The following is a 71,673-nucleotide window of genomic DNA, read 5'->3' as shown; positions in this document are numbered from 1 at the left end:
ATATTATAGGCTTGCTGGGAGCCTTGTACAAAATTTTATTTTCATCTTAGCAGAACCATTTAGGGAAGCCAACATGATGGTACCGTGCTATGCCCAGTGTTACAGACTAGACTTGTGTTTAAATTAAAGAATTTACCTTTGCCTGGAGATGGAGCTGACTGATCGTGTTTTGCTGACTAGACAAAACCTAATTGTGTAAGCCTTAAAGACATATCTCTGAAATAATTTTGATAGACCACTGGAACTGTGTGCTATTTTGACACTAGGCTTTCTTTTTTAACCTCAACATAATTGGAACTTTGGGACACAGAATTGGGAGGAGTCCTTTGATTCACTAAGTCCAGTCCTCCACAGTTGCAGGTAACCATTGATAGAATTCACAGAATCCCCACTGATACAATGGACAAAGCAAAACACACAGCAAGACCCCAAAGAGTAAAATTGAGACATTTAGTTCAAAATCCAAAGCTTGGAATTTTGCATTAAACCAGGAAAGACTTGACTTTGGGGACTGGCGGTTTCTTTAGAAGCTAATGTGGATACTCAAAAAGCCCCCTATACTGCATGCTTTAAAACTTTGCTCTTCTAAAAGACAACCCCAGCAGGAAATAACAAAAAAGTGAAATTCTGATAAAATCTGGGGTACAGACTGTGTCTAGTTAATTTTAATGAAACGTATTAGGTGGTATATTTATGATATATTGATTGTAGAATTAGATTGACAAATAGGATAGTTTTTAAAGTGGGACTTAGCTACTAAAATTTCCTCACATCTCATATGCTCCATGTAATTGCCACCTAATGTCGGAAACGTCTATATTCCATAGCTGTCCACACTTTAAAGATCCCTATAGTGCCCAAATTTCTACCTGAAATTCAGCCCATACATTATGCTGAATCACAAGTAAGACAAGTGGAGCACAAGGGCAGTCATTCCTGATTCCTCTTGTTGAGGCTGTTGCTGTTCATGTAAAAGCTTTAGACACTTACTGAACCACAGAGAGGAAGGATAATTGTGATTCTGGAGTTCAGTGGTTACATTTCCACCCCTCACATCCAGGACTCTCTCTCAATAGTCAGTCACTGGATAATAAAGTACTGCAGTAATCTCTTGTTGGAATGGGGTTTCGAACGCTTTTTTTTTTTTTACTTTAGAGCAGCTTATCATAGATTTTAAAGAGAATATGTTTCCAGAATCCTTTGATCAACAATATTACTTGGCAAAAATACTTTTTCTTTTTAGTATGCTGTTGGATAAGGTCATTGATCAGTATGTTTCAGACCTAGATAATGAATCTACATAATGTGAGGTTGATCAGACCAACTATTTGTTGCACAATGAATAAATTGGTCAAAGCAAAATTATTGCAGGAAATTGGCTTGATTTTATAAAGAATATTTTGAGAGATACTGAAAAAGTATTCTTTCCAACTGATACTGTTAGCAAGCAGTTAGACTTGAACTGCTTTCATTAGAAATACATCCCTTGGCGTAACTACAGAAAACAGAATTAGATAAACATGCAGAAGGAAGGGCAAATTTTTTTTTCCAAATTTTCTCTTCAGCCTTAACCATGTCCCGGTAATTTAGATTCATCAAAATGCCATGACCTGAATCTTTTGGGTTCTAGAAGAGGAATAAGTAGTCACCTCTGGTCTGCTTATCTGAAATAAAAATACTCAGTCCCATACTTTGAGAGACAGACTATATAACAGGGACCAAATGTCAGAAAAGGATGAACTAAACTAGCTACGTAGAGGATGTATTCACTGGAAAATTCATCCGGGCCCCAAAGGAAGGGACAATTGCACAAAATAAAACCAGCCTATAATAAGGACGATTACAGGTTAGGGTACCTGGGCAAGGAGCAGTTGCATGTTCCACTCAACCTGCAGCTTGAGAAGAGTATGATATGTTATGGGAAGACTGGTGAGGAAGATCTTACGGAAGTTATAGAAATAAATTCTTGATTATTTGTTAAGTCTAACAAAGCACAAAACACCCTCAGTTGACCGAAGCTTATACGTGATGAATCTTTCTGCTAGATGATCACCCAGTCTTGTGATCAGTTCGCATTTGTATTTTAAATATTGAGCTATAACAGAAAAAGCTGAATAACAAAGGCTTAACCTAAGCTGGCTAAGATGGGATTCCATGCAAGTTCATAGATAATGGTTTATAAGTTACCATTGCCTCATTTTTGCAATTCTCTCATATATCAACAACAGAGGCATAATACACCCTGTCTCTTATGGTCATTAGGAGTGGAAGAAAAATAAATACTAGAGAACTTGATTTAAAAAAAAAGAAGTATCAACAACATAGTACCTTTATCTTAGACTGAGAGTATCATTTATTACCAGTTTTGAGATTTAGAGGCCAAAGGAAAATAAATATATTGCCAATACCCAACAAAAACAAGAAGCCCCATAGACCAAACTAAGCGTGATAACAAATGAACCCCATTTCAAACTGAAAAAGTTAAATTTTGGAAAGTGGATGTTAACCGAGGAAAACAACAGCTATTCCATTGTCATCGATGTCATGTATTATAACTCAGCCCTAGGTGAATTCTGCAGGAAGAACAGAGCTCCTTAAACAAAATTCAGGACAGTCTAAGAGGATAGAGGCAATATGAGAGAGAGGTTATAATAGCTACTGGAGGTAGTGGATATGTAGGTTACACACAACACTTTTTATTCTGATTCAAATATAGCTGAGGTTAGGAGATAACAACAGTCTGTTGCCAACACTTTTATTTGTTATACTTTTAATGCAAAGGTTGTTTGTAAGCTCACGTAGGATTATTTTTTTCAGGCAGTCTCATATGGTAATAAATTGTCACTATTCAGGGTGACAAATACTTCAGGATCATGCTTTTTAGGCCATCCTCATTCCTTACACGAAGCAGTTCTTGTATTTGTCTGTCTCTTGCAAAGGTCTGCTCTATCACTCTCCCATTCTTCAAATCCCCATTCAGGGGATTTTCAGGAATCCCCTGAAGCGCCCCTCTCTCCTTCATTATGCCAGAGGCTGCGTGTGCCCTTCCGGTGCCTGGACATGGCCAGTTCTGTTTCCCACCTTCCCACCTCACAGGGGCTCTCTGACCTCTATGTCCTTCCCCGTATCATTTGCTCTTCATCCTTTCCACATGTCAGGCTTTTGTGGCTCTTCCTCCAGCCCTGTCTTTCACTCCATTATTACTTCTCGTATTTCCACACTGAGAAGACAAGCAGAGATGAGATACGTTGTTGTTATACTGCGTGCTGTTAACAGCTTTGATTGGTAGACAATTGCAGATCTTACTGAAGCTTCTGGTTCTGCCAGCTGTATACCTGGAGCGCCATATATTCCCTGTTTAGCTTTCTTCTTCTTTTTCATTTGATTCTACTTAAATCTGTAAATAGCTATGCATTTAGGCTTAGGACATTCTTTGAGAAATTGTGGAACTGATTGGATGTGTTACTCAAACGTTCCCTTTTTACAATCAAAAAGACAAATGACACCAACCTATGAATAAAACCTTACTTCATTTGGCTACCTGTGCTATCTGCAGCAGTCTTCTTAGGGTGAGCTATCTGGAGGATGTGCAGAGGCAGGTATCACTTTCATGTTGATATTAAGGTGAAGCCATTGTGACAAGAGCTATGACTAGTTTTCATAAACGTAGTTTGAAAAGACAAAACCAGGATGTCGGCTTGACTTCATAGGTAGGTGAAAGAAGGCAAGAGGCACAGCTAGAGGAACTGGGAACCAAGAACAGCCAGCTAGAGAAAGTTCTGTGATCAAAATCCAAGAAAAGGGTTTTTTTTTTTTTCATGAAATCTGCCATTAGAGATATTGAGGAGGCCTATGTATTAAATTCCTGAGTATTGAGGCACTGTAATAGAGCTGTCAAACAAAGATATAGAATGTGCTACTGTTTCCACTAGATGTGACAAGCTGAGGATTCCCAACAAAGTAAGCTGTAGAGGCCACCTGAAGAGGGATAATGAAAGTGATTACATCAGCAAAGAGCAAGGAACAATCCAGGTAAAGAGTTGGTAGATCTTTGATCTTGGAGGGTTGCTGTTACCTCCAGTGCAGTCATCCAAAGCTGTCTAAAAATTAAATAGCCTAAAGGAACAAGAATGCCTAGGATTTCTTCCAGGAATTTCTGTAGTTACCTACTAGGCATCAAAGGAGCGTTCTTTTGAACCTTCAAATATAGAAGGAGGTCACATGCACTGGTGACTGCAGATTTGGTAACCTATTATTCATTATTTTCTTTTATTGATTGTTTAACAGTCCCTAAGGCATTTATGTTGTTCTCTGTGTCACAAAAAAAGGTTTTATAAAATCTTGTGTTTTTCTACAGAAGAAACACAGTGGGTGTCTGTCATTGTTGTTAATGACAACAGCAGCAAAAAAATGTTTTCCTTATTAATTCTGATGATGGGTTCTCGTATGAATATTAAGTCCAATTTTCATGGTGAATGGTGTCCTGTGTTCAGGAAAAAACATGTCAGATTGACCTAAGATTCTTTTTATATCTGTGATCTTATTTAAAGATTACCTTTAAAAACCTAAGAAGCCAGCAAATTAAATATTTAGCTTAACCCATTTGTTACATTCTTTTAAAGAAGAACATTATATTTAGTATTTGGGTTATAAAGACATTCAGGACAAAGAGACAAACCAAACACAATGAGAAAATAGTGGGAAAGTAAGATATCACCCATAAATATAAATAACCACTAATTAAATAGCTGTGGTTAGAAAAATCATATACTTATTTTGTAACTCTAGATGGCAGCAGTGGAACAAAATAGCAAAGAATGCATGCTTATGATTGTACTTGCTCGTTGTTAATACAAAACCCATTAATTAACTGATGGTGTTTCTTGATACAATACTGCTTTTTTACTCTAGATGGCAGCAGCATCACAAAGTACAGAAAAAATGAGCACGTGCAGCCCGTTAAGAGTTTCTGGAGATTCCAGTTGGAGAGGCCTAATGCAGATTTCCTATAGGAGCTTTCTCACCACAGAAAGAGACAAAACAAACAGTGATTGTTAAATATCATGCAGAATTAAGAATAAATTACTTCTGAGGTAATAATACATTTTCGTACTCTTCAAACATTCTGGGTTTTATTGATGGGGAACTGATGCATAGAAAATACAAATGACAGCACTTCTCCAGCTGGGTTTAGTATGCTTGTCTTTAAAAATCTGTGCCTGTGCCTACCTGACAAGGATCATGCTTCTCTGATCTGTGTTAAGAGAATTACAGCCTTTACAAGAGAAGACAGTAACAGTAATCATAAGATTTTTTAAAAGACTATATGCAGTCTTTAAATTATAAGTTTTTGCATACTACCAGCTTAGAAGGACTTCTTATTCTTTAGTCTGGATCAAAAGACTTTGAGGTGAAATAACAGGCGTTTTTGCTTCACATTATACGAAGTTTTGGTAAAACAGTGTTAGGTGCCGGTTCAGCAGCAGGCTGATCTACAGGTAGAAGGGGGAGGGACTGGAGGTGGAATCAAGCAATCTCAACTTCCCTGCTTTTTCCTTTCCTGATGGAGACAAGGTCCTAACTGGATAAAAAGCTCAAGCAATCCAGGAATACCTTCGTATTCAAGTCATTGCCCGCTGGGTGAGGTTACAGTTTTTACATGTCAACATAAAATCCTAGAGAGAGTGATTTAAGTATAGCAAGTTTGTTGTTCAGATTGTGGCAGGTGCCTACCCTGTATAATTTTACTGTTGTTCTGGGCCAAGGACCAAGTATCCATCAGAGACTGCATGATAGGCAGTGTAATGTGTCACCAAGTTCAAGTATTGAATATTAAGGCAAATCCAGAGCATGTAGAGATTCCCTTCAGCATGGCAGGAAAAAAAGGATTGACTTTGCTACTGAAATAGAGGATGGATTTAAGGAAAACGAGGCACTCACTTTCTCTCCTTCAACTGGCTGGTGTATTTCCCACAATCTCAGAGGCTTCTTGAAGCTTAATAGGGATATTGTCTGGTCTGGTTTTGGTTGTGTTAGGAGCAGTTTTTGGCAGGCACAGGTTATTGCCCAGTGCCATAGGAAGGTCGTACTACGAAGAACATAGATGATTTCTTGGACATCTTTTGGGAGGGTGCCTTGTTCTTCTAATGTACAGATCTGTAGTCTGAGTGAGAATGTGATTGACCGTGATCTGCGAGTATGACCTATGAGTAGAATATACGAGAGAACCAAATACTAATTAAGGGGTCCATCAGGTTTCTGCCTTGACCAGTTAATATTCATTCAATCTGCTGAGGTTCTGGGTCCGTTACTTATTATTAATTTATTATTCACATTAAACAATTATTAACTTTTTCTCTAGAAAAAAACAAAAACAAGAAACCAAATTTGGGCTGGTATCACTAGCATTAAGTGAAAGAGAAAGCTGAGGTAGTACACTCACCGAATGACTATCAGCTGAAGTATTTTTTTATATTATATGGGTGTTTATTAGATATTGATATATTGGATTGGAATTAAATCCTGAAATTAACTAAATCATCAGGTCATCAGTGCAACAGACTGACTGTAAACCCTAAATAATTATAAACCCTATGACTGTAAATCCCAAACTATTTGGGGTAGTTGAATCTCTAACAGAGAAGTGGTTAATATTTTGATAGAGGAACAAAAAACATTTTTAATACCTAAACCAAACTTCTGAGAAAGTTAAGAAGGTCTCCTTTCATTTCTGTTCCTCCGCGGTGGCTAATACTTTCCTTTTCTCGAAAGTAAATTTATCAGACTATTGTTTGGGACTATGTAAAACTATAAAGTTTTCTGGCACTTTTCTGGGATTAACTGCTGTTGCTTATATTGAACATGCCTAACTGCGTTTTCACATCCTAAAATTAATTAAAACTATTTTGGATGTCTGTCCCCAAGGAAAAACAAGGATAAAAACAGATAAAGGAAAAATAAATACTAAAGATTGCAAAGAGTTTACAACTCTTCTGTCCTTGGAATAAGAGTTGAAGTAATCCAAGAACCAAGCGGTGATGCTGGTATTGTGTTTCTCACTAACAGGCTTTCTTCACCATGGAAAAAGAAGTCCATGCTCTAATAGACTGCTCTAAAGATGTGCAGTTAGATGTGCTGCTAGATTTCTAGTTGTCTGGTGAATACCAGATGCCACTTGGACTGTGAAGCAGTTGTCAAGCTTGATGTCTTTTGAGGCCCTTTATAACTTTGTGGTTGCAAGCCAGTGACATCTATGAGCTCAGTCTTCTGAGGATTAGGCTTGGCTTAGCCACTTGTCCTATAGGAACAAGTACCTGTAGGGGTGAGGGGGTGTCCAGGGAGACAGTGGTTCCATGGAGATAGTTTTTTTTCCTATTCAAAGGACATTCCTGCTGAACTTCACACTGTGGGACAGGATGTGGACATGAGCATTCTCCCTCTTCCTCCCTTCATGCTGCAGCCAGGTTCAGAGACAAAGGTGTTCTTCTGCTGGTAGGATGAAAAAGCACAGTGAAAGAAAGAATGTTGCATCCTTTGCCTGGGTATCATCTCTCCGTTCCTCCTCTGCTTTGAATGGATTCTGTTTTTGTTTGGCAGCTCTTGATACTAGAGATCCCAACTAGTGCCAGCTAATGTTGCTGATGGGAGGAGGGCAAGGGTTGTTGCTGCTTTCTCCGTGGCAGTGTAGTAGCAGTAGTATTTTCCAATTGCCATTTAATTTGTCAGCTGACTAGCAGCTGTGTACTGCAAGAGCCTAATCATCAGGGTTTGTTGGTTATCTCCTGTTTCATTGCAGTGATTCTGAATATTTCTTCAGATGGGGAGTTCCGGGTGCCTGAAACTATGCTATACTTTTATACTGTCTGGCCTACTATTTAGTTGTATGAAGAAAGGACTGAAGACATCTTCTAGAAAGAGTATCTTGAGGTGGAGTAAAAGAAATGAGGAAAAGAAATGACACAAGAAGGCTATAGAATGTATGTGTTATTTGGGGAGCAAAAATGCATTAACACACAAACATTTTCTGCATGTGCCTGAGTGCCCAGCTCTCTAACACGCTGCCACTTCATTGAAGTGGTCCTCTAAGCCTATGAGGTACTATCATTAGCCAGAGACATAAATTACTCCTTGCTTTGTGAACTACTGTGAAGATCAAGCATAGAGGTGTCTTAATTTACTGAAACGAGACAATGATTAACGATGCTGAAAAGCACTGACTAAGATGGTCACAGAATCCTCGCAGCGGAGCCTTGCTGCTTTGAAGTTTTCTCCAACATTGCTGAACAATTTTCTTTTACTTATGTTTTGTAGATCATTCCTGTAGTTTCTAACACACAGGCACTCCCATTCACAGTCTCACCTTGTAGGCTACCCCAGGTAGTCATAAATCCTAAAGAAAGTGGTTCGCCAGCACCTTGATCTGCCTCTGATGGATATTCTCTGAGGTTGGTGCTCTGAAGACTGCTAGGAGCAGAGAAACACTCCAACTAGTATTTAATTAATAAAGAGGTCTTTGCTAAATAGCTTGTGAAGGTTGTGTAGTTAGGAGGACTTTTGTGCAAGTAATCTAAACTGTTCCCTGAGGTAGGTGATTAGGATGGAATCTTTAATTAGAAGTCCATGAAATAAAAGTTACCCAAATAAAATAATAAATCACTGTATCAGGAAGAGATAGCACCATCTAGGTGAAGGCACTAAGTGTTTGTGCTAAAACAAATCCGAAATATTGATCAGCATAAACTTTTTGGTGTAGCAGAGCCCTTCTGCTCATTTGCAGTCATCTTCACCTGATTTTTGCTGTTGTTACGACAATACAAATCATAGACGTCCAGCCTTGGTAGGCGTGGGAGTTGGACCTGTGTTTTAGAAAGTCCTGTAGCCCATACCTCCTCCTCCCTTGTACAGCAGCAGTCTATTTCCTCTCTCCCAGCAAGCAGCTGTCTTCCTTCTCTTTCATACAGCAGTCAAATCCACCTTCACTGCCTCATCAGGCAGCAGCTCTCCTGCCCTGTCTAACATACCCAAGCAGCCTTCAACTTCTGGATGTCTACACAGGCAGCAGCACTTTGCTCATCTGTTAAACAGTTTACCGACACCTCCACTGTGCAAGCAGCGATCTTCTCCTCTTTGCATGTCAGTCAGCTCTCACCTTCCCTGAAAGTACCTGCTACTAAACCTACTTGGCTGCATTTTTAGAAGGCTGCTGCACGAGGGAGAAGGAGAAAGAACTAGGGAAGAGAAGGGCTCAGCAAAGAAGAGGAAGAACTGGAGCTAGGATGGAAATATCTCATGGGCTTAAGGGCTATCTGCTAGGCCACAATTTCTGATTTGTGTAGTCACATAAAGGAGAGTCAAGGGAGTCTTCCCCAGCTGCAGAGATCAGATGTACCATGACGGAGATGACGGTCGTCTTCAGTGCACGTTTTTCTGAACTTCATATCTCACCCATTGCACATTGCACAAGGTCAAGCATTAATGAACATCACGGCTTCTGCTTAGCTGGGATTTAAATGTTTTTTTAAGTTCCCTTATGGGTGCACACATCAGCATATTGATGGGTTAACCCAAATCCCGTCAAATTCAATAGGTGTTACAATGATGTAACATTGAAAATTTCATTTCTTAGTCAGGAACCAAGTTTGAACAATATGGTTTGAGGCCGCCAGCTAAAGCCAGGAGGAAAAAATCTGAGCATTTCATCTTAAAAGCAGTTTTTCTCTTTGAAGCGTGAGCAAGCTACACCCATAACATATTCTCAGCTGAGCACGCAGATTCTTAGTTTGGTTTTGCTGATAACTAAAAATTATCAGTTCAGCATAAATCTTAATATAGACTTCTCTCTCTTTGGCACCTGCAAGACCTCCAGTACTCCAGACCAGAAAGTCCCTCCAGCACTTCCTCTATCTTGATTCTATAAGCATCAGTATTAGTGATGACTGATTCAGCACCTTGAACTTTGGGATAGTGACTTGGCATCTGAGCCTAATACAACTTACAGTATGACCCTCAATTCCCTTACAGCTTACCAAGTCTTCTCTTAAAAGTTTGCATGTCAAAATGTTGGTCTTGATATTTTAACATTTGTATAGATTCAAGAGAGAAAGTAGCTTAATAGCAACTCAAATAGGAAAAAGCTATTATAACAAACAGTATTTAAAAATGGAGAGTATCAAAGTGAGATTGAGTATTTGCCTTATGATACTGTTTCTATTCTGAAAAGGAATAGGCAGAGATAATGTTTTTTTCCATTAACAGGTCAGTTTTTTCTTCATGTTTAGTCTTATCTACTGGCTTTTAACTGCATTTTACTCCAGCTATTTTTTCAGGACCCAGTACCGGTGAGAGAGGATTTATTCTTGGTGATGAAACATTGGAAAGATGAGCCTTAACTGCAGTTTCAACTCCAAGATTATGATTTCAAGCCTTGACTTGCAGGTTTTCTAGAACCAGTGATTAGAAAAGTATATCCTTTGCCTCTAAACTGGTTGCATTTTGTTTAGAAATCATTGATAGACGGTGGTAATACATTCACTTTGCAGAGAAGAACATGTTTGTAGAAATTCAAGTAAGATGGGTAATCACATCTTATCAAGGAGAAGCCAAAGCTTTGATGTCAAGAGGAGTCTTTCAGTGGACTTTGATATAGAATTAATTTCTGTAATCTTAATTATTTTTCTTCTGGCTTAATTTTTTTTATTACCTCATGAAATGGTCCTTTCCTAAGAGAGATCAAACAGCTTGGGGATTTTCTTTTCTTTTTTTCTAGATTTTTTTCTGTTTTGGTGGGAGTATTTGTTGTTAGTGAAGTTACCAAGAAAAAGTGAAATGCCCCTCTGTGTAGAGAGGCAGTGGAAGATGTATGCCTCTCTTAAGAGAGGTGTAAGTGGCATATTGGCCTTATGATGATGGACAGGAAAGAAGAGTGAAAATTCATCCAGTATCCCTGCTTCTAATATCTTGATGTATTATGACAATATAATCTTGTGTGTTAATAACAGATTATAGTATGTATATTAATAGGGCAGTATGTAGACAGATGAGATTTGCTTCTGTAAATTCTACTACCTGTGTTTGAAACTGATAGTGGCTGTTATTTGCTAGTGCTCAAAAAAAAAAAAAAAAGGCAAGCATAGCTTCACACATATGTGGGCTGTGGGGTTTAGAGAAGTCTATCCATGTTTATTTGTTTCCTCCGCACTGAGGATTCCTAGAAAAATATACTCCATTCAAGAACACTAGTGTTATTCTAACATATTGGTAATATTGCTGATATCAATATTACTTAGTGGTGTGCTGTTTTCACAGACTCAGTTCAATGTGCTATTTTCCTTTGCCACACAGAACAGGGATGAGCGAGGAAGAACTAAAACTTCTCTTAAAATAGAAAAAAGGCTGTGTTATATGAAGCTTAAACAGAAAAGCAGGAGTGACAGGATTTCCAGGCAACTGAAAGATTATCTTCTTTAAATGTGTAACTCTCATATTTGCTCTTTGTGAGTAGATTGCTAGAGTATATGTTCAGCTCTCTCAAGAGGCGTTTAGGACTTCAAATGCAGTAATAAATTAATTTTCAAGATAGAGACAATAATGAAATATTCCATATCAAATTACTGGCACGAAACTTTTGTGGAATTTTCAAACATTAAAAAGCGTAAATGACAGCCTTATTTATTTGTGTAAAGGAACCCACCAGTAAAGTAAGATACAAGACTGACAGCATTAGGAAGAGAAGCTCTCTTTTTATCTGTAGAAGAGGTGCGACTTACAGCAGTGTTATTACTAGCTTTCTTCCATGTCACTTTGTCACCTCAGTCTCCTAAGAGGCCAGCTGCAACAGAGTGAGTGATTTGGTATATGCAGTCCTTGCTTTTTCTTCTGAGATGACTAAGGTTTCTCTTGGCAACAGGAGATGATGAGTTGACACTCATCCTCGAAGAAAGGAAACTATCAGTTTACTCAGAAGGCCAATACAAAGCTACCAGATGGGAACAGTTTTCTGTCACTGTCTGTCGAGGCTAGAGCGTAGCTATCCGGGCTTCTCTGACATCAATTTTATGCTGAGAACACAGCAGTCTCAAAAACCACTGAAGAACCATATACTTGTAAAGTGTAGGAAACATCTGCCAGGGGCTAAAAGTGTTAAAGAAATGCTTACTTGTGTATTGAGTTGGCAGATTCTGAGGCTCAGATTGCAGGAAAAACATCAGCAGTGAAAGTCCACAAGATTTATCCTAATTTATCAGATTACTTCCTCAGAAACTCTCCTTTTGAACTGCTCTTCAACAGAAGAACAAATGTGTAGACTTCAATGCTTAATAAAGCTAAAAGCTTCTCCCTGGGGTAATTGAAATTTTTCTATCAAAGGGTGGATAGACCTGGTTGCAGCTGCAACAAAGAAGAAACATATAAAGCCAAGTGGAAAGCAGTTAGACAGCATTGGTGGTGTAGGACCATTGAACATGGTCTTGCTAATTGGAATCTATAGCACAGGACATTCAACTACATGCTGGGCAAATGACCCTGAAAGTTTCAAGTCTATCTAGTATAAAAAAAAGTTCAGATGTAAAAATAATCATACGAATGATGGATTCTGTATCCTTGAATGGGCATAACCAACCAGAGATCTGGGTAACTGGCAAATTTCTTTTTTAAATAAGGCCCTTTGAGTCCCGTATATGCATCTACTTTCACAAGCATTTCAAAACCTATCTTCTAATAATTTCACACAGAGCTTTCAGAGAAGAAATGTTCAAAAGAATGAAAGTAATGAAACACAGCAAAGTTTTACATTTTTATTTCTGTACTTTGGGAAAATTCCTATTGAAGACAGAAGGCAGCTCAAATTGGAATTTCTTTACTGCCAACAAAAATGTGTAACTCTTGATCTAATGGAAAATTAGAGAGATTGAAAAGCAGAAGTAGACTTAGGAAAGATTTCAGTTACAGCAGGATGCAGCCCTTACTGCATTTGTAGTTCAAACTGTGATGTCTAAGGACATCTAAATTGCTCCAGAGTGTGGCATTTAGCTGCTTTGAGGCTTTCTTTTCTCAGATCAACATGTACGGGTGGCTAAGACCCCAGACTTTATTGCCACATATCTAGAAAACATAGCTTTTATTTTGATTTAAAATAAAAGGCCATTTAATGATCAAAGTATGCAATTCTTAAAACGTTTGTTATGTGAATTAAAAGTTGTTCAGAATTGTTCCCTGAAGTGGTACTTGTGAATTTTTTCCATGTCCTCAGTCTTGTAATCTGATTTGGGTAAGTATATTCTTATTTTATATCGGAAGCCCCTTGTATTGGTGGCATTATTTTTGGTATGCAAGAATTCACTTCCTTAAAATCTTAAGTGTCATTCGCACACCCTCTTCAGCTCTGTGAGCTGAAGTATTTTACATGAAGTGAAACAGCTTCACCAGAAGAGTGGAATTACATCTACACTTCATAATGTGATAAATACATAAGGATGTCAGAGCAAGCTAGCATGGGCGTTGGAAACACTTCTCCCGTGCTTTTTTGGTATTCCACTAAGGCTAAGCAACCCTACTGACAGGCAGGATCTTTTAGCTCGGGTGGAATACTATGTTATAAGGCTATATTGCTTCCGGTGCAAATGCTGCTTCGTTTAGAACAAAGTCCAGTGTCTTAACAACATGGAGCATGTTGTGTGGTATAGACATGCTCATGCAGCCTAGACAGTAAAAGAACTATATTCAAATTCCTGTTCCAAGTCAGGCAAGAAATAGATTTGAACTTCGATGTCCCAAATACCAGTGAACATCATGTTAGATATGAATTAGCCTTGTGGGTTTACGTTGTTGTTGTCTTCTACCATTTCTTCTTCCCTTTTTTTTTTTTTGGGGGGGGGGGGGGGAAAGGGGGAGGTGAGAAAAAGCATGTGAATGTCAGAGGCAGGGGTATAGCTACAATTTTTTCATATATTCCCCAGAACTGCTCTTTCCCTCTTGCCATTCTTTATCTATCACCTGTGTTTTGTCTTGCTGTCTTCCTCTCTTTCCTCTTTTTCACGCATACATTTCTTCCTCTCTTCATCAAAGCTACCTTCATCCAATTTTGAACCTTTCTTTTTCCCTCTTACAATTCTTTTCCTTTTACTGTTCCTCATTTCTTTTCCTGTCGCTCCTGTCTTTCCTCTTCTTATTATGTGTCTCTTCCTTGTTTCTATTTCTTTTCTACCATATTTCAGCTCTTTCCATTAATCCTGCCCTGTCCTTTCTTTTGATGGCACTTTAATGTATTCTGTTTCTGACAATTAGCCATTTCTTCCCTACTGTCTGAAGTAGCATTTTAAATGCTGAGCAGAGGAGCTCCTTTTAGAAGTACCAATTCAGCACAGCAGGAAAAAGTCCAGTGCTGGAGGTATTATTCCACTGAGACAGGCTAGAACCAGGGGATATGTACATTTGTGGAGCGCAGTGCAAAGAGCAGGTGAAAACACCCTCCATTTTTAGGGCTCAGACGATGAGTCTTGTTGCAGCAAATCACTGGTGAAATCAGGAAATGCAGTTTCTAATATGCCAGACAGAGAACCTCAAGCATTTGAAATCAGGGCATGAAAGAAGTGAAACAAAGAGTTGGTGGAAGTATGCTGAAGACATGATGTTCAGAGCACTTGCACTACAGTATTATTGACTAGCCAAAAATAATGGTCAGTTTTGCAGTATTCATCAGCACTGTCTATTTTATCACCAAAGTAGCTTCATGAGTTCCCTTTTACATCTCATCAGATAGGCAGTCAGGGGAAATACTGTGCTATTAATGCATCAGTATTTTTAGAAGGCTGGAAAAAATAAAAGGCAAGAGTCCAGATTTCATCCCAGCATCGTCAATAGCATTTGTGATGCCACTGGAGCACATGTACCAGAATAAGATTGTCTCTGTTGGGAGAGCAATCACTAAAGCCGCAGAAAACATATTTTAACTTCTTGATAACTAATTTACTGAAATACTATCTGTCCCGTACTGCCTCGTTATATCTAACGGCAGAGCAGGGTTGCAGGTAATGAAGATTTATGTGAAATTGATTACTATTTGTGTCTTTCAGACATCAAAAATATGCATGTTTAATCCTTTATTCTGAATATTAATATTTAATTTCTTAAAATCAGTGTATTTTAAAGTCATGTAAAGAGTTCCCCTGATTTTTAGAGGGAATTAATACAGTCCATTTCGAGAGAGCGGTTGGTTTTGAGATCCTGACATTGACATATTGACCTTGTTAGTACTGGTTCTGTGAAATGCTTATCTTTGCTACCAGGGCGCTGAGACTTAGTATTCATCTGCACTTGCTGTTTTATATATGTCGATCTACAGGTGGGATTTTTCGGAGGAACTTGAAAATACATTTGTCATCTACAGAACATTCTATATCGTTACTCTGCCAACAAATTAGCGAAGAACTTTCTTCTCATCTTTTTCCTCTCTGGGAGAGCACAGATTAAGCCAACTATTTAAAGTCATTTTTATGTCCCTGTCGTTCTAAATAAAGTACTTGCCTAAGTACTCTACTAGATGTGTTGGGGCCTTGAAAAAGGACTGCTTTTAACTCACGTCCTATAGAAATAACCGCAGGATTCAATTTTCCAGCGTTTCCTCTAGCAATAGCTGTATCATATTGGCATCCAAAACTGCTGAGCCAGATTAATCTGATGCTCAACTGCCAATTCACATGTAACATCCTATTCATATTAAAGACCATCATGATCACAGTTCTTAGCAGGGTGTCCTCCATGCTGCCTGGCAGCCTTTTGAAAAATGACAAAATAAGGCTTGACTATGGCATGGCAGCAAAGGAACCATAATGTATGTTAATTTGTCTGGAAGGTCTCATTTCCTGTAGGTTCTGGTACATCTTCCACTGTACACCAAGATGAAAAATCCCAAAGCAGAACGCTGCAACTGTGGGCCTCTATCCAGAGTGACGCATGGTTAAACTGAACAGCCATATGTGGGGTAACAGTTAGCTACAAGAGTACTGTAAGTCTGTAAAACAAAGCCGTGAGGATAGGCATTTCAGAAAGGTACAGTGAATTTTTTTTTCTCTTAGGCCTGTATTTGTCCCACTTACCTGCTGGCACTTACCTGAATTGTCTCAATTAGAAACTTACGGTTTATGAAGTCCTTCCATGGTCAGTGAAGAGAAGCAGGTACTTCTCAGGACATTTTCCTCCTATACGTTTCATACTCTTTCCATTGACTTGAGGTGAGGATAACTGATCAGTAATGTAAAAACCTCAGTTAAGTGCTTAATAACAGGTGGGATGAAGCTGAGGAAAAAGACAATTTGGCATCGCAGGCTTACAGAAAATTTCATAGAGCGCCAGCAAGCAGAGGCCCTGTTCTTAGTAAGTTTTCAGCTTAAAAGTTGTGGCAAAAAGGGGAAGATAAAGAAAGAAAAGTGTATCACTCGACAGCAATGACTACATAATATCACTGACCAGATTAATCTAATTAGATTTCAAAGCCTGCTCACTTTGTACAGTAATTTTTTTGTACAGTAATCTTTTTGTCTTAATCATTTCACTTTGTTATTAAAATCATATAATTTTGGAAATGGAATCAGAGGTATTTGTATTCAGTGACAGACATATTTACTTTCTTCCAAAGGACTTAGACAAGAACAGTAAGTATATCATTGCAGCATTACAGAGGTTAAAATGTAGCATGTATAATGAAGGTTATCCTAGGTGTTAGAATTTACTACAAGAAAGCTAGCCTAACGGATTAATATGACAGTGGGAGTTAGCAGCTTGTGATGTTAGATTCTAAATTACGTTGCCTTTCTTTCTGAAGATCTTTTCCAGGGAAAAGTGGGGAAAAAACAGTGGGAAACACAACAGGAACAAATTTTATTTATTCATAATAAAAAAAAGCTATTAAATTATGCTCTCTTTTTTTAAAAGCAAAAGATCAAATTAACCTCCCACAATTATGAAGAGGCCCTGTCATGGGTAAGGAACAAACTGAGGAAAACAAGGAAAGCTCTATTTAATTGCATTAAGCAATCAGTTTGTAACTATGCTGTATGGATTTTTTAAAACACCATTACAGAGAGTTCCTGTGGAATATTCAGCAACACGACTACACATTTGTAATGCGTTGCTTAATCCTTTGGCACAGGCAGATTGTCCTTTGCTGCTGCTTAAACCCTCTGTAGGGCTTAAGATTTTGATGGGGCAAGCAATGGAGAAAAGTATTTTTTTCAATTTGTGTGCTGTCATATGTTTATGTTAGAAAGGTAGAGTCAAAGCAATTTGCCTGACAGCACAAGGTAGTGACATTTGCATGGTCGGTAACCCATGAGGTGTTCATTCTTATGTGTGCCGATACAGTTCAGTATCACAGATACACAGCTTTATTTTTACGTAGATAGCTGTTGTGCAAAAGGCCTAGTTCGTTACAAAAATGGGACTCCTGTGACTGTGGAATGTTGTACAGAACTCTGCTTAAACTATCCTGAAGGTGATTCTAGCTAATCTAGTTCTAACTAATCTGAAGAGTGTGGGAATATTTGTGGAGAGAGAAGTACTGGAATCACATTTAAAATGAAAAATACGTTAATTAAAATGTATTTTTGAACATTGTTTTAATATGATTAGCTGTGTGGCACGCAAACATGTTAGAACCTAGCTTAGATAGAAATACATCTAATGTACCTTTAAATATAAATCAGATACTATATTTAAATCACTGTACACAAAAAGCCCCGTGACTGTACAGTAACAAAGTTGCTCACATCTTAATTACAATATATGGAAATTCCTGTATATTTTATTAATACTTACTAATTCAGGGCCACGTATTTCTTGTGTATGGGTAAGCATTCATAAATCCCATTGGCATTTCAAAGGAGCATAAGTGAGTGGATGTCAGTAGGGCTAACTGAATGATGAATTGTAGAATTGTATCCTAAACTTCTAATGCAAGGCTGTGTTACATTATTACAGGTTGAAGCGCGGTCCATAAATGCTTTGTTCTCCATGCACAAAAAAGCCCACCAATACATTTCTCCTGTCTGTATTTTTTAATCTATGGGAATTAATTAATAAATAAAATCCTAAATGTGATTTGGTTCACCAGTTTGTGTTGGGGGAGGCTACATAATTAAGGAGAGGAGTAGAAGTAGAAGGAACTTCACCATGATTTCACACTACCTTAGTGGTCTTTCTCTGGTGCTAGGACTGCTCTGTGGCTTGGAACAAACTTAAGCACAGCTAGGTTATTTTGATCAGATGGATCCATACTAGCATTCAAAAGGGGCAGAATTATAGTGATGAAAATTACCAAACCAAACCAGCTGGATGAAAAGCTGCTCTGTGAATGGATGAGCTTCGGACCAGTGCATAGAGTCCATTAAGCAGCAGCGCTGTCCTTCAAGTTCATTAAAATTTCAGTAAAGTGATTTTGCAGCTTCTTTGCGTTGAGGTAAATTTTCCCCAATAACAGTAGGGGCTAGACGTTTTCATCATAGAATGGGCATTCAAGATTAGGGTAACTATCCCAGCATGGGGGCTTTGTGCCAGAATGATCACTGTGGCTTATTGCAGGTGCTGTCTGGTGCTCCTCTTTGCTTTTAGAACGACATCAAACTTTTTGTTCTATTTTGCTTGCTTTCCTATGCTGCTACTGACAAAAAGAGGAAGACCAGGCAAAGAATGGTAAATCAGAAGCTCATCCAGTTTGAAAAAACGAGGCTCATATGTTGCCATTCAGTGTAAAATTACTTTTCATGTAGCAGTCTGTTGCCTGGATGTATAGTTTTATTTTGCCGAGCATGCACATTATCTTGTGGACTTTGAACAACTGAAACTTGAATCCACATTACTCATGATTACTTCAGCATAAAAGCAGAGTATAGCCAAAAATGATTTTCTTCTAACACTAGTTCTCGATGTCTCCCTTATATAATTTAATTAACTTGGTGGCTTTTTTGTTTTCAGAGTCCAGTAACAGGAAGCAGAATATAATAGTACTCAGTGACTTTTTCTTTTTTAAAGTCCAGTAGTAGGAAATAGCATATGATAGTAAATACCTACTGCATTTTGTGAATCATTAATTTTTATCCTACTAAACAGAGGGGATTTTTAACCCTGTAACTGTGAAAGATTTTAAGTTCACTGTATCTGGACACAGAAAGATAAACGTGTGCTATCAGTTGTAATACACCCAAAATAAACTAGCAGCAAAGATTCTCCCGTTCAACATAGCTGTAAATGATTATGAACGTTTATTTACAATAAAAAGTTCGCTTATTATTTCTCCTTGCTCTGATTTCCATACCAGACAGAAGGTTTCAACTGCACTGCACAAAAATGTTTTTACATACGCTCACTTAGCAACACCTTTTGTGGATCCTATTTTCAGAAGCGGTGTCTGCTTACAGTACTTGCAGATGTATCTCGGTATGGCATACTACAGACAAATATTCATTCATTTGTAAAGGTCAGGAATGCATATGTAAAGGCTGCTGAAAACAGAGATTTCCTCTTTAGTTCAATATTAAATACTGAAAAATCATACTGAAAGACAAAGGAAAAAAAATAACACAAGCTTTCCTTTAGGAGTTTTCTTTCAATTGTTAGAAGAAACCAGAGGCCCTTGATACAGGACAATCAGGACAGCCCAACACGACAATCTGTATGAAGACAATATGCCGTAATGCTAGCTTTGTGCCACAGAAATCACCTCCAGATCTAATAGCACAAGTCTATTGGAGCTGTTCTGACATGTCTCCCAAATTTACTGCTGCTACCAAAGTTCAGTATGTGAGATAAAGAAAACACACAAGTAAATGAATAAAACAGTACAACTTGGAAACATAACCTTTTTAAAAGAACCTCTCCAAGATTCTTTCTGTTTTGTACTATGTAGCATACATAGTCTGTCTACTTACATGTAGTATAGCGTTGTCACTTAGTAAGGCATCAGAGGCCAGTATCATCTTATCTCGTAACGTCCTTCAAACATTCACGTGTTGCTTGTCTCTGCTGAGGGTTAGGGAGGTATAGCGATTTACAGAAAAGGGTCTACATGTTACCAGTTGCCTAAGCTTCCAGACAAAGCTGGAAGTCTCTGGAAGGACCTCTCTTATAGGTATCAGCCTTCTGCCAAAATTTCAGAATAAGCCAGTCAGCCAAAGAGGTTTTACCCACCTAAAGGAGAAGTTGGATTAAATGAATTTTTTATCTCTTTTTTTTTTTTTTTTTAGTGGCACAAGTTGCTAAGTGTCAGCCTTTTCCTTCATGGCATGGAATGAAAAACACAGGAAATTACACTTTGGGTTTGTAAGTGAAGGCACAAGTCAATTCATTTGCAACCTTGATTTTTGCCTGTTTTGGGGGAAATGTATTAAGATGAATTAAAAACATTAAACTATCCATTAGCTGACTAGCAGTTCATGAGGGCGGACAATTTGTGCATCTTTCTATGCTAAGTATAATTTTAGGTAAAAAGATCACTGTTCTGAGGAGTTATGTGGTTGATTTCACAGTTGTCCTCACTTTTCCCAGAGTCCCTGAATCACTTTTCCCTGAAGTTGGCTGAAGTTTTCCTACCTTTGGATAAGATGTGGTATAGGACATAATAACAGATTATAATGTTAAAAGGTATCAGCAGGACAATTCCATTTTGACTTTCCGTATAGCACAGCTGATAAGATTTCCCTGAATTTTTGTCTGAACGAGACCATATCCGATCTCAATGTTAAATCTGCTACGGTTAGGAATCTAAAGAGCCCCTTATTAATTTTTCTCCTAAATGGGTACTTGCCGATTGTGGGCAAAAACCAGCCTTTCAAAAATATTAAACTGCTACTAGATTGTTTCACTGTGAGTTATGTTTTAAGTCCTCGTTTTTGTGGCTCTTTCCTGAACCCTTTCCAGTTTGTTAACACTCTTCCTGAATTTTAGACAATAGCATTGTTGAAGTTTTGTTGAAATTGGTACTTCCAAAGTCTTCTGTCTTGAAAATACGATTTATATATATAAAACTGTCATAAATGCATGTGTCATCCTAAAAGCAGGCAGGCTTTTTACTAAGCTTTAATTTTTCTGTTTCGAAAGGCTGCTTCAGAACCTGCCTCAACCTTTCATTTTAACCTGTGTCTAATTTCCAGCCTAAATTTACTAATAGTCAGCGTATATCCACTTGGAGTCTTTTTGCTTGTCTTCTTTTGCATCTTATGTAACTTCAGTCTTTCTTTGGTAGTTATCCTCTTTACCTTGATGTATTTGAAGACAACAATGGTAATCCTTCAGCCTTTAATCCTTCAGCCTTTTTTTTGCTAGCTTAAGCAAACCAACCCTTTTTCTGCTCTTTCCAACCAAGTGCCCTGAGGCTACACAGTGCTGCTACTTCTTGTTTACTGTCCTTCTGGCATGATAAGGCTTGCTTTCTTTCCCTCCTGCACTAGGGAACAATTTCAACTGGAGGACAGAGCGTGGTTCAACTAGACTTACTCATAGCATGATGGGTAGGGCACTTAAATGGGAGGTGATCTAAAGCCTTAGCCTTTTGCTCCCTGGCCAGAACCATTATATATAATATAGGTGGCAGTATCATTATAGGTGTTGCAAAATGATTTAAAAAAAATCACCTTATGTAGCCTTTTGAAAAAGTGGCTTTTATCAGAAGAAGATTGTAGTTTTCCCAACCTGAGTAGACAGAAGAACTTCCCTTTCCTCTTTTTTCTTTTCTCTTTTCTTTTTCTTTTTTCAGTACATACATAAAGTAATTTAATTTAGTAGTTACTTCTAATTTATATTAAGTGAAAACTGAATTTAGAGCAGCTTTATCTTCTCCAAGCTACTTGATGTGTCCAAATTATTATGTTATTATGTTATAGTAATAACACTTTTATACTCCCATTTACACCCAGTTGTAGCAATCTGCCTCTATATTAATCTGTAAACAACTCTGTCACCTTAGGAGCTATCACGTGCATACTTTCAGAAAAACAAATTTAATCAGGCAAATTCAGATGCAGATTACATTGGCTCAAGCCAGTTCTTGTTATCATTATTGACCAGAACTGTCTGCTGTATTCCAAATATGGACATCTTAACACCTCATGCAGTTCTGAAATATTTTTTTCCTGGTATGTGTCCTGGTTTTACTCCTGAGGACAAAACCTCACGCATAGCTTGTTTTTGCTTTTTTAAAAACCCTGAGCACTCTTTTTTAACAGTTAACATTGAAAAACTGTGTCTTGGAAGCCAAATAAACCCATCTCCAGCTATTTACTCACTGTTGAAGCAATGAAAACTTTTGGCATAGAATTTTGGTGGCACAACTGTTTGTTTCATATTATCAGCTTTCATAGTTTATCCTGGAAGGTCCTGAGTGCCTCTGCCATAGGAAAGGGGGGCACTTACCATTTTAGAAGCAAGGCTCTTACCTGTGCATAACCTAGGCAGCATTTACAGAATAAATTGTGGGTCATTTCTAAAGATTTAGACAACAATATTTATAATAAAAGGTACCATCCAACATTTCTGCGAGATAAATCTGATGCAAGAATGGGGATATTCTTGCACACAGCACAGGGAAACGGAAAATCATATAATTGCTTTTTTTTTTTTTTTTTGAGCACTACCTCATACCCAACAGATTTGAGTTACTGGGTGGAAAAAACTTGGGTGTTCTCTGGAACTGGCAGAGCCTGTTTTTTTTTTTTTCCAGTTAATTTGTTTCATTTCCCTTCATCCTTCACCACAGTGACTCAAGGTTTTCTATCCCCATGGAGTCTGATGACCTCAGCTCCACGCATTCTCTTTGGTTCTCCCCTAACACAACTCTCCCAGTTTATCCTCATATCCTCAAATTATACCCACTCAAGAAAAGTCATCATCAACACAATCACTGACGGTCAAAGTCTTGCATGCCAGTTAGCCATCTGGCACGTGTGGGGGTTAGCTAGCAGCATATGAGCTGAGCAGATGATGACTTTTCTTCAGTGGCAGCACCTTTAACTCCCTTTACCCAGCAGTCAACTTTCTCAAAACTTTTAGGCACATATTATCTGAAATAACCCACCCCTCTAACAGACACGGCTGAAACTGGCAAAAAGTTACAGTGGGAGAATAACATGGACATACTGAAAACTTTTGACAGGCAAAATACAATTATTTACTGATGTTCCATTTGGATCAACAGAAAGGACTTTGAGAAGTACTATAGATTTTTGATATCTGAAACTACCATAAAAATCAAATGCATTTGGCAAAGGTACAGGCCTTTCATCAAGCTTTGCATGACTAAGCTTATGTATAGCACAGAGCTCACTGCAAAATCTGGATCCCGATTACATTGTAAGAGCCAGCAAATGGCACAAGCAGTAGCTTCAGAAATCATTGCTTTTTTCCCTCTAGCAGAAGCATATGGTGGAAGAAAGCAGCGTCTGCAGACACTGGATGAGTCCCCAGTTTCCTCTCACTTTCTGGGGGTGGGGCAGACCCTGAGAAGAGGCCGTTTGGGCCGTGAGGGAGCACCCAAAGGGAGGGATGCTGCCTGCCCCCAGGGCAGGCCAGAGCGCCGGGAGGGACACGGACCGCGGCCAAGGCAAGGCCGCCGCCTGCGAGCAGCAGGTGCCCCCTGAGGCCCGGCCTTTTGAATCCTTACTGGCTCTCAGCAACGCCGCGTTTTCCCTCAGGCGCCGGCCTGCAGCTGCAGCGCCGCTCCCGCAGGGCCAGGGCCAGGGCGAGGCCGCCGCCGCCGCCGCCGGGCCACCTGCGCGCCCGGCCGGGGGCGGGCGCGGGGGCGGAGCCGCCCCCGCGGCGGGGGAGGGCGCCCGGCCGGTCCCACTCCCGCGGAGGACGCGGGGGGGGGGAGCGGCGGCCGGTGGCGCTTCCCGCAGGGAACGCCCCGCTGCGCCGGCTGCGAGGTCCCCCCCCCCGCCCAGCCCGCGGCATGGGCTCGCCCGCCGCGCGCCGCCGGCGGGGAGCGGCGGCGGAGGAGGAGGGGAGCGGCGCCGGCGCTGCCCCCACCCCCCGGCGGGAGGGGGAGGGGGAGCCCGGCCAGCGCTCCCCCCCGTGGTGACAGTTTCTAGAAGCACGTCCCGGCGTCCTTTGCGCTCTCAACATGGAGGAGCTGACGGTGGAAGTGCGCGGCTCTAACGGGGCCTTCTACAAGGTAGTGGCGCGGGGGAGGTGGGGGCGGCGGGCGGTCGCGCGGCGGGGCGGCCGCCCAACGGTCTGGGCGCCCCGCCGGCGGCGGGTGGCTCGGCCGGCTGTTAGGGGGGCCGCTGTCCCGGGCCGCGGAGGAGGGGAAGGTGAGGGGGGGAAGGGCCGCGGCGGGGGGGGGGGGGAAGGTGTCTGGGTGTGGTGGAGGCGGCGGAGGGGGCTGCGGCGGGGCGCGGGGGAGGGAGGAGGGCGCTCGGGGCTGGGGCTGGGTGGCGGCGAGGGAGGGTGGGAGGTGGCTGGGTGGCGGCGGCGGCTGGGGAAGGTGGTGACGGGGCGGGATGGTCGGGTCTCTTCTCAGAGGAGGTTAACGCGGGGGTGAGGGAGAGCCGTTGGTAGGGCTGGGCGGCGGGGGAGAGAGAGCGGATGCACGACTTGGGGATTTCTTTCATTATTCTTGGTTTTGGAAGGGTTGGGTTTGCGTCGGGGGGGGGAAATAATTTTCTAAGAGGTAGAGGCTTGAGGTGGAATGCAGTGAATTTAGCCAAAAATAGTAATTTTAAATAATTCTTTAAAGACTTCAAGTTTATTTATGTCATCAGAAAGCTTCCTTCACCATCACCCTCCCAGGAACGTCAGGATGTTACAGGATCAATGCAAAATACTCTCAGCTGTTGCCCATCAGTCATTTCCCCTAAGCCAGGCTTCAGATGTTTAAGAATCCCAGCTCTTTTTATGGCAAGAGCCTTCTGCCCTCCTTTCCAGGAGGGCTGATTCCAACCAGTATTGTGAGCACTCAGTATAACTATGTTCTGAGAGTATTTAATCTCAGGATTCTCTTAAGCCATTATGGCTTACCACATACACAGTGTGATGCTGCACACATGACTTGGGGGGGGTGACGGCACTTTTTTGTACCTACATTTCTTGTTTCTTACAGCTGGGGATTTTACTTGGAAGTCATGTGGTAATTGTACAGTATGTAAAGGCAGTTGGTGCTTAAAGGATTGTAAGCAGCTGACTTCAGGAGTTAGGGGTTTTTTTTGCAACTGCCTCTGTATTAAAAGCAAGAAACTCTTAAGGGGAAAGCATACAATGGGATTAAACTATATCCCGTTGCTATGTGTGACTGTTTAATATCCAGTGGTTTTGGTAAAAATTTAATTTTGTAAATCAAATACATTTTTAGTGAAACTTTGAATGTGACTCAAAAACACACATCAAAATCATTTGTGTTTAGAATGGGACCTAAAAGTGGATGTTTTTCCCCTGCCCATTAGGAGGGGCAGAACTTAGAGTTGCTCGTCTCAGCTTTTTCACCGTGTGATGTTGGACAACTTTGTAAACTATGGATTAGTTGTTTCTTCTGCTTAAGAGGAATGTGTGACTAATGGGAGTATTAGGAGGTGTGCTGAATTCTTGGATTGAAAGGATCTGTGTGCATGGAATTTATTATAATAAGCCTGATTTAAAATCTGCAATGATGACGTCTCTTTCTAAGTTAGTGAGAACTGTCAGGCTTGGATTAGCACTATTGCATCTTTAGCACTGAATGTCGATTAGCAAAAGTGGGTCTCTTGATTAAAAATGGCCTTAATGGCATTCAGATCAATGAAGTGGGCATTGGATCCAGTGATGGCATCCTCCTAGTGAATCTAGTCAGGTTACAGTGTTTGGATCCAGAGTGACCAAAGCCCCCATCTCAGTATAATTCACTGTTAATGTTCAAAGACCCCTTCCCCCCCCCCCCAAAAAAAAAAAAAAAACTATATAAACCAAACTAAAGCATCATTTCAATATAATCTTTTTGATAGCTAAATGCAGTGAAATATCTGTGCGTGACTCCATTTTGAGAGTCTTACTCTGGAGGTAGACAGGGGTGTTGCGGGCACATTTTGGAACTAAATAATACTACCAGTAATTTTCTGCTAAACTTTGGGAGCAAAGGAGGAGGTCTCATCTATTAAGTGTCCCGTTTGGGTCATTGATAGCAATATCAGTATTTGCAAGCATGAGAGTTAGACACTATCAGTCTTTTCTCCTGTTGTCGTATAGAAAGTGGCAAAATGATTTTTCTGGAGAGAAAAGCAGAATTTATATGACAGGTTGATATTCAAGATTTTCACTAACAATGATCTGAACAGATTCATTAACGCAGCGTGCCTCATATTAAAGGAGATGAGAAGGCTCCTGCTATGCCAACAGAGATAAAAACCAAAATAATTATGTAAACAATTACACGGCAGAACTGTGTAATGACTTAATAGTACCATCTGCAACTTAGTGGTAGAATGAATCTCATGATTAAACCTGTTGGAGAGTTCTACTGTTTTTCAGAAGTTCATAGGGGAAACTCCTAAATGATGGTAAATGATATCCTTTGTAGGTTCTTCTGTTCCTTTATTGGTTGTTTTTCACTTCCATAAAATTCAGTTTTAACAAGGAATCCTTCATATATATGTTTTATGTTTATTATAAATTAATAAGTAAAATGATAGTCTTTAACATCCGTGAAAAGTCAAAATATTTTTCTCATTGCATAAATCCATGAACAACAACTGTGGTTCTGGCACCCCAAATTTCCTGATGGTTTGTCCTATGCCTGAAGTAATATGATCTAAATGTAACCTTCGTTTATGAATCTCCAAACCAGTGTTACGCTTCTTTTAAAATGAACAATATAATCTGCAGAACAGGACTGTTTTTTAAACTTTATCCAGAGTTCTGAAACAGTAGACAACAGGCAGCATTTAGCCAATCCCTGCAGCTCACAAATCGTTGTAAATATTATGATATTGAGCATCCATTGTCTTTAGGTATCAAGTGACACTGATGGGGGGTCAAAGAGGCTTTGGAATAGGGAGGAGAACAGATAGGGTTGATGAGCCCTACTAGTTAGGTACCGCTTGCGTTAGAGCTGTGTTAGGCACTTCCGGAGATGAGAATGGTTGATGCTTTCCAGGCAAATGCTGCACTGCAGGTTGGTTTTTGTCTTTCGGATGTTAGGGCAGGCTTCTTGGGGGAGTCCAGTTATCCATGCAGAGAATTAGCTGGGGAGGTAATGAGGCTGGAGGCCTTAACAGTGGTGGGTAAGACTTTTTTGGTGAGAAATGGTCAAACACATCTGGATTTCTTTGGCCTGCGAGTGTCTAAGAGTGAAACCTGAACACCCCAGCCTCATCCTGACCTGACTGCAGTGTTTTCAGGGTGGGATTCCTTGTGCGAAGGAGCGTGGCGCTCTTCTCTTGCTAGCATGTGGATATATAGATCGTGAAATGATGATTGTGAGGAGAGCTTACTAAGCTGTTGGTAAGAGCAAGTTGAAAGCTTTTTTGTTGGCCAGTATCTTGCTCACCCTGCATATGTGTGTGCTCACATGTATGCAGGTTTGAGCCCTGATGCTGCATGTTATTTGGGAGTTAAGGTGTCAGTCTACGTGGGTTAGCTTGTAGATTTGGGACTTGCATACTTTCATCTCATTTTACTGTAAGTTGAATACCAGGTAACTTACCCTGCCTGGAATCCTTCAGTGACATCTGAATAACTCTTGAAGAACTACAGTGGAATCTTCATTATAGGGATTTACATGTGATGAAAAGCTAACTCTCCAGTGTGTTGCATGCCCTTGCACTCTTTCTGTGGTAGCTGTTTAGAGACTTGAGAAGATTATGCAAAAGCATGAAGTGCATGATAAAAATGTGAATTAGGATTGACTTCCTGACCTTCAATTTACAGGTTCTAAAGTGCTTTCTTCTTGATCTGTTCCTCCTTTGAGAGGCGTGGTTGTCCTGCTAAGAGGACAGGCAGTAGTTTTGTTAACAGGAGTTGACATACGCCTTAAGATAGAGAATAGCCAATATATTACTAAAAGAAAAAATGGTGAAAGAGAAGTACACAGCATTTCTCCACATGTAGAATATATAAGTATGATGACTGATCCTGTGTGAGGAAAATTGTTATGTGTTGATAAAAAATAGTGGCTTATTTTTACTATTTTAATTAGTGACTTTGAAAACTTTTCTGTGAGTCCATCGGAATGTTTTTTAGCTTGACAGTGAAATGGGACTCTTAAAACTGTGTCGTGAAGGTTACAGCTTACACTATGAAACAATATGGTGAAGGGAACGACCTTTTTTTTTTTTTTTTTTGAAGCTATCTTACAGTGGTCAGCATTTTTTTTTTTAATAAATCTAGACCCACTGTCTGGGAAATTTCAGACCTTTTAAAGTTTTTTTACTAATCCCTTGAAAATTGCGTAGACTGGTGCATGGGAGTATATGTAGTCATTGTTGCTGTTGAACAATTTGCCTGACCCTTTTAGGGTCAGTCAGCAGAGAATATCTTGCAGAAGTTTTGCCCTTGGGAATGTCCCGCATGTGAAGAAAGCGGTATAAATAATAGGAATCATTTCAGAGCTTTATAAATAAGCCTAAACCAGGAGATTTAAAGCTGAAGTTTTTGCATAGCTGTCACTAAAGATCCTTGAATTTTTCACTTATTTACATTCACAATCGTAATTATCATCTGTCGTGTCATAAGTTGAACTGAGTTTGTTAAAATAGAAACAATAGTTCTTGAATTGTTTCTTACCCAGTACCTGCTTGTAATGTTTATGTTTTGCAGCAAGTTCAGTCTGCTTTCTTTTGTTGACTTCTTGTGTAAGCAGATGCAGCTTATCATTTCTAACAAAACTAATATTCATTTTGTTGAAGTTCAGCCTTTTTTGTCCCATGATTTGATTATTTGCAGCTTCTGTGTGGTCGCTTTGATTTTTCTGGAGGAGAGGAAGGGGCGGTATGGGATATGTTCCCTTGTAATAATTGAGTAGGGCCTTTGTGTTACATGAAACAGTGGTGTATGTTAGTTACAAATACTAACGGTTCTTGGTTCTGAAAGGGCTGGTAATTGGATATAGGCTTTTTGACCTTTGTTAACTGATTCAGAAACAGCTCATGGTACTGGATGCCAAAGCATGTAATGTCTGAAATTTGCTCAGCAGTGAGTAAGGTGGTCTTAATATAGTTTTTAGTGTGCAGGTGTATGTGACTCAGAAGTCAACACAGTTGCTATCTTTGGAGGGATTTTTTGCAGCTAAACTGAGAGCATCTCTTTTTTAGTTTGGACTGTCTAACTTGTGGTGGAGATACACTTAAGACAGCAGGATGAAGAGGGAACTTAGACTGCTTCTACCTGCTATACAGATTTATGACTTTGCCTGGCATTTAAAAAATACGATTTTCTATAAGACTGCTTCTGTAAGTCTCGATATGTTCATTTATATTACCAGCAGATCCTAATCCAAAGCCCATGAGCAAAACCCACGTAAAAAGGAAGACGTGTGTGTGTGTGTGTGAGAGAGAGAGAGAGAGAGAGAGAGAGATGTCTGTTTGGTGAAGTTATGTTAGACCTTTCCTTTGTTACGAGATGATGAAGTCTCAGCTGTAGTGATTTTGGTGCATGTGATCCTTTTGTAATTTCCTGCCCTTTTGTTCATACTTATCACAGCATGGTCTTGTATTGGACTTGCCAGATCTCTGATCCCAAACCAAGGCAACAGTTCTAGCTGTATTGTGTCTTGTCGTACAGGTATTCATGGTAGGAGCCTGGTTTCTGCCAAGTAAGTGGCAGAGGCAGGTCTGTATCAGAGTGCCTGGAGAGCCAGCGTGACATTAATAGCCTGTAGTACAGTACAGTCTCCTGTATGTATCATGAGCCAAGCTGCTGCAGGCAGGGCATACATGGACTTTCGAGAGGTCCAGCTTGTGGTATAATCTAAATGACTGACACTAGGATCTGGAGAGTTGTAATCGGAGGTCTGGCAAGGTGAAGTCACATATTAATTTTTCTTTCCTTCATGTCCTCCACAGTTTCATATATGGTGTAGAATGCTTTTAGATTTGTTACATGTGAGCTTGCTTGCTGTTGTTACAGATAAATCACTATGTGTTTTTGATTCCAATATATTAACTGAGGATGTGTTGGTGTCTTGTTAGCTTACTTCACCCCATCATCTCTGTTTGGAATGAGATGCGTAAGGAACGTGGAAAGACCTTTCAAGCTTGGCATTGCCTCTCTTTAGTCATCGCTATGAAATGAAGTTTCAGAAATGGGAGTACCTTGTTCATTGGAGCAAAAGTTAAGAAGATGTGTTGTTACTTAATTTCATAGGAAATGTTTTTGCCATGCTATCAGATATGGCTAGCACAAGTGTAGAGTGCAAATATATAGGCTGCCTCATTGATAAAGAACTCCTTTTTAATTCAGAGTTGAAAACGTGAGTCTTAGTCCTTTATGGTTTGTATGTTCGTAAGGTCATTTCTAAACAAAGCCTTGTAAATTTAGAGTAATGTAACTTTTAATGTATAAATAAATCTGTTCTGTGTTGCAAAGTTTCTTAATTTCTCAGGTTTGCAGCAAAACTGTAAGCCATTAAATTTTTCTCAATTGTCTCCAGTTGTCAGAATGCTTCTTCAAAAAATTATACTAAATCTTTTCCTGACATGCATAAAGAACATAATTTCGTACAGGGAGCAAGATAAGCTTACCTAGTGTTTTCCAGATCGAGTGATTCTTAGGAGAGGGCAGGAATCATCTTTGTATTGCCTTTTGTGGATGTTATGTAGTGTAGTTATGCCCTAGTCTGTAATTTGGTCTTTAAAGTGTGAGGTAAGTAATAAGTGAGTAGAAGAACTGAAGAGTCTTCCCCTAGGCTCTTCTTCCCGCAAGTTTTATGTTCGCTTCAAGGAAGCTTTGCCACCAAAACATTCCAAGTTAAAATAACTTAGTCTCCCCTACTCCCTCTAAAATTAATGTTAACCTGAATGAGTTTCCTGATCTGGTTTGTTTTACAGACTTAATGGGAATAGGAGCAAGTGATTAGAGGTGGAAAGGTGGGAGGGAATGCTTGTTTCAGCGCCCATGCTCATTAGAATTTGTTGACCTGCCACCTGACAGTTTTGTACTAAAACTCCCCCTTTGAATGGAAAGCCTGCTATATAAGGTCACTTGTGATTACAGCTGCTACAGAATCACATAAGGGAATCAACAATGAAGAAGTACCCACAAATGCTTTAGGTCCAAATTAATTTCATATTTTTCCTGGAATTTTTTTTAATGTAATAATCAGAGATGCCACTTAAATTGGCAATTGAATGAGCTACAGTTTCCAGGTTATGTTAAACCATAGATCCATGTTAAAAATGCAGACTCTTAAGGCCCGGCTTTGGGTGACAGTGACTTGTAGATATGATACTTGGAAGAAAAAGCTGCAACCTGCAAAAAGATGCGCGGTCTTGAAAACTGGTATTCCAAATATACTAGTTGCAAGTCTGTGCAATGGAGAGTATGTTTAACTCCACAAATGGAGCTCTTGCTGTAATCATTATTCTTCTGTATTTCAGTCACTGTTGACTTGTATAGCTATATCAGTGATACGATTGAGTAATGTAAAAGCTATTTCAGGATTTTTACATACCTTCAGGTATTTATTGGTTTAAATGAATGAGAGTGCTCAGTATCTTTCAAAATTTATCAGGTAACAAGTGAAACTTTAAAACACAGTATATTGTGTGTGTGTGTTTTCCTCCAAACCTAGCAATAGTTCAGAAACTTTCTAGATGTATGGTGTAATATGTTGTTCATGTTCTAATAATTGTTAGAGATGCTTGATTTTGTATTTATCATTTTCAAAAATGAATGCAAATGTTCCGTCTTTTCTTGAGGTCCTGAGATCTTCTGTTGTGTTTGGGGTTGCATGTTAATTACCTACGAAAATCAAGTCACTTGAGAAGGCTCATTTTAGCCACCAAAACTTTAAAACGTTGGTCTAAATGTGGTAAAATTTGGTATGAATAGCACTTGGAGTTATTCATATGAAGAATTTGTATTGTGATGCAAAAAGTATGAGATAAAACCGGTGGTGTTATTGTTTCTCCTAAATGTCAGCCAAAGTTGTTTGAAATCTGTTATGCCATTTTTATATTGGAATTTCAAGTGATGGCTGATAACGCTGATGATAAAGGTCAGGGCTGTAGGTAGGAAAGGAATAAGCAGCTGTTTTTACTTTTGACAGGCGTAAGTTTTTGGCAATATTCTTGGCATATGTCATGTTGATAATGATTATTTCAAGTTGTAGTACAAACGAACTGTACGCACTGTGTCTATAGTTCATAGAACTGCTGTGCTTCACTTCCTGGCAGTGTTTTTTCTTCGCTAGGGTTGTGGAGAAAGTCCTCTAGTAGGAAGGATTAAACCTCAGTTTTTTGACTTACTGTGCTTATCCTTCACAATTAGTTTTGTATTTCTACAATTAGACTTTGATCAGACCCCTTTCAGGCTTCCCAACAATTTGAATTATTTAAATAATTATATTACTTTATTTAATGTTTTATTTGTAATGTTGTGACCTTTTCGTGAGTTAATATAAAACTATGAAAACAGGTAATAACATAAATATATTATCATAAATATCAGTCTTATCCTAAGTAAATAAAGCAGCATCATGAAGAAAAACCTAATACTGAATCAAAGCCTCTTGGGATACAGATGAACTGCTGTCCACAGTAAGAGGTTAAATCCCCTTCTCTAAATACTACTTCCCGCGGATAAATTGTCATTTAGAATACTGGATTTCTTTATTGTGGTTCACACTGTTGTGACTTGCATGTTTTTTCTTGGATAGAGCTTACAAATGAATTGCAAGAAATAAAAAGTTCTACTACACTTTATGCTGTGCTAATTAAGCCCCGTGTTGGGGGCACGTTTAAAGGGATGCTGGCAGGACAAACGCACGGTAAAAGTTCTGCTTTACGTGTACTGTTAGCTAACAGGTACTTCACACAGTAAAGTCCTGTATGCCCCATTATGCTTTTTGCCTCTTAAAACAGATATATAATTTCAGTATTCCTGTCCAGTTTACCTGACTGGAAACGTTTTTGAAACTGAAAATCCCTGACTGCATGTGTGCTTATTGACAACTCTCAGTCGCTTAGCTGTCAAAGCCGTCTTCCTTCACTGCAAGACAGCCTCTGAAAGGATTTATTAGGAACATGCTAGGTGGTTCAACGAGGTGATATCGGTTTCTAATTGACGTGCTTTCTTCAGGGTTGCTAGTATACTTTCTGTTAAAACCAGTCTCCTGTGTTGCTGGCAGATGGTTTTAAATGAGGCTGAGGGAGTAGAAAAGGGGGTTTTAAGTGAATGCTACTTTTCCCTAACATTGCCCTAAGTAGCAGTTCAAGTAGAAAGAGCGTTACTTATATGGGCCCTTTGCCGCCAGCTGTCGGTATTGGCTCCTTCGCTGTCCGTGGCAATACTGAGGAACCTTGAGTCAAAACTAAACTTTCCCTTGAGCTGGCACATAATACCTCTGTAGGCTGATTAGTCTTTGCACAGTTGATATGCTCTTGGTGCTCAGTTGCCCGTTCATTCAGCAGGTAAAATCCATTCGGTATATTTCCTGGAACTTCGATTAATACAGCTGTAGAACTCCTTTAAAACTACATATTTCTTCTTAACCTCCTGTGCTTGAGCAAATACAATGCTACAGAGAAAGCCAAAGCAGTTAGTACAATTTTCATTGTCCTTTTCTATGTGTTTTTTTTTTTTTTTTTTTGCAGTGGGCCTGCCTTTCTGAAACAAGAGGTGCAAAAATTTCATTTCTGCATGGATGCTTAAATACAGATGCATCCGTCAGGTTGTTGTTTGTCCTTAGGTTTTTGATATGATCACTGCCCCCTTAAGAAGTCCTTGACTCTTCTCAAAGAAAGAAGGGGAAGTGGGATTTTTTTCCTCAGTTCTTCCTGAGAAGATGATAATCTATGACAGCAAAGTAATTTAAAATACTATGTTCTTTCTTTGTCTTTCCGTGAGGTCCTGCAGGTATTTGGCCTCATACTGTCTCCACTTTGCTACGTGAAGGATGATATCATGACTAGCTATATAGCAAAGTGGTCTAGCAGCCTGTATTGCCAACTTCCGTCCAAGTTTGTTGATGGAGCATTCTGAAGACAAGTTGTTTGGGGCTCAGTTTTGTTTTGAGAAGAACAAATAGTGCTACTCACTGCTATTTAACATTGAATTATGAGTTGAACTAATTGTCCTGGGCCTGGATCTCTCTCATTTTGTTCCTGTAAAACACTTGTGTATATCTGTGGATAAAACAGTGAACTGCAAAGTGAGTTTTCAGTTGTAAATATGATGAAGTCTGATTTGTCTGGTCATTTGTCTGGTTCACTGCAATTGCTGCCGTGTTTTGATTTTTGCATGCGTTCTTTTAACAGAAATGTTGTTTTTGTTTTAGGGATTTATCAAAGATGTCCATGAGGATTCACTCACTGTTGTATTTGAAAACAAGTAAGTATTTCATAGATAAGTTAATGATTTGAGTGTATCTTTTTGGTTTTAACCTTAAGTGGTTTTCATTAGAAGGGTCTAGTTTTAGAAATGCAGGCCCACTGTTATATTAACTCTCTCCAGAAACTGCTTTCTTGAATAGCTGTTGTATCAGAAATTGACATATCAGTTATTGCAGTCCTTTACGTTTTCCTTTGATATCTGTAGTAATGACCATAAACGTGACAGGCGTGTGGGTTTAAAAGAGGAAAAAAAAAAAAAAAAAAAAAAAGGCAGTGGCAGGTGTCCAATGTTCTTCTCTGGCAACTGAAGCAAAGATGAAAATCATGGAAGTACTTTAATTAAGAAATCCTATATTTATCTAACTTGGGGAATGCTGATCAGTGTCTTCAGCCAGAGAGACACAGATAAGTCTCCTGACCATGAGTAATTTTTTTTTTCCCCCCCACCAGCAGGGATTTGTTTATTTCCCAAAAGTAATTTAATTTTTGATTGGAAAAGCATAGATATCTGTAACCGCTAGAGAGACTATTTGTCTGTGTGGCCCTCTAAATGTAGTACGTAAACACAGCAGTGCTACTAGGGGCCTGTGATGCAAGTCTAAGACAATCCAAGGGAAGGTAAAATACAAATATTTACTTTTGAAAGTATCGTTCAGCATTCAGACTGATAACACCATGGATTGCCTGAGAGATTCCAGGGGTAACTTAAGGTACTCTGGGAGCCATGTTCTTTCCTGTTTCCCTTTCAGTTGCTAGGTGGAGATCCTAAAATTCTGTCAACTTTGGATGTGAAAATAGTTACTAGAGTATGCTGCCACCAACCTTTAGATTAGTCTTTGAGCGTTTTGCAACAAAAATGATGGGTAGTGAAGGTAATCCTAGTCATTCTGTGTATGTCTGTATAAACAATATTGTATAATCCTATATATGTAATCCTAGGGTGTATGTGTGCATATGCATGTCTGTGTATATATATATGTTTAAAAAAAAAAACAGAAATCATAAGAAGAAAAAAAAGTGATTACACTGTAAAATCCAGTCTTTTGTTTCTGTCTTTTCTAGCCATTCTTTTATGAAAAATGGTTAGAAAATGAAGTGGGAACCATGTTTTGTCCAAACATTGATGTGGTTGTGGAAGCTGTTTCTGCCTCCCTCATTTGCATATCCTCAAAAACAGACCAAAAAAAAAATCCCAAATCCCCAGAAAACCAAAGGGGGTCCTTCATCCTGTCCTTCATCTGAGGACATGTGACAAATCTTCAGTTTCACTCAACATCCGTGTTCCTGTCCTTCAGGCTAGAGGCTTTTTGCCTTCAAGGCATGTACTTTTGCATCACAATCCAAGTAAGCTAAAGGAAGTGCTTGTGGTTTGCAGCAGGGATCTAATTGTTGGCAAAGATTTCTGCTGTTTAGTATCCATGTTGCTGACACGTTATAAAATGTTTGATGGCAGCAGCCGTATTCTGAACGAAGTGGGTTACTACATAGATACCGAGTGTTTTTTGGACCAAAGGCAGGTTTTTATCAGGAGGTGTTTACTGTTCCAGTCAATTTTTGTGAGGTAAATCTGATAAGTTACTATCTTTCTCAGTGAGTTAAATTCATAAGGGCTTTAATAGAATCAAAATTGGCAATCGTGTAGTGTCCCAAGTGCATCGTTCCGTTGTGGTAGTGATCAGCTCTAGCAAAGTAAGCAAGTCTACTGTGGTCGTGGCGTTTTCTGCTATTGTTAATGAGGCCTCACCTACAGCCCTTGTAAAGTTCCCAAAATTGGTGTGCTGGCGCATACTGGTAATAGAACAGTTCTGTGGCCCTGACAGTAGTAGCTTGTGGGCGGAGAGCCGCCTTTTTTTTTTTTTTTTTTTTTAAATGACATTTTTGGAATTCAGTAGTTGGAAGCTGAACACAGAAAGTTCAGGAACTGAAAACTATTGCTGTATATTACTGAAAATTAGATGCTGAGGTGCAGCTACACGTAGGCCTATTGGAATTTCAAGTAGCCAGATTAGAGGAAGACTTTTTTTTTTGCTTGAATGTGGTTTCTGAACTCTTGTCATTTGTGCTGATATTTGGGATAATTCTTTTATTAGGCCCGTCAGTCCTGTCTTAGCTTCTCAGTACGTAATTTGTAGCCAGTCACAAGTCATCTTTCTTTGAGGTTTCATCGATGAAATGCTCCAATTTTGGACTCTCTGCCGTCAAAGTTTGGATACTTGCTATCCTGAAAATTCAGTCCTCTCTACTTTACCACTGTTTTAACCAAAAAAAAAATATATATATATATATATCATCGTAGCGTTAAGTCTCTGTTGGCCGCTCTGCTTCTAGTGAATGGATTTCCTTCAAGCGATTAGAGATAGAAGTAAAACTGACATACAGCAATTTTGAGCCGATTTTGCTGAGGATAAGAGGTCTCTTCAAATCATAGCATCTCATTATGGGCAGCTTATAATTTAGAAGTTTTGTGTAAGCTTCCATTTGCTAGAGGCTTTAACAACAAATCACAGTTGAAATTCTCATGAGAACTTTAATCAGCTCAGTTGAGCTTGCGGCAGTTTGGGGGTTTTTTTTGGTCCTGTTATTCAGTTATGATTATTACGCTCACACTGTTTCACAATGGAAGTTGTGTATATTGTCATTTAGGGCCTTCATTTAGTCCTGAAGTCTTACTCTTTGTCATTGTATTGTGGAAGTGGTAACACTTGAGTTTAGTGACAATTACGGTTACAACAAAGGCAAATGAATTGCAAGTGATTTTTGCTAGGCCTCTTTCCACCATTTTTCATAAATAGAATGGGATTTAAATACCGCTTTATGACCAGAATAGCTTCCAACTTCAGCAAGTTATTTAGAATCCTGATGTTTTTTGTTTTTTGAAGTTCCACTGTAGTTAGAAGTAAAGTGTACATTTTGACAACGGCTGGAGCGAAACGGTATGGATGATACCTCACGTCTTGATTGAGTTAAGCAAAGTAGTTGTGGGTAAGCTATCTTTTCAGAGAAAACATAAATATGTTCATCTTGTAGGAAACAGCAGAAGTGCCCTTTGTCGCTGAGACTTTTCCACTAGCTTAGGCTTGTAATGCCCGCATGTTTTAGAAATAAGCGAAACAAGTGCTTGTGCTTGTATCTACCGTGAACCTTCTGATTAAGAAGTCAAAAAGTATGTTTTGAACTGAATCTGTTTGCCAGACAGTAAAACTGAGGAGCAGTAAAAAGTTGGTAGACAGAAAAATGTAAGCTTTTGTTAAGGATCATGGATTTTCCTGGAATACTGAAAGCACCTGCTATAAGCAGTTGAAATGTTAGGCATGCGGTGAATAAGTGATTGAGATCCATGGCTGGACTGTGAAGATAGGTTTACAGCTGTATAAAGGCTGTATGACTTGAACAGTAGGCAATTCTCTCCAGAATCGTGTAATATCATGTAATCATGTAATGTCATGTAATATATCATGCAATAATCTCACTGAGAGTGGATGAAAGCAATTTAGAGGAGCAGTCACTTTTAATTTTTTGAAGTTAATTAAAAAAATAATTATGTTGTTATATATTTGTTCAGATTTTGTTTTTATTGTCTTGGCATGGTTTTTTGTTCCTTTGCTTATAAGGTTTATTTTCCAGCACTGAAGAAGCAGACTTGATGATACGGAAAGAGTGAGATTGAACTAAACTGAAGTTCCAAAAATGCGATCCTGTAGGAAAGGAATAGGAAAAATTGTTGTTGCCCCCTCCCCTCGATTCTTTTCATCATAAGCTTAGCCAGACCTAGGGTAAACTCAAGAAATATATTGTCTGTTCAACTTGCAGTTGGCAGCCAGAGCGCCAGGTACCCTTCAATGAAGTCAGATTACCACCACCACCTGATATCAAGAAAGAAATAGGTGAAGGAGATGAAGTGGAGGTGAGTTTAACCAGATGTTTTGTTTCCCGATGAACTCTCCCGTTACAGAACTGATTGTCCGTTCGGGAGAACGGTGATGAGTGTTAGGTACCTTAACAAAGTGAAGATTTAAAACGGCAAATGTATCTGACTAGGTTTATTAGGCCAATGGCTCAGACTGAGAATTGACATTGAAAGCTGTTGTCAGTAACTAAAAAAGTATGCGTTTTCTGCTATTATTTTGAAAGGCAGCAGCTTTTGCTTTCAACAGAACTTTTTGTCAAGTGTCAATTTTTTTTCACAGGAAGCTATTCATGGAATTTTTTTGCAACTTAAAATTTAAAAATGCTGAGAACTTCTCAGAATTAAAAAAAAATGGAAATTTCCGGTTTTGGTCTGGCAGATAACTGTCAGAATTGTTTTGATGTTAATATTTAGAAAAGCTCTTGTAATAACTTGATTTTTAACCCTGATTAAGTATCTGATAGGAAAATATCCGTTAAAAAATTGTGCGAGTTAGTGTGTTACAGAGAAGCGGAGTTAGTTAGAAAACATGCATTAAACTGGGAAATTAAAAGATACCTGTTCTGTCCCCGGTTTATTATAGTATCTTTAGTAATTCCCAAAGTTTAACTTCACGCATTTGACTTGGCCTTAAAATGCACGATAAGTTTCTTTAAGAGACGATTATAATTTTAAGACAGCAGTCTAAGAAACGACATGCCATACATGCTGTTTGTTGGCTCTGGCAGAGGTTAAGTTTGAGGGGTTATTTTCCACCTCCTAGCTAATGCAAAATTTCTGATATAGTTTATATGCAAATAACTTTGGCCTGCCTTTCTACAGGAATATAAAAGGAGAGATAGAAACTTAAAGAAGCTAAGGAAAAACTGAAAATTTTGCAAATAACTTATTCCATATCTGACATTGCATTAACTTTGTGGGTTTTGTTAAATAGGGAAGATGCAGTCAGTCATATGACAACTTGGTTTATTTCAGTAGTCCTAGATACATTGAGTAAGCCAAAGACAAAATGGAAACTTCAGTTATAAGCTTCGTTCTGTATATGAACTTAGGGTTTTAAGACAGTGTTTAAATTGACTGAGAAATTGCCACTGAATAAATATCTGGCCCAAGTCATGTCACTCTGAACGCTGCTTATGTATGGCCGATAAAGTAGGCAACGGAAATTTCATAATCCTTGTTGTGAAAAATAATGAAAATTTATGCAAGAAGCACATCAGACAGTGGATAGCCATTATTTTACACAAAAACAGTTTGGCCTTGTAGTGTGCGATTCCATTTTTTGAAAATTTGAAAAGAAATTGGGGCGTTCTTCCCTTACTCTCCATCCGGGCAGCTGAATTATGTGTATGTGTATTTTAAATGTATTTTACTGCTTTTCCTTTCAGGTTTATTCTAGAGCAAATGACCAAGAACCTTGTGGCTGGTGGCTGGCAAAAGTTCGAATGATGAAAGGAGAGGTAAATTATTTTAAAACTTGCTGTTTTTATGCAGTTATGTGAAATACAGTAAGCATGGAAGTTTCTCGTGACGGAAGAATTTTGAGAAAAGTAAAAAACACGACACAACTGAATTATAAGTTGAAATTTTGGAATGACCTTTGCTACATTACACAACTAAGGGTTGTGTTTTTATAATTGAGCAGGTCGCCTCCATTATTAGCAGTTTAAGTGTTTGGAGGACTGCATGCATGCATGCATAGTAGCATGACTTCTAACAAACCTACTTTGTGAATTGAACTTAGTACTAATAATTTAGTAAAGCAGCACGCTTTACCTGTGGTTAAAGCCACTGTTTAAAATTTCCTATTTATTTCTGATAATTAAGCATGCTATATATGTGGATAACTTTTTAAAATTACTTTCATTCTTTTTTTTTTTTTTAAATTTCCATTGAGTAGAGTGGAAGGAGACTGCTTTGGTTGGGTTTTATCTGTGTCGAGTTTGTGTTTTACTGTTGGCTGTTGCAATTGCATATGCAAAATAACTTACAGATTCAGTCACTTAAATGTACGCACCTGTGGCTGTGTGCCTCATATCACCTCTAAGACTTTATTTTGTGAAGTGGCAGCAAGAGAATGTAGCTTCCAGTAGGAAGGGTACTATGTTCTTATACAGTGTTAGATTCCTAAAAGCCTAAGGAAGCAAGGTTGAGAATGAAATTATTTTGTCTAATTTCTGATATTGTTTTTAACAGCTGTCAATAAAAAGTAACTGCCACTGAGCTCCTTAACAGCAAGGTGGTGCTCTAAATATAATTTAATTTAAAGTAAACAGTTACCAAAAGAGGATTCTGTGTTTCGGTCCTTGTGAGAAAGCAGAATTTCAAGAAAAGGACATGCTTACGCATACTGATTTAAATGATTGAATTCTTCAGTTGATGCTGATCTGCTTCTCTTATGTGCTGCAGTTGTTTAGAATTTTACTACCAGTTACTTTGCTATAATATTTGGTGAGAAACTCTGATTTTTAAATTGTTCAAAATGATATACTTACTTTGTATAATCTGTCTTTACTGCTGTTAAAAGGTAGTGAAAGAAATGTTTTAAGTCCTGTATTTCAATTAGAATTTATGCAGTTCTTTGTTCTCCAGTATTTTTGACAGAGAGTTTTCATCCTCTGATGGCTGGTACCTTTATAGATCATTATCCAATTTGTTATATTATGAAATGCTTGGGAAAAAAATGTTCAATTTCAATTTGTCGATCTTTAACATGGTTTCATATTAAATTTCTTTTTTTCTGACAAATGGGAAATTCACAAATCATGTTTCTGATGATAATTAGCTTTTATTGTTCTGTTAACCAGTGTTGTTCTTAAGTGTAGGTGTTACTTTTAAAAAGCATGTGGTGGTAGTTCTCTTTAATTGTATCTGTTCATCACTTATTTTTTCCATTATGACTACTTAACTTGTCTTGCGTTATGCTTCGGAGCAGCCTTGTAGGATTAGGGAGATGTATAAACCAAATTTAAAACTTATAATTGGGAAATAGTACGTGGAAAAAATATGTCACCGCTTCAGTGACTTACCCCTTCCTGATACTCGAGTAAATATTGTCTTTGTTGACAAAAAGAGATACCTGTTTTGGGGGAGGAATAGGAAAAAGTACTGCTGCACTCCTGAATTGTGCACAGGTAGAAGGGGGGCTGGAAGGCAGCTATGTAAGGAAGTTGTATCCCTAGCCAAACCGTAAGGATACTGTGCGCATGGGCTTCTGGATACTTACGTATGTGTTGGAAGGAAGAGTAGGAGGAGTTTATTTGGTAGCTCATGTATCTTCCCGGTCCTCTTTCCTCCTTACATTGGGATAGTGTCTAACAGAAAGATTAGATGTGTACTTCCTGTTCACCTGGCAGCAGTTTGCCTGCAGTTGCTTTCCCATTTTTTTTATTACTGTTGCAGAGCAGCTATTTCTGGGAAGAATGAGTTATATTTACTTCTCTATCCAGTGTTCCTTTAGAAAATCAAGAGCTCTGGTCAGTGTTTTCAATTCTGGAACCTCAGTTGAGATGCTAAAGCAGGTACTGGAGAGGGATGGGCAAGGGAAAAATCAATTGAACGTGCTTTTGGGGGGATTGAAGTTGTGCTGATACAGTGCCCTGACTTCACTGAGTGTTCGGATAGGTACTGAACTATGCCCAGGCACTGAACTATTCATTCACATAGAATAGTAGCATTATGTCAGCTTAGATTTTTGCCTTGGTCTGTATGTTCATGTTTTGTACTTTCGTGGTGGCCGTAACGTTGCGGTGTCTGTCGTTCTTAATTGAAGTTACTCATTTGACTTAAAAAAAAATAATAATTTCTTCCATAGTTTTATGTCATTGAATATGCTGCTTGTGATGCCACTTACAATGAAATTGTCACTTATGAACGACTCCGACCTGTGAATCAAAATAAAGCTGTCAAAAAGAACACCTTTTTTAAGTGCACGGTGGATGTTCCTGAAGATCTGAGAGATGCGTGAGTAACTCTGCGCACTTCAACATAGCTATTCCTGATTTCATTACCTACGTTTATATCATGTATCCTACACCATGTGTTCTCAAGAATATTATTTCAAATATCTTAAAATTGTAAATACCATGAACAGCAGTACTTTGAAATGCTGAAGCAGTAGTTTCTTGTCCGTTTTTCCTGACAGCCTTGATATCCTTATATTTTGCAAATACATGTTCAACCTATATATGTAAGATGAGGCATTTATGGAAATGTATTTTTAAAAAAAGTTTATTTTAGAAACCAATTTACAGCACTATTAAGAATCTTAAGGATGTCTATCACAGCTATAGCTGGCTTAGAAACTGCTGACTGGGATCTCTGCTGACCATTGGGTTGACACACAAAAAGTGGATGCATACATGGGAGCTTCAAGTCTTACTGTAGCCATGTGCAGCTGGTGCACTCACAGCGGGTCTGTGTGACTGTGCTGACACACAGACGACAAAGAAATAAGTTATGACCGTGTCAGGAGATGAGGAATTGTGCCCTTTCTGAACACTCTTTGCCATAAACTGTTGAAATGTTCGCGGTTCTGATCATGATGCTTCGTGTTCTGTATTGATGCAGCTTGCTGAAATAACACTTAATCTCTTATCTCCTTAGGTGTGCTAATGAAAATGCACATAAAGATTTCAAGAAAGCTGTAGGAGCATGTCGAATTTTTTATCATGCTGAAACTGCTCAACTAATAATACTGGTAAGTAATCTAGTACTATGTAAATTTTGCATGAGTTTTCGGTTTACTGTTTATGGGATGTATACAGCCATCTTTACATTTCCATAGAAAATCATTTAACTTGCCAAGCTACGTAAATTACGAGAAGTTTAGTGTAAGTTGATGTCTGAAATGCATCTTTGGGGGTAGGCCTTTTGAAGGGACTGTAAACATGTGTACAGCCTAAATTTAGGAGCAACTTCTAGTCTCTCTGTTTTTATGATTATATTTATCTTTCATAACTGAGTGCAGTTCCAGAACTGATTTATGCAGATTGCTCAAAGCTGGAGTTCTCTTAAGCAGTAGATTGCACCTGTACTGTATTACCTTGTGCCCTTCAACCTGCAGCTGGGTTTCCCCATCGAGGAGGTCTACATCAATTCACTTAGGTTGAAACCTAGATGTGAACTAACAGGTGGATAGTGTGGATGACCAGGGAGCTGAGAGCATGAATCAGGAGGAGTGAACTAGCTGGGTGTTGGAGGGACTGAGGTAGCTTTCTGCAAAAACAGCTTGGTTGGCCTTTTCAAAGGTACGTGACTTTACCAAGGAAAGGAATGCATAGCCAATTAGGTAATTGTTCACTTAGATTGTTCCGTGGCTGTTTTGTCTAATTACATAGACTTTTCCCAGTTTCTCTTCTCAGTTCTGTTAACTTGATGTTAAATTATCCGCTTGCATTTGACTCTCCAGACTTGGATTTTCCCTGCTTGTTTCCTTAGCTCTCCCACTGATGCGATGAGTGGCATGCATGCATATGGTAAAATGACATTTGTTTGTCCTGGGAGCATCACAGGGAAAGAGTTCATGTGTAGATCTGGTAGCAGAAGTAAAATATGAGTAAAATATGCTGTGAATGAGAATAGAGAGTTGCTACTTTGCAAGGTAGTGCTGAATCTTTCACGCCGTATTTTGAGGAAGAATAATGTCCGTGTGAGTTCCTGAAGTTGAGATCATCGTCTAAACTAAATTGTAAACAGGAGTAGGTTCCTGATTTTATCCTTTCAGTGTAGATGATCTTAACAATGAAACTTTTTGTCCTTTTTGTCTTGCGTAGTCTGCCAGCGAAGCAACAGTGAAGAGAGTGAATATATTGAGCGACATGCATTTGCGCAGCATTCGTACCAAACTTATGCTCATGTCAAGAAATGAAGAAGCTACAAAACACTTAGAAGTAAGCCCTAACTTGGAATTTGTTGCTTGAGAGTGAGCACATCACTGAACTTTACATGGAATACAAGTGGATGAGCCTTATTTTGTTTTCCCTTCAGTGCACGAAACAGCTTGCTGCAGCATTTCATGAGGAATTTATAGTCAGAGAAGATTTAATGGGACTCGCTATAGGAACACATGGCAGTAACATACAACAAGCTAGAAAGGTTCCAGGCGTTACCGCAATTGAACTTGAGGAAGATACTGGCACTTTCAGAATCTATGGAGAGGTAAGGCGTAAATTTTGTATGACCCTAATAAGCATTTCACTCCGTATCTGTTTTTCCTGGAGAGGGGGGAATCCACATGTCCATAAGATGTGTTCTGATGTAAGCAGTCCGTCTGTTGATGCACAAATTCAAGGTTACTTCTGCGTTTCAGCCCTCCTGAGGGAACGTTCATTTGCTGTTGTCTTAGCTTGATTAGTTTTTTTTCTTCAGAGTTTCTCTTTGCCGTCCTTTGATCTCTCTTTTATTTCTAGGTCACTTGCTTTTTTGTTGTGTGATGTTTGGTGGTCCTCTGAACTAGCCAAATAAGTTAAGGCATGTATGTCCTTCCCACCCTTTTATTTTGGAAAATTAATGCTGGATTGGGCAAAATAATGCTGACTTACGGCTAGTTGGCTTGCATTTGTGTGAGTCTTACGACAGTGCTTACCTTTATCTGATGTGCTTTAAAAGACTTGCAAGAGCCTTAAAATGTGGCCTTGTCTTTGGACCAAAAGTATAATCTCTCCAGGGACTAGAAGAGTAGTGATGCAAGATGCCACTTTCACTGGGGCTGTGTCAGAGGGTTCCTTGAGGGATTTTGTCTCATGGTACCAACTCTGTAGGTGCCCCTGACACCCGGATCTCTGGTGTTAACCTGTCTAGAAATCCTTGGTCATCTACTGTTTCAAGATTCCTTGGTTTTGAATTATTCTCCATCCGTGTCAGGGTTATGACTTTTTAGCACCAAAGTGGAGGACTGCATCTTGGCTGTGATCCAAGTATCAGATGAAGTTGATAGGGCTGAGAGGAGGGCAAACTTGAGTTCCAGATATGTTTTTTTCCAGAGCTCTTCAGTTAGGAGGTAGGAACCGGTTTTGCCTCAGGTCATCTGGAAGCTGAAATTCTTATTCTGTTGCCACAAGGAGTATGCTCCACTGTTCCCATTGCAAACGCTGCAGAGTCCCAGTAGACGAGTCTTGGCACGCTCTTGGTGGTAGAATAACGTTCCTTTCCCTGCAGGTAGGGAGAAATAGTAAGAGGATTCAGTTTAACCGTTGTCACGGCCCTTCAGTACACTCAAAATGAGTTACTCTTGGTTCACTGATGCACTTCTGTACTCACTGTATCTGTGAGGTTTTATGTCCCTGTTTCGGGAACCTTCAGCACTTCTAGGCTGTCAGGGCGAAGGACTGTGGATCGTTCTTGACTTAGTACTACAAGTTAAGTCATGTCCCGGAATTCCTAGAGAAGAATCTGACAAGTTTAAGTGCAAATGGGATATCCAGCCGATTCCAATTTTGAGCCCTTTAACTATGAATGAGGTGATGCTAAAACTTGTGGAAGGGTTGTGGTAGCCTCTTGTATTGCTAGCTTCTTACGTCCACAGGAGTGATTATAAATGCCAGATGGCCCTTAAACAAAAACTCCTTTGCACACATCCAGCTTTGTGCTTCCTAGCAGTGATAGCTGCTTCTGAAAAAGCTGGACATCAAGGTCTGTTTGCCTGCTCCTTTGTCACTTTTCAGCTGAAGTTGGCGAGCAACCAGACCCTAATGGCTGAAAGCACTGGCAGATAATTTCAGGCCCAGAGACGTGGGGGGGCAGTGATCCAGCGTCCTTGACGTTGTAGTCAGGGTCTGAGGATCTTCTGTGGTTATATTTTGAATACAAGCAAAAATGTTCCATGTTGCTCGAGGCAAGGAGACAAATTTTGAAGAATACTGGAAGGCTGTAAGATTAGGAGGAAGTTAATTGGTATGGGACACTGATTCCTTCCCCCCCCCCCCCCCCCGGCCTGGCCAAGACGATTTTGATTCCAAACCTTGCCCTTTGGGTGCTTATTATGGAGCTGCTTGCTTGTGATGCTTATTGTGGGAGACCCCTGGACCCTGAATTTCGGAGCTGGGACGCTGAGCAGCTCCCCATACTCTTGAAATCCTGGCCCTCCCTAGGGAGGGCGAGCCTCATCAACAACTACAGTGAAGTTCCTCCTAGACCTGCTTGTCTGGCAAAATGCATTGAATTCTTGTGCAGTTAGTAACGCTTGAGCTTCTTCCGTATTACACAGTTCTATAGGATGCTTACCTGTTACAATAACCATTCCTTTGGATAGAAGGATAGCAAGATGCTGTCTTTTTCAGGAGATTGTTCCCCACTGTTTTTTTTTTCCTTTGGAGAAGGGGAAGTTCTTTAGGACCATTCCAGGCATTTCCATGAACTAAGTTCCATTTAAACTGGGAGATTGTTTTAAACCTTGCATCGTAATGAAAAAAGCGTTGGTCCCTGTCATGACTTAAAAGGGCTCTGTCATCTTCATGGGATTAGGCCTTTCAAACGATACCCAGAGGTGGTCATTTCCATTCAAGGAGGTCTGAGGTGCTACCATGAGTATGCTGAGACTTTCAAAACCTTTTCTTAGAAACTGTTACGAGACTCTCGAGATGGATCCACCGCTTGTGATAGGAGTGCAGTCCACCAGAGTATGTTCCATTAGATTACGGTGGTGGCTATGTTAAGGAATGCTTTCCCTAAAATCTGCAGCCAGGCACTACTTATTTCAGATTCTCATGGAGAGCTGCACTGCTGCAAAGTCAGTAGGATTAGTAGTAGAATTTTCGGTTTAGAAAAAACCCTGAATTTATTGTTTGTGTTAAAGACGCCCCAAGTAACCTGGAGATATCTTGATTGTGCGGGGTACTACTTGGAGTTACTAAAGCATGAATGGACATATAGACTGTCTTTCACAGGTAGAAAGATAGTTCCTAGTAACTGGAATTCTTACAGACATTTTACCCACGTGCACGCTGACTTCCTATTTACAGTCATTTTTCTTTTCCTTTTCTGAATTACTGGTTGCGAGGAGCTTGAGAATACTTTGCACAAACCACCTTTATAAACTGTGTTTTCTTGGGATGAGAATGAGTACGTGTTGTACTTGCACAGAAGTTTTGAGTGCTTGTGGCAAAGCTTAGATATGCGTATGTGGGTGCATTCGACAACACCAGTTACTGGCAGTTGTTTGTTTTATGCTTCCCATTACCGGACCGCTTGTGCGAAAGCAGTCACTTTTTCATCTTTTTTTCCTTATGAAAGACCAAGTAATAAACATACCCATGAAGCAGGACATTGTGAACTGTATCATTCTGTCCTGTTTTTAGAGTTGGTTGAAGGTGAGAATTCCTATTGTCTTGAGCTCTTTTGACATCATTTTAGGTGTTACTTTTTTGTGTGCGGCATAGCCTCTGCTTCCTAGAGCCACTTCTTATTCTTTTTTTTTTTTCCCGTGTTTTATTGCTTATTTCATCGTTTTGGAATCCAGATTGCCCATGTTTGACCTTACTAGCATTTTGACCTCTGCCAGAAGTAGAGACGTGTACATTTTTTTTGTTCTTTTAGGACTTTCCTAGTTTGACCGAAAGTGCCAGGAGCTGGAGATGTTTGGGGGTTTTTGTTTGGTTGGGTTTTGGGGGTGTGTGGTGTTTGTTTTTTTTTTTTTTTTTGCCTAAAAGATGACAGATGAAAGGGCTGAGGCATTAGTGTAAAAAGGAAACTGTACTCCAAAAGATCTGTTATTACTGACTAGATGCTGATACTTGTTCCTTTAATAATTTTACAGTTTTGCTGTTTCTAATTTGAGGCTATTTGTTTCTTGTTTCAGTATCCGTAAAATCTCAATGAACAGAATTTTCTGTCACTAAGGCTATAAAAGAGCATTTGTAGGAGTTCTCCCCACCAGCCAATAACATGGCCCTGTCCTGGAATATATGCTGAAAGTGAATTGTGGCCAGAAACCAATATTCTGGAAGAAAAGATGTCATGGTTGTCATATCTGTTACAAAATGGAGATAATACATGATGAAGATAGATTCCTTAGTGCAGTACACTGCAGTTGCAGTAACCATGTGTTGCACTGTTGTTTGTAATGAGATATTTGCCCTCTGTCTACTATACTCTCCTACTGAATAGATGTACTTCAGCGTATATATATAAATAGGATCATTCTGTTTAGCTGTAGAAAGAGTATAAATGTTAGTATCAGAATATACTAATGATGATGGGCAATGATGATGAATTGTGGCTGAGGAGCGCTTGGTGCAATTCCATAAAGGTGTGGGTGGTTTTGTTTGCCCTTTCCCCTCTTCACCCTCCCCAACAAAGAAGTTACTTTGAAGTCCCTGATCTTGTTCTTGCTGTGGCCTCTTACTTTTTTTCCCCTCTAGCAAACGGAAATAACATGGGGATACTTATCCTCGTTGTTGCTACCAGTCAGATTACTGAGGAAATGGTATATAACTCATTGCTAGTTTCTGTTAACGTTGTACGTCAGATGAAGCAATACTGAATTGTACTGCTGATGCTACTGCAACGTCTGCAATAGTGGTCATGTGCCCTGCTTTATGCTACACTCTGTGACCCAGCTGGGGTCACACGGCATTCTGTCTCTGCTTCCCTCAGAACAGGAGTGGTGCTACTTGCACAGTCTGTTGGCTCCGCTAGAAAGGAAGAAAAAAAGAGGTAGGCCTTTTGTCCCATGTCATCCCCTCAGCTGGCATTGATCCTTCCTCCTTCCAATAAAATCTTGAAGAAATGAGTTACTGCGCATATAGACTGGAGAGCAGGGAGGACGTGCAGGGGTAGCGGAGGTGAAAGGGGTCTCAATCTTACCTTGGATATAACCTGTCTTGGTTTAAAATCCTGTAAAGGTCACATTGTCGTCTTCTCAACAGGGTGGGATTGAGATCCCACCAGTCCCTCTTCACTGGAGGGATCCAGTGCAGTTGAAGGAGAAAGATCTTATCTACAGGCACGCTGGTGTAATTCTGTGTTCAAAAGTTTAGTAACTGTTTGGTACTCTGTTGCACCATGGGACCTTTGCGTCTGTAATAGCATTATCTTTTCATGACAGATTCAAATGGTAGTCTCTGTTACCAGGTTTGAAGATTGCCAGGTCCTAGTCTTGTGCAGCATTTTTATTTTTCCCTGGATATATATCTTATGCTGGCAATAGGGAGAAGAAGTGACATACGGCAGCCCAAGGTTAATCCTGTATTGGATTGGTCCTTCTGTAGCTATGGCCGCATAGCTCAGGCTACACTAATGCAATTTGCGTGCGGTTGCAGGAGGGAGCCCCAGCCTGTCTTAAGTTTATCTGAAGGTGGTCATTACTTGGACTTAGTTTACTGTTAAGCAGAAGGTATATATTGGAGGGAAAGAGAAAACTTCCTATATGTAGCGAGTGCCGAGCAAGCTTGGTGAACTACGTACGTGCACTGATATACCCTCTTGCAGAGTTATTGCTCTGTGACTGCATCCTCAGTTTGTATGACTGCCTCAGATCTCCTCCTGCAGAGTACAGCGCTCTGAATTTAGCCTCCCCGTAGCCTTTGGACAACGAATCCCTTTTCTGAAGACGTAAAGTGGGTTCAGTGGTGAACAAGTCTTGTAAATGTGTACGCTCAGAAACAGAGATGAATAGTTTTGTCAGCTTGGCGGTGTGTGTTTATTTCCTCACTGAGGAATAATGTATATTTGCAACAGTATTTGATGTAATGACTTCAATGCGAAATTGATCTCTGTACCGTGACAAATGTCTTGTGACTGATTTTTGTCTTTTTGTTTCTATTTCCTTGAAAACTGAGTAGGAGAAGAGAAACTTCAGCAGAGGAGAGAACAACTTGTAACAGCTGTTTTTTGTAGACTGTTGTGAAAAGGCAGTGATTTTTCTCACAGGAAAGGTTGTAAAGCCAGTCATTGCTTATAGTTAGCCTTTAAAATTCTGTGGAGAAATTGCCCTTCAACCTTGGAAATGCCTTATCTTTATCACGTGACGCAATCTTGAGATACTGTCAAGAGACAAGTGGATCTAAAATTTGTTCTCTCGTTTCTCATTTCTCTGCTTGTGGAACCCTGAAAAACGTGGTAGTGTACTGAAACAACATTAAAAATTGTAAAATCGAATTCACGTTGCTGAAAAGAATAATTTGAACAATAGCATGCATCAGCATGCGAATCGGCATGTACTGAGAAGAACTAGATGCTTCTAAAGCCAATTTGACTGGAGGAAAATGCAGGGTGAAACTATAGGTGTATGGTTTGCCCATCTGATCTTAAACATGTGGCTACTCATTCAGTACAAAGTGAGATGAAATTAAAGTAACACGATCCAGAGTTTTCTTTAACTTAGTATTCTGGTACACTGAAGTTTCTATGACTGCTGATAGGACTTCTTACCAGTTTGTTTGTTTTCAGTAAAGCATCTTTGTAATACTACTTACATTTATGTTGTTTAATAAATAGACTCTAGATTTGGAAATTGTGTCTTGATTTTGGAGAAAAGGCTGTAATTTTTTCCCCGATTCATGTCTATCAGAAGCTGCTTCAAGATAGATTTGCAGGGTATTTTTAAGTCCGGGTTTTCTTGCGATAAGTCGCAGAGGATATTTTCAAATGTCTTAAAATAGCCTGAAAAAGTTGTTTTAGTCATTGTTCACGCTTTGCTTTGCCACTGCATTTTGTTTCTGAGCATTTACTCAGTTATTTCTCTCTGTTTATTTAGTTCTAAACTAGATTAATCTTGCCTCTATTCCTCCTTTTCAAAAAAAAAAAAAAAGCTGCTATTTGGAAGATTTGTAGCTGTGGGAACAGAGTTTTATTTTTAACATATGAATTCACAAATAAACTCCTTTTTTTCTTTTCTTTTCTTTTTTTTTTTTTTTGTATTCATTTCCAGACTGCTGATGCAGTAAAAAAGGCTAGAAGTTACTTGGAATTTGTGGAGGATTTTATTCAGGTTCCCAGAAATCTTGTTGGTATGTAATACTGCTCAAACTTGAAAACTTGGGGAAAGAAACTCAGCATGGCTACGTGTAGAAGATTTAGATAGATGCCAGCGCAATATTTGATTTCTCCTGTTAAGCAGAAAGTGATTAATCTTTTAAAACTATATGCATCAGGGGTTGTTTAAAGTTACTGTGCATACGTTATTGTTGATAACTTACTATCACTTTTTATCCCATAAAATAGTTCAATTATAACACTTTGAGATTTGTACAATCTTATTTTAATGGTAAGATTAGAATTTCAGGTTCTAGTAGAGCAAAAATTCATTTGCTAAGTGACCTCTTCAGAGACGCTAAAACTAACTTCTAAAATTCAGTATGAAACTACTACATTTGAATAGCAAGAATGACAGAAAAGAATTCTCATGTCGTTGCCCCCTCCTGGGTTCAGGCTGGTTAGATGTGTTGTTCAGGGGATATCAAGCTGTTACATAAATGAGCAGTACTGTAATAGTCTCATCTTCGAGCTAGAAATGGACGTTCTTCTGGTTCAGTTTTATGAAGGTCTGGTTTCCCAAAACTCGCAAATGCATACTAGGATAGGCTCTGTTTCATAAGCTGCTTAGAGAGAGGGTTTATCTGCGCTTCCCCTTCAGGAAAAAAAGGCATCTTTTCCCCAATTCAGTCCTCATAAGGTCCTTTCCTTACTACTTTCTAGCCTGCTTGTTGTGCTCAGTCTGGCAGCTTCGGTCTCCACATTACCTGCCCGCAGGCAGTGCAGGGGTGAAGGGAGTGTTAAGAGTGCAGGTGTTGAGCCTTCAACAGCAGTTTGAATTATCCAAAGCGAAAGTTAAAAACGTGGCTTTCACTTCCTATGGTTTTGGGCTTAGAGAGTGCTTGTTACAGACTACATAATTTAAATAATTCATTTGCGGTCCCCTAAAACTTAGACTTTGAAGGTGACTGAGTTAAGGTGTAGCGTTTTGCTTTTTTTAATAGGACCTGTAAAACTTACTTATCTGATGCAACCTCATGATTCTCTCCTCGACCAAATTTTAAACATCTTTTAATCTATAGGGCTACTTAAAATTCTCAGCGGAGTAATTGTAAGTGTATACGCAAACAATTTTTTTTTTTCCTGTCATCTCATTCAGCGAACATAGTTGAACCAAGGAACTCTGCTTTCATATGGCAACTAATTATAATCTGTTTTACAACAAGGCTTTGGGGAGAGGGTTGTTGTATGGCATTCTGATTAATCTGAATATGCCTGTATAGAGATCCCGGCACTAGCCATAGAAACATACCTAACTGAAAAATGGCCTAGAGTAGCTGTTTGCCTCTATGAAACAATTACATAGTTTAAATTTACAATGAAAGCAGTTAACTTTGGCTAAATCTCCTTTGGTCATCAGTGTAAACAGAAGTGTGTTTAGCTGTGTTTTTGGAGGCCAGCCAAGTTAAACTTACTTAAAAGTGTGGGGGTAGCTTCAATTTGAGTCGTGAATGCTCCCCACAGGAGCCACAGCGTTTCTTCTGTACCGAGAGAGAAGAGTGCCATCTACTGAATCACCAGTTTGAGCTACTGAAGCTTCTCAAGGCTAGAGAAGGCAACGCTTCTCAAAGGTCCTGACCTTTTCCCAAATATCGGCCTATGGAAAAATAGCTCGCCATATAGGCCATGTGTTTTGTTTTATTAGCTGTGACAGGACCACTGTACAAAATAAGATTGTAGACTTAGAGCTGTAAGCATGTTCCTAAGCTATTTGAACTGCTGAGGGTAGAAAACAGAGTTCTTGATGCTTTTTGCGCTTGGTATCATCTTAACGTCTACTGTAAAGAATGTTCTTTATGGAATCTTGTCAAACTTTAGGCTGTTATCCTGTTGTTTTTAGAGCGTTCTATGTTCTTTTACTCAAAATTTATGTTTTAAGTGCTAGATATATGTAGCTGGGATGAATACGTTTCCAAGTAACTTTAGAATTAGGGAAAACTAAAGCTTCTTAAGAACGATACAGATGAATCACTCACTTTGAGATTTAAATATATGGGTTCTGAAGAACCTTTTGGCTCTTCAGCATGTGAAGAGCACATATGAATTGAAAATAGATGTTTGAAAGATAGTATGGACAATATGCGTAGTGCTTATGTTTGTACAGGCCAAATTAAATCTCAGAAACCAGTTAAGTAGTGTTTCTGACTTTACTTTTTAAGAGGCCTTCAACAAATGTATATTGTGTTTGCAGTTCAAAATTTCAGAAGGATTGAATTTTAACCCGATTTAATAATTTTAATTCTGAGCTGAAATAAATTTCAAATAGGCATCTGCAGACCTTCTATGTCCTTTTAATCTTAGTCTAGCTCTATTTCAAACTTGAGTGTAGTGCTGATCTCGATCAATACTTGCCATGTATATGCATGCACGTATATAGTTGGAGTATCATTTCGGAAGTTTCGGCCTGACTTTCTTCTCGCGCAGTAGGGGGTCAGGTTGCTGTTGCAATTATAGATAACTGAGAATATCAAGAGACCCATTATATTACTTTGCACATTGGTTCAAAATTAACCATTCTTGCCCTCTGAAGGAAAAGTTATTGGAAAAAACGGAAAAGTGATTCAGGAGATCGTAGACAAGTCTGGAGTCGTGAGGGTGAGAATTGAAGGAGATAATGAAAATAAACTGCCCCGAGAAGATGTAAGTACTTTCTCCTTTCTTCCTATAGCTATATTTTGATTTTTTTTCTGAAACTAGTAATGTTCCATTTCTTTCACAAAAAGAAAACGTAGCAAAATATGTGTAGTTCTGCAGCGTGACTGAAATGAGATTAAAAATGTTAACCTAAGACATTGGAATGGGATCAGTGTTTCATCTCTGCATCGTTATGCAGTTCATATAGAGTCATCTTGGTCTGTGCACTGTTTGTTGTGTTTTTTTTTTTCATGGCTAACTTATAATGATGGTGTTGTCCATGTTACAAAAAGCACTGAGTTGCTACTCGTTGGGACCCCTGCCTAAAAACCTTTAGGAAGGACAGAAAACCACCTGAGGTTTTTTTTTTGTTTTGTTTTGTTTTTTTAAGTATTTGAGGTGTGATTTGCCAAAGTGGGATGGAGTCATGCTTGCAGATTGTTTAACAAAGCCAGCTTTAACTTTGCTATGGATATAGAGAGACATCAGATTTTTAAGGTATTTTCAGACTGGTATCTTCCAGTAAATTTCTTATGAAATGTAGTTCAAGCAAGATTTGTTTTTAAAAGAAATCTTGCATTTAGTAGCAAAAATTTTCTCCTACATGTACTACTGTAACTGCATAACTAATATGGGATTGATATTTACTACTTTTACTACTTTTATTCCTGTTTTTAATATTTCCGTATGTTAAGTATACGGAAAGACGAAAATCATCTTCTTGTAAAGCTGGTTTAATTGACCACTAGACATATATTTTCTGCAGAATCTTTCAATGTCTCTATGCACCTGCTGTGATAGAAACCCATGCAGTGATTATATTGTGTATGAGATGTAGACGGTATGCATCGAGTTATCTTTGACTGCCAGAATGGGTTACTGGGGCTTCTAAACAGTGCTAGGTCCTTAACATGTAATATATGCCCTGCCTTCCCCCTAATTTATGAGCTGTTTCTAGGGCATCTTTGATGCAGACCAAGATTTAGTCAGCATCTTTGATTGGTACGCTCTTTTGTTTAATTTGAATAGAACATTTATGTTGTTTTGATGAAAGTGCTCTTTCTGAAAATAAGATTTAGCGTTTTGTTTCTATAGGGAATGGTACCGTTTGTATTTGTTGGTACTAAAGAAAGCATTGGAAACGTCCAAGTTCTTTTAGAATACCACATTGCCTATCTAAAGGTAAGTGTTTTATTCTGTATTTTGGGGAAAAGAAGCTGTAGAGGAAACTTTCGTTGAAGTAATTGGATTCTTGAGTAACAACTGCAGTGGAATTTGCAGTTGTTAGGCTGTTCGTTTGTAAATCAGGCACTAAAGTTTGGTACCCGGAACCCTCCCTTGCACACAGATGTTACATAGGCCTTTAATTACATGAATATGGTTACTTAGTACTGTTAGTGTTGAAATAATCAGACTATGAAGAGCACTGTTTTATGCGACATTTTAGAAGCGTTATGCAGTTTTTTTGTTCACCTTAGCGTTATGTTGTTGTGAGGTTAATGTTTTGTTGGTGTAGGATGGAGTGTTTAATAGTAGCGCACTGACTGACTGTACGCACCCACCCACCCACCCCATACAACTTTGATGCACTTGGACAGCTACCAAGTAGGACAGTTTAGGAATTGGTCACGAGACATGGGATAATCTGTTGTGTATGTTTGAGTAAAAACTGGCATTTTATTAAAACCGTTATCCGTTAAAATCAGTTGGCTTTGTATGGAGTCGCAGTGTTAGTTTGACAGAAGTAATTAATTTGTTTGAGCAGTACTACTTTGTCAGTTTGCTTTTCTTAGCTTGAAAATGTGAGGCAAAATGTGGTTAAGAAAGGTAATAGTAATCTTAAAAGCAGTCTTTCAGCATGATGATTTAAGAGAAAAGTTTTAGAGACTTCTTCCAACCTGTTAGTACTGCAGAACTCATAATTCAGTTCTGCTGTTTTCAGTCAACCTCACGGTGCTGTTCACTCTCCTAAAGGATTGTTGTTTTTTATGATGACTGGATGGATGATGCTACGTTGTTTGGGGGGGGGGGGGGGAATAGCATTTCTTTATCATCAGCACAATTTTTTTATTCCTTTTTATGTAGGAGGTAGAACAACTAAGACTGGAGAGGCTCCAGATAGATGAACAGTTGCGTCAGATTGGTATGGGTTTCAGACCCTCGTCCGCTAGAGTTCCTGAAAAAGAAAAGGGCTATACAACTGATGAGAGTACCCTCTCCTCAGTACAAGGTTCCAGATCATACAGCGGAAGAGGGAGAGGTCGCAGAGGCCCCAGTTACACATCTGGTTACGGTGAGTTTTCTTGAACTGTAGAACAGTTAGGGATTCAAGAGTATATTGAGAACTTAATAACTGTTTTTAGACTTCTTAATGCTCAACATAGTTGAGTGAAGGTAGGGTTGAAAACTTAAAATGCCGATTCTATTTTCACGTAATTCAAAAAATTTGATTAGGTTTACATTCTTGTTAACGTAAATCTTAAATTGAAAAAAATGAAAGCAACTAAACTCTAGTAAGATATCCTTCAGCAATAGTTGTATCATACGAAGTTGAGAGTGTCTGTGTAAGAGCTACAGGTGCTCTTCAGGAGACATAAGCGGGGGAAAAAAAAAAAAACCAATCTGAATTGGCATTTGTCTGTTTCAGTTGAGGAGGAGGAAAAAAAGATCATCTGTGGTCTGAGTCTCCTTACAAAGATATTTTTAAAAATTACAGCAAGATCATTTAAAACAGAGGCAATACGGAGTTGTTTTTTGGAATTCTTTTTGTGTTTTGGTCAGGAACTAACTCTGTTTGTTTAAGAGTTAGTGAGGAAGTCTGAACTCTTAAATTAACAAGCAGCTGCTGCTTAGAGGTGCGCATGCCAACATTTTCACGCAGCAGCAGTGCCCCAAGTCAAGACAGTGTGCACTCAAATGTAGAAATGCGTCGCCAAATAAGACAAGTAGATGTTCTAGTAAATAGAAAAAATAGAAAACGAGACCCTATTTGTTGAATAGAATAAATTACTCCTGTGTGTATAGTGCTCACTTTTGTTGCAGAATCTGATGGGTGCTGCTTTTGAGTTGCTTAGTCTGGCACTGATTGTAGCTTAAAGGATCGTGGCATGGTTGTAAGGTGAATTCTGAGGATAATTCCCATGTGTTTTACTTTGCGTTTTAGTTTTTCCTGATGCATTGTTTGACTAAACTGTAGTGGATGTTCTTCAGTTTGTTTATATACACGCAGTGTGCATACTTTCATTTGGGAAACTCTTTTTTTTTTTTTGTTCCAAATGGAGAGAATAGTATGTCAGAGCCATACATGTGTAAATGCCTTTATTCCAGAATACTTAGTTGGGAGGGTTCCTGAATGCTTAAATAAATGGCAGGTGTTGGAGTTTCTTGAAGTAGTAAAAAGCTGTTCGGGGTTGTTTGCTCAGGAAGGATGGGGTATTGTGTATATTATTTAACGTATACAGTTAAATTGTTCAAGCAGTGTTACAATAGATAGAAGAGGTTGCTTAGCAACATCTGTTAGCTCTAAGGTGGCAAAGTTGTCCTTGGGAATTTCACAGAAGTTGCCTGGAAACTGCATCAAATGTCTCCAGTGTATATACAGAGAGAAAATATTACTTAATCTTTTGTTTATCTGTGTACATAAATTACATTTTTTTTTATCTTTGAGCCTTTATTTCTCGTGTTACTATAAACAAACATAGAGCGTAAGGAACCTAAGTTTCTAAGATACTAAACTATGTTTTGCATGTACATATAAAAATGTATATATGCGGTACAGCCCGTCATGCTGGTTGAGGAAACTTCTGTGAGAATGTAAAACCAAAATATGATCCAAACTTCAGACTCATCTCCAGTTTTCTTTTTTCTTTCTTGTACAAGGTACAAACTCTGAGCTCTCTAATCCCTCTGAAACAGAATCTGAGAGAAAAGATGAACTTAGTGACTGGTCCTTGGCAGGAGAAGATGACAGAGAGACCCGACATCAACGTGACAATAGGAGACGTCCTGGAGGACGAGGTCGCAGTGTGTCTGGAGGTCGGGGGCGTGGCGGACCTCGTGGTGGCAAGTCATCCATCAGCTCTGGTAGTGTGTTTCAAATGTATTTTGAGTTTAGATTTTGTTCCTGGCAACTTCCTGTGTAACCTCTCGCTACTTTAAAATACTCCCTTTTTACTTTATAATCCTAGTATATTGGTATTTCAGCAGAGTTAGGTGACAAGCTGCTTGTCATATGCTGTGTAATTAGATTTCTAGTCATTCGTCCTTTACTCGCGATTATCTTCTCCTTTTCCTTCCTCTACTACACACAGATAATGACATTACTGAAGGTTACTAGAGGCCTTTCACTTATGGTCACCTTTCCCTTTAAGCTTGAGTTTAGATACAAAATAACAAAGAAGTGGTAGTATGGAAGTTAATGCTTTATCAGAATTGGACTGTGCCAATTCACAGCACTTAAATGTAGTCCTGCTAACAAAATGAAAAGGTATGTATTTACAAATTAACTAGTTTGAAGTAAGAGTCCTTTAACTATTTTCTTTGGAAATCCTAATGATGGAGTAATACCATTGCCACACCAGTGTCTCAGAATAGATAGTACTGGATTATAGAGAGTCAGATAAAAGGCAGTATGAAGCCGTACATACTCAAGTTTTGTATGTTATACCTTTTTGTAAAACGCTATTATATTTTGAAACGTCGAGTTAAGTCAGCATGGAAATTAAATGTACGTAACTGCAGTATCTTAGATGAAAACTTTCCCTTTTTCATTTAGTGCTTAAAGATCCAGACAGCAATCCTTACAGCTTACTTGATAACACAGAATCAGACCAGACTGTGGATACTGATGCTAGTGAATCTCACCACAGTAGTAACCGTCGTAGGAGGTCACGCAGACGAAGGACTGACGAAGATGCTGTTCTAATGGATGGAATGACAGAGTCTGATACAGCCTCTGTTAATGAGAATGGCTTAGGTATGTATGCCATTCATGTAAGTTTAGCAAAACTCACTCATTTTTGTTAGTGCAGAATCATGTTTCTCTGAAGGTAAAGTTGGCAATCTGTTGATTAAAGGAAGACTCCTACCTCCACGGCTCTGCCATAAGTTCTCTTGTTTACTGAGCTGTGCTACTGTTCTTACATGCCTCTTGTAAAAACTATCTGAAGGATAGCTCAAAGACTTACTTTTTGTTTCCAGTTAGTACTGCTGTTTTCAGAAACACAGTACTGTTGGATCAGCGTGCTGTTTTGTCCTTGCTAGCCTCGGTCACAGTTCAGGAAAGCGTCTTAAGTAGCCGTTAGTTTTTCTCTGTCCAGCTTTTGCTCAAGTACTTTCCCTCAGTAAATCCTATTGATATGCACTGGGACAAGAGCGCAGTCAGTCGCTTAATAGCGTAGAAGCTGTTCTTTCGAGGGTTATGGGGCTAGCATTTGACATGTGGTTATTGATTTTAATCGAGGAAATCTGAGGTCATTAAGCATATACTTAATTGTTTTAATGAGCCAGGAGCAAAAAAGTAAAAATCTAGTTTTTAGATTATTGTGTATGCTTTCAGTATAAAATTATATTTTACTTTCAGCCTGTCTTATTTAGCTTACTAGTTTATTTTACTTTTTAGCCTGTCTTTTTTAACAGAAGCAATTTTAAATGCCCCATCCTGAAACTGCTGAAGCTTTTTTTTTTTTTTTTTTTTTTTTAAATCATCAGAAAAATAGTTCATGGTAAACTTTGCAATTGCAGATGATAGTGACAAAAAACCCCAGCGACGCAATCGTAGCCGCAGGCGTCGCTTCAGGGGTCAGGCAGAAGATAGACAGCCAGGTAATTCGAGTGAAGCTGTGGGTAATATCAGGTCAAAAGCATGAAAGAATGTTTTGTCTGCTGTTTTACATGTAATATATATATATAGCTGCATAATGTAAAAAGGTTGCTCAATAACTAATAAGACTACTAGATAAAGATAAAAGATGTTTCTTGTACTAGGAGAACTTATAAAAGTTTATAATCTAATGAAACTAATTTTTAATGTCTAACTTCTTGCTTGGGAGTATGATTCATGCTTCTGATCCAGTTCTCATTAAAGTCAGTAGCCAAAGTTCTATTGACTTCAGTGGTCCAGGATCAAGACCTATGTGAAGTGTCATGTTTTGCACTCACTTGCATCTGTGCACTTGCGTTGAATGCGACAATGACCTTTTCAGCACTGGCTGAGAAGCAAAGAGTTGGAGTGGCACGATGTAGGTGCCCTGGCAGAGCAGTGTGAGGGAACTTACACGGTATCTGCCAGTCCTGTGCCTGTATCAAACTGCTGCTATCAGTCTCTGGCTTTTGTGAACATCCACAAATTGAGGGTGGGAAGGAGGAGCAATTTAAATGAAATTGCATGTTTTCCTTTTTTTTGTTTGTTGTGTTGTTGTTGTGGCTTGCTGCATTTCCTTTGTGTGCACTAATACTTGAAGTGTTAAAGGTGAACTAGCTAATTTTCGATATAATGCCCGTTTTAGAAAATGCTTGTAAATACATGTCATATGATAGTAACAGAAGGTCTTCTAGGCCGACAGGCTCAAAACTTGACCCATACTTGTTTTCCTTTCATTTGTGGTTCTCATATAGCATAGCATTTGACTTGGTGGGGGGGGGGGGAAGTTGTTGCTTTACAACAATTACAACTAGGAAAAGGGCAAATGGCTCGTTACTTTTGAGCATTCTGTAGTTTTGCAACAAACTGATGGGAGTTTATAAGGGGGGGGGGAGTAAAAACTTCATCTTTTACTTTTGGCAAACTAATTTTAGCTAGAAACGTGGAGACACGCTAGTCATCTCTACAAAAGCTATGATATTTCTCTTAAAATAAAAAGCGTTTTCTGAAGAACCAAACAAAAACTCCAAAAGCGGAGTTCTCATTTTCTCTGCCAATTTCCTTGTTCTCAAATATTTTAAAATTGAACAGTAAGAGCATTGGTAGTTAAGGCTATACCGTCTTCGTGAAAAATGCTCTACTAATATAATCTGTTCGTAGATTTTTATTAAGTGGAAAGTGAGCACAGTTAGAACGGAAGAGGAACCGACTGTTGTTCCCTAAAAGCTGTTAAAATTCAGTTATTTTGACTTCGTGAAAAGCTTCTTACATAAGCAAGTGTTTAAATTACTGAAGCGTGTTGTAAGGTTTAGTTGTGTTGACTTCTGTTGCTATACATTTTTTAGGTACCGCCATGCCAGTATGAATGTTAAGATGTGTTGTTTTACTGTGTGCGTAAAACATTTTGTCTTTATGTTAGAGGAGTTGAGTACAGAGCACTGTTTTAGAGAAATTCCTCTGAGTGCAGAAACTTGCTCGGTCTCAACAATTATGCAGGGATTCAATTGTAAAGAGTCTAAGTAGCGTAACAAAAATCATGTGTTCTGCTCTACATGCTAGTACAAGTCTCTTACACAATCATTGCTAAATCCAGAAAAATAGTTCACCTGAATGCATGATATACTAAATATAATTGACTGTACTCTTCAACAGATAATGCTTGCCGTGTCTAATATGCTTCAGCTCATCAAAAATACAAATGTGTATTTAAACTTGTAGTACTCTGTATTCTGAAAATAGAGTTGACTCTTAACTGGTGTGGTTATGAGAGGGTGGGATGAGACAAACTCAGGCTACAAGAACATTCGCTGAGGTGATAAGAAGAAAAGAGATCAGAAAACCCGTGGCCAGAGTCCAGTAAGTGTAGCAGTAGCAGCGTAAACATGGCTCTCCTGCTTTTGAATGCAAGCTCATACAGAGCCAGTTTGAGTGTCTGTTCACGCATCGCATTTAATCCACCCACCCACCCATAAGCCAGAGTTGACTATGTGGATTGCCTTTTGAATAACAGGAGGGTGAGTTCTCTCGCTGATTGCATCTTGAAGTAACAAAGATTTGAATGCTACTTTATCGTAAGTGATGCCATACTTTGAACCTCCTTTCCCCTGACTTTTTGTATTTTAACCTACCTTCACTGTATTAGTATGAAATTCTTCACTATTCAGGATAGCAAAATTCCAGTAATGAGCACAATCTAGAGTTTAGAGAGCGTTGCAGTCTGATGTCTTTAAGCGCCCTCCGAACCCAGCATGGAAAGCCCCCCCTTTTCCATTAAGATATACAATCAGACCAGAATTATTTCATTTTATTTAAGATACTACCTTCAGATTATTACCTGTTAACCACTGATTTTGGTGAAAATCTGTTAACGGAAACAAAACAATCCTCGTTATTGAAATTGTAACTGCGAAGAAGGCCTTTTGTAAGATGTTTCCCAGTTATAGCGTTAACTTACGCAGAAAAGCCGTATGATGCTTAACACTAAATTAGACTTCTGACATTGGTGTCCTCTGTACGTTTTTCCTTGAACAGTAACAGTAGCTGATTATATATCACGAGCCGAATCTCAAAGTAGACAAAGAAACCCTCCAAAGGAGACACTAGCCAAAACCAAGAAAGAAGTGGTAAGAAAAAGAGCGGTTTTCTTAACGTGTGTTTCTTTTGTTTCTCTCTTCCTCTGCAGCGGTGCAAAACAGCGAAGAAATGCTTGGCTTAGATTGCCTGCGTTTGAGTACAAATGGTGCTGTTCAAAAATAAATCATTAAAAGCAAAAATGGCTAAGAGAAAACAGAATTGAGCATTAACTTGCAGAGTCTCAATGCGGATTTTTAGTAACCCAGTGTAATGCTAAAATTGGAGGTCTTTATGCTAGAGTAACGCGTTGACTGATGTAGCATGACAGTATAAAATGTGAAAACTAACACCAGTCTCACTAGCTGAGTCCTGAGAGTTAATCCTCAAAGCATTTTATAAATAGAGAAAACTAGGGAGCAGTTTAATATTACAATCTTTGCAAAATAGTTTGTGCAAGTCACTAGAGTTTTATACTGTAAACAGAGTTTTAATGGGGTAAGATTAGAGTCTTTAAGAATCATATTTTCTCATATTTTGCTAGGCTCAGAAATAACTTTGGCAAGAATTCTGCCAATTTTAATGACAAGTAATGCCACTTGTTCCTTTTAAGGGTAACAGTTTTCAAATATAAAACTCATCTTTTAACTTCTTCATTGGCATAAAAAGGAATTGTGAAGTAAAACATTCTCAAGGGTACCCTGTCTCAGAGTTACCTTTGTTTGCTTTTTGCTAAAGTGTCTTGATACTGAAGTATCCTGTAAATTATAAGATAAATGATGGGATAGGAGCAGAGGTAGACAACAGGGTCTCCCACTGCAAAGACACTGGGGGAGCCGCTGTGAAGTTTGGATTACATCCTGTATCTTTTTTGCTGGAATTTAATGTTGTTCTTTTTCCTTTCGTAAGGCAAAAGATGTGATCGATGAAAACAGCCCTTCTGAAAAAGCAGTGAATGGTCCTGCTACAACCTCTGGGGATGAGCCTTCTAATAAACTACCGCACAGTCCTGATGAAAAGAAAGTTACAGTACAAGAGGAGGGAAATAATCAGGAAGAAGCAGTGCTGAATGGTGTTTCATAAACTGAAGTTCCTAGTTTACAGTTCTTTTACATTACATTTAAAATAGTGCTTGTATAAGCTTGCCAAAGATAGAATACGGATCGCCAGTCTTGACACCGCACTTTCAGTTCCTCCATTTTGGAATACAGAAAAGGGGAGGGATCCTGAAGAAATCATATGTTAAACATACTTTGACACCTACTGTGTTATAAATATATCATCAGATGTGCCTTGAGATAGTATATGTAACATTTAAATAAACAAAATTGCTGGCTATAGGAAATGTTATTTTGTTTTCAAAATATGGCAAAGATGTGAGGGGGATCCCTAACATAATACTCTTTATGAAAGCATTAGCTGCTTTTGTTACATTTTTAATAATATGCAACCACTTCTTCACCTGAGGAATACTAGAAAGAAATGCAGTCTAAAATATTTTGCACTGAAATGTAATTTCTCCATTAGTTTAGTCTGGAAACTGGTCTGTTTTAATACATGTTTTTTAAATGCTGTATGTAGAGGAAAAATCTGCAGACCACTGGAATACATTTGTTAAATTCTCATAATCTGCAGGGATACTGGGTGACATTGGCAGTGACTGTTCTACATTGAGGCTTTGTTTGGTTTATTTATTAAACTGTACAGTATTTAAAAATCAAACATAGCTTTAGTTAACACTAAGCTGAATTAGTCATGTCCATTAAGACATAACCTGAACTACTGAAAGATCAATTTCCAGAAAGTTTATCCTGTACAAACTACATATGTTAGTCCTTAGTAGAGTATTTTTATTTTTGTTTTGGTTGTTTGATGTGCAATATGTTTTTTTTTTGTATGCTGGTAGTAAAAGAAAATAAACTTTGATCTTCCATCTGTTGACTGTTTCTCTTAGAAAATTAAATTACTATTTACTTAAGGCTTTCAAGCTGCTGACGCTATTGAAACTTGTTTGCCAGGCAGCTTGAACCTTTAATTTTTTCTTAGGGTTTTTTTTCTAATATATTCACCTTGCATTCTTTATGGTGATGCTGTAAAACATCAGTTAATACCTCTAAAAACATAATTTTTATCTGGGAGAACTGGGTAACTTGACTAACATACGTAGGAATCAACAGAGACAGTTTTTTAATTGAGCAGCTAGAAGCATGACATACTAACAGACATCTTTTCAGGTACAAGGGCAAGGACAATGTGGAAGAAATAAAGAAATCTAGGAAGCAAGAGAGAGGTGGTAAGAAGCCAGCAAAAACCACAGGTAGACCTGAAGTTATGCAAACTGGAAAGAAAAAAAAAAACAAGTCTTGCCTGATGTGGTCAGAAGTGAGTGATGATCCAAAGTAAACATGTACCACACACTACTTCATCTGCTCTATGAGAGACAGCTAGAGAAGAACAGTGCCACCTAGGCTTGAGCATGTATTTCATTTAAGGATATGTGCAGTTTTCAGTATGACTTATGTAGTGGGACTCATGGACAGCATTTCCTCATGGAGGAAAAAAACCCTCACAGTTTAGAGCTATACCATTTAAGTGAGCATAAGCCTCTTGAATGAGAAGAGGCACCCCAAGAGTGGGGAAAAAACTTGAACATGGTGGGGGGAGGGGGGAAGTTAGGTGTGAAAATGATCAGTATTAGAAAGAACTTGAGTAGCTTGCAAATTTCGCATAGGTGTTGAAAGATCCATCTTCAGAACCTGTTGCATAGCAGTAGTCTATTCCCTCCCATTTACTTTCTACTTCAAGTTCTGCAGTAAAGAACCTAAGGTATCCACCCTCTCTTCTCTATAGTTTCTAAACACTTTCTGCTCTGTACTGTGTTAGTGATTTGATCTTCTCCTAATACATGGAACACCCCTAGTTTTTTTTTTTTAAATACTTTTCACTGAAAAAGTTATAACTAGTCAACAGTTAATACTATAATATAGCTACCTCAAAGGCAAGGTTCACACAGAGGATGCAAGATTAGTTACACCATTCTAGTTGAAATACGCAGGCTTATTAAATATGGAAAAAGAGAAGTTCTGAAGTGCAATGTGTATAAAAGTACAGTTGGTGTTTACTATTACCTATGTTGTACAGCAATTTTTACCTCAGTTGCAGAAATACAAGGTTTTGAGAATGATAAGAGTTTTTTGGCCCTAATTCAGATACACTAGCAGCTGTTTTTCCTGTGTGTTTGGTTCCCTGAAGCCTGATAAAAGCTCAGACAGCTTAAATGGTTTACATAAATCCTTCCTGTTTCCTAAGACTGTAAATGCAAACGTCACTATGTGAATTCTGACTTTGCAGTGCAAGATACTGTAGCTTTATACATTATTTACAAGTTTATTAATTGCTATAAACTAGATTTAAAAAGTGAAAATTACTAGAAAACTTGGCATATTCTAGATAATCATAAGTAGCTGAACCATCCTTGTTTTCACAGGGCATGACAACTGACTACATTCAGTATTTTTATACTTTTATTTTTGGAGTTAGAAATAACCATGTATCTGTGCTAACTCTTCCTGTGCACATAATGCCTTTTAATTCCCTCTCTCCCACAAAACTCTTTGTTTCTTGACGACCTTCTTCATCAGTATCTTCAGCATATGCTAACTTCAGCATATTGCAGACCAGCAGGGTGAACTTGAAACATAGCTAGTTTAATAGAAGTTATATCAACTGCGTATCAGTGTATCTGGTAAAATGCAAGAATAATTGTCCAAACCACCTATTGCATTTTCCACTGTGAAAATAGTGATGAGTGGTAGATTTTACTTCAACTGAAGAGTAACTTAAAAAAAAAAAACAAAAAAACAAAAAACACAAGCTTGCAAGCCTCACTCCCTCAGGTACCTTCCCAAAAGGGCCTGAGTAGATGAGCAGGGGAAATATCTCCCTGGATTCTTTCTTTTTCTTTTTTTTTTTTTTTTAAAGCTTCATTTATATCAAGTCAAAGACTGACATTGCAACTTTCCTTAAGTCATTTATCAAAAAATATTTGTTTACATGAACAAGCCCACTGAATTATCTCCTGTGTTCATTTTTTAGCTTGGTCTTCCAGTAAGTCTTTAGCTTCGTTGATTTTGGCTGCCACATACGGAGAGCCACCTAGAAGAAAGATACCCTCATGTCACATTACAGTAAAAATGTACTCTTTTGTGTGTCATTACTAGTGCTACAGTATACAGCAAAAAGGTGCGACTATTGTTTGAAAGGTATTCAAGTTAAAGAACAAACTGTATTGCAACTGAAGCTGTGTATATTTACACATGAAATGGCTGCAGTAGTTAATCATGCATACAACTCATTTCTTCCTTTCATTTTAATGGGAGCATTGTTTCTGTTTTTATCAGTCATGAATTAACTGGTCACTAATAACTTACCGTGAAGAAATTTTGTGAATACAGCAATGTTAAATTAGCAAGTGTGCAGATAAACTTCTCCCCCAAGTTCAAGGCCAGAAAATGGAACCACCACTGTACTGATGGACAAATTCTGTACTTGCTATACATATGACTTAAGAGGATGTTGAAGTAGATTCCACAACACAGATGCACTGAAATCATACTTGATCATGAGGTGTACAGATTTGTAGTGTGTATTAGAATTTGTCTGTTAGTTTACTTGAAAGCTTTAGTTTAACTTATTTAGGTCAGGTAAAATAAAACATGTAATATGCTCATAAGAGTCTTTAGGCAGATAGATAGTTTTAGGTTCTATGTATATTCAGTAAAGCTAAATTTGAAGTAACTTCAGCTAGGTAATATCTATAAAAAGGCACATCCTTATTTTTATTCTATTTTATATCCATATGTTGGATTTTAGGGCATAAAAGAAGCAAAGTAATCAACAGTCACTTTAAAGAAAGCCATTTTACCTTTCAAGTGAGGATTAATACGTTGAATGCCAAGCACTAAGATGGATGACTTAAGTTCCTGGGTTTAAGCGTAACTGGATTGTGAGCCTTCAGAGGATCGCAAGCAGCAAAGCTCCATAACATGTTTAGTGTCTTCAACAGTAGCAGAAAGCCCCCTTCTCTACTTGCTATTTACAGAGACTCCAATGAATCCAAAGAGAAACCTCATATGACAATGCACAAACGTAACCCTGGTCTACCATCTAGTGTTAATGTGATTTTAAGTCTCATCCTAACAGGCAAATCATATTTTCATCTGATAGGCACAAAAGATAGAGCGAGTAACAAGCTGACTTGCTGAATTTTGTGTGCTTGCTTTAAAGCATTCAAATGCAAAAACATGCTCCAAAACCACAAGGACCGAAACATCCTAACATTTGTTTTGTTTTCATTGTTTTTTTTTTTTTTAAAAAAGCAGACAAGGTATCAATATTTATTCCCTATATGGGTCCACTAATATGGGCCAAAAACCTTGTATTAGGTGAACAACGTGACTCATTTTTACTTACCTTTATCCGGATGATTCAGAAGCATGATCCGCCTATGAGCTTCTCTAATTTTATTTCTATTGGCTGTAGGACTAGTTTAAAAAACAAAAACAAAAAAAGAAAACAAAGAAACTGACTTGAAGGAACCTTACAAACCTTGGGAGGAACCTCTTACCCATCCACTGTGTGGCTTATGCCTATGTTTTTCTTTTCCTATTATTGATGTATAGCATATAAGTGCTGAAGAAGGTTTCTAAGGTTTTTTCCAAAACACCATACGTCTGAAGAAGACATTATATGATTGATAGTCTAATAAGCTGGGTAACATTCACTCACGCTCAGAGAACAGAGAAAAAAAAAACACCAAGAAATAGGGCCAAGGGCAAAATATTTGAAGACCATTTTGGTAGCAACTGAGCTCCTTTTAAAACCAATAGAATTTATCCTGAGACTGCAACATCCGATAGTGGTTCTGGTATTTAGCGCCCACTGATATCTAAGAGAATTACAGCTACTTCTTTCTGCAAGTTGCTATGAAAGACAAAAATCTCACAGTGAACTTCGTAACTGTAACACTGCAATGTCTACTCCAGAGAGGGCCTGCTCTCTCAAGTGCCTCTCTGAATTCATCCTGAATTTGGATGTTCAGACAAAAACAATTTTGTTGTAACAATTTTTTGGGACCCTATTCATTAGAAACTTTCTAAAGGCTCTTGGGGGGGGGGGGGGGCGGGACCCACAAAATTTGAGAGTAAGCTGATTTAAAAAAAAATTTTTGAATACAAACTTTCCAATCGGAAATTGCCTTAAGATGGTTCTTACTACATATCTCATTATCTTATTAGATAAACTTGTGTATTTCATCTTAGACTTAATTTCTGACAGAGACAGCTACCATATTCACCTCCGAAGTTTTCTGGAAGAGATGAATTTACTAGACCTGCGAGAAGGCGTGCAGCACCTTCACACTGGATCTGAAATTCACCAGGAGTAGCAGACATAACCACAAACAGCATAACCGTGCTCCTCATACAGAGTAAACCCAAGACTCCTCGAAAATAGCGGATTTACCAGGACCCGCATGCAGCTTGTGAATGTGTTTGGCATTTGTAGATGTATGGCAGTCCAATTATATTTAAGCATGCTGTCATAGAGCAAAGAATCCCAAATAAGTATAGAAAATCCCATAAGCGTACTCTAGATTTCCTGACTGGGGGATGGGGGGGGAACATTCCCAGGGGAAGCTGGGCATGGGACAGTCTTAAGCATTGACAATTTGGGTCCTGTTCCAGCCAGACCAGCAACAAGATAACACCAGATCCTCCTTTGTACCCTACATTTCTAATACATTTCCTTTTACCTTACTCCTAGTATTAAAGCTGCTTCTCGTTTAGTCATTTTGGGTTCAAATCCACCTCTGTAATAACCACTGAAGGCCTGAAAAGGAAGATACATACGTTACTTTAACAAAAATAGTTATGCAAGTTGAACTGTATCGGGCAAAACAATCCATTGTTGCCCTAGTAGCTGCTGAACTTTTTAGTCTATAAGAGTACTGTGAAGTTCTTTTGAACTGGTAATAATACAGCTGAAGTGGAGTAAGACTTGCCAAACCAACTTCTCTATTAATCAACTACCATTGGAATCACTGAGATGAATTATATTATTACTGACAATTACGCTTAGCATTAGTGGAAAGTACATTAACACTGTACAGAGACAAAACAGTCTGTAGTTATTTCCCCGAGTCATTTCACCAAACTTTTAAGAAGAGATGCTATAGATAAAACAAAAACTTACAGATTTCGGTAGATTCTGAAGTGCTTGTTTCACTTGTGGCTCCATTTGCTTCATAGCTTTTAACACGTAACGACCTTAAAGAGATTAGTGTTTAAGAAGACTAAGTATTTAGAAATCAAGTTTCCTAAGATTGAGAAATTCCATCTTTTAATTTTGGGATTAGAATGTGGAATAAAGCTATTTTGTAACCTAAGAAAAAATAAACACTTTGATCTTTTGTTTAATTACAGCCTGGTTTCTCAGTACAGCCTCCCCCAAAACAGCGTCCTGTATCAGCTATTACAGCAAAACAGGTAATGAGAAGTACAACTGCGTGTTCAGTGTCCCCACATCCTCTACAAACCTGCAAATCCAGCTGCTGCTATGGTCAGGCCAACTGCTACCATCGTACTAGCCTATGAAGGAAAGAAACAAAAGTACTTGCTTACCAAGACTACAAGGACGGGGGGGGGGGGGGGGGGGGGGAGAGAGGAAAAAAAATACCCCTCCCAGTCTCCATTACTGGTCGAACAATTATACACACAAGAACTTGCACGACTTCCATAACGCAGCCCAAAAAGTCACCATAACACAATGTACTTAGGCCACGCTGCCGTAACTGGCTGGAGCGGGACCGCTGGAGGAGCCCTGCTGTCTGCACACGGGCTCCGGGCTCGGACAAACCCCGAGGAAACGGCTATGGGGTAAAAGGCCGCACCGCAGAAGGGAAAAGCCGAGCTACAAGAGACCCGCCGGCACCGCCTGCTTCCCGGCCCACCGCTGGGCCTGCGGGGCCCGGGCTGCGCAGCCCCCAGCGCCGCCGTCGCCTCCCGGCGAGGCCGGCCGGGGCCTGCGCTGCGGGCCCGAAGATAAAAGCGCACGTCCCCACCCCGAGCCCCTTCTGCGGAGGGGAGCCCCGAGCAAAGGCGGAGGGGAGCCCCCAGCCGCGCTCACCATGCCGCCCGCGCCCGGGGCGCCCCGGACAGGCGGGCAGGCAGCCGCCGCCACCAGTCCGCAGGGGGCCAGCCGCCCCGGCTCGCCGTACGGCACCGCAACCCGACCGCAAAGCCCGCCACCAGCTGTCGTAAAGCGAAGCGGGGCGGGGAGGAGCCGGGGGCGGGGGCGGCCCCGAGGGGGGGGGTGGGGAGACGGGGGCGGGGGCGGCGCCGGGGAGGGTGTGAGAGGGGCGGGAGCGGTGCCGGGGGGGGCGGGTTGTGAGGGGCCGAGGGCGGGGGCGGCCCCGGGGGGGTGGTGTGAGGGGGCCGAGGGCGGAGGCGGCGCCGAGGAGGGTGTGAGAGGGGCGGAGGCGGTGCCGGGGGCGGGGGGGGGTTGTGAGGGGCCGAGGGCGGGGGCGGCGCCGGGGGTGCTGCTTGTGGCGCAGAGGGGGAGGCAGGAGAGTGACAGGGAAGAGGGAGGCCGAGCTGCCGGTGCTGGCTGGGGGCGGCCGTGGGGAAGGTGAGGGGGGGGGTGTGCGGGAGGGGGGTCTCTTTTATTGCAACTCTAAGTATTTGCAGCCTGCTTTAGGTGAACGTGTTTTCCAAGACGGTCTCTCTCCCGCTGTTGCGTAGTTGCAGCTTCTTGTTGGCAGGAATGGGCCAAGGACTTCAGGGACAGGACTGTGGAACACGGAGTGAATATTTGGAGAGCTTAAAAAAAAAAGACAAAAAGACAGATTCTTAATTCAGTCTTGATCATAATCATTTTGTAATGATCACTGTGAGCATCGAGCCTAATGTCTATAGCATCACTGTCCCTGCTCCTATCCAGACCGTTGACAGCAATCACTTATTTGCACTGCCACGTATCTGCCTATGGCTGTGAAGAATGCAGTTAGCTAGCGCAAAGCTGTCCTCAACGCGGCAGTCCGTAGAGCAGAGAAAATCTACTTTGGCAGCATAACAGCTAACCATGGTTAGCTCGTCTCCTTCCTCCTGGTAAGCGGTCGCTATTATAAATACCGTTCGCACAAGGCGGACACTATGCAAGCTTAGTAACTATGAAGTGAC

General features: G+C 39.3%; 2 protein-coding genes across 5 annotated transcripts; one reads left to right on the top strand and one right to left on the bottom strand.

Moving 5' to 3' along the window:
• Positions 1-23,850: 23,850 nt before the first annotated feature.
• On the top strand, positions 23,851-64,370 carry FXR1 (FMR1 autosomal homolog 1). 4 transcript variants are annotated; one of them, XM_068954792.1, is made up of 17 exons: positions 24,001-24,151; positions 34,439-34,491; positions 38,304-38,397; positions 39,789-39,860; positions 42,215-42,363; positions 43,006-43,099; positions 44,175-44,291; positions 44,389-44,559; positions 51,269-51,347; positions 53,903-54,012; positions 55,102-55,188; positions 56,092-56,299; positions 57,922-58,089; positions 58,781-58,981; positions 59,749-59,829; positions 62,399-62,490; positions 63,347-64,370. In XM_068954792.1, exons 1-17 carry the CDS (start codon positions 24,101-24,103, stop codon positions 63,518-63,520), a joined length of 2,001 nt encoding a protein of 666 aa, XP_068810893.1. In that variant the 5' UTR covers positions 24,001-24,100; the 3' UTR covers positions 63,521-64,370. The 4 variants fall into 4 exon arrangements, with proteins under 4 accessions (XP_068810894.1, XP_068810893.1, XP_068810892.1 ...); XM_068954791.1 differs by having other exon boundaries at positions 57,886-58,089; XM_068954793.1 differs by lacking the exon at positions 59,749-59,829 and having other exon boundaries at positions 23,851-24,151; positions 57,886-58,089.
• A 1,577-nt stretch (positions 64,371-65,947) lies between these two features.
• Positions 65,948-70,785, bottom strand: DNAJC19 (DnaJ heat shock protein family (Hsp40) member C19). The gene is made up of 6 exons (XM_068954796.1): positions 70,622-70,785; positions 70,032-70,083; positions 69,689-69,762; positions 69,249-69,325; positions 67,910-67,980; positions 65,948-66,592 (listed from the first exon to the last, which is right to left on the bottom strand). Exons 1-6 carry the CDS (start codon positions 70,622-70,624, stop codon positions 66,522-66,524), a joined length of 348 nt encoding a protein of 115 aa, XP_068810897.1. The 5' UTR covers positions 70,625-70,785; the 3' UTR covers positions 65,948-66,521.
• Between the last annotated feature and the right edge of the window lie 888 nt (positions 70,786-71,673).

This window comes from Struthio camelus, chromosome 9 (genome assembly GCF_040807025.1).
Source record: "Struthio camelus isolate bStrCam1 chromosome 9, bStrCam1.hap1, whole genome shotgun sequence".
Classification (NCBI taxonomy): domain Eukaryota; kingdom Metazoa; phylum Chordata; class Aves; order Struthioniformes; family Struthionidae; genus Struthio; species Struthio camelus.
Note: the sequence above shows the minus strand (reverse complement) of the source record. Positions and strands in the feature narration are given on the sequence as shown.

Coding starts and splice junctions, on each gene's coding strand:
- DNAJC19 (XM_068954796.1), bottom strand. Junction 69,763..70,031: donor AGCAGCAGCTGGATTTGCAG/GTTTGTAGAGGA, acceptor AATCTCTTTAAG/GTCGTTACGTGTTAAAAGCT. Junction 66,593..67,909: donor TCTGAATCATCCGGATAAAG/GTAAGTAAAAAT, acceptor TCTTTCTTCTAG/GTGGCTCTCCGTATGTGGCA.
- FXR1 (XM_068954791.1), top strand. CDS start 24,101: ATGGAGGAGCTGACGGTGGAAGTGCGCGGCTCTAACGGGGCCTTCTAC. Junction 38,398..39,788: donor GTGAAGGAGATGAAGTGGAG/GTGAGTTTAACC, acceptor TTTTCCTTTCAG/GTTTATTCTAGAGCAAATGA. Junction 55,189..56,091: donor ACCACATTGCCTATCTAAAG/GTAAGTGTTTTA, acceptor CTTTTTATGTAG/GAGGTAGAACAACTAAGACT.